The 72089-nt window shown below is 38.5% G+C and overlaps 2 protein-coding genes and 1 pseudogene across 3 annotated transcripts; 1 reads left to right on the top strand and 2 right to left on the bottom strand.

Moving 5' to 3' along the window:
- Positions 1-236: 236 nt before the first annotated feature.
- Positions 237-28617, bottom strand: KLHL15 (kelch like family member 15). Of its 2 annotated transcripts, XM_068532475.1 has the most exons (3): positions 28172-28617; positions 16071-16782; positions 237-1763 (listed from the first exon to the last, which is right to left on the bottom strand). In XM_068532475.1, exons 2-3 carry the CDS (start codon positions 16773-16775, stop codon positions 654-656), a joined length of 1815 nt encoding a protein of 604 aa, XP_068388576.1. In that variant the 5' UTR covers positions 16776-16782; positions 28172-28617; the 3' UTR covers positions 237-653. The 2 variants fall into 2 exon arrangements, 1 of the variants encoding a protein (XP_068388576.1); XR_011072203.1 differs by lacking the exons at positions 237-1763; positions 16071-16782 and adding an exon at positions 22607-22707.
- Positions 28618-28744: 127 nt separating this feature from the next.
- EIF2S3 (eukaryotic translation initiation factor 2 subunit gamma) lies at positions 28745-57759 on the top strand. Its single transcript, XM_068532474.1, has 13 exons — positions 28745-28827; positions 41780-42043; positions 42597-42660; positions 43633-43760; positions 43851-43972; positions 46087-46181; positions 47457-47615; positions 48569-48703; positions 50182-50276; positions 50696-50840; positions 52339-52508; positions 52881-53053; positions 57344-57759. The coding sequence occupies exons 2-13, from the start codon at positions 41975-41977 to the stop codon at positions 57405-57407; spliced, it is 1419 nt and encodes a 472-aa protein (XP_068388575.1). The 5' UTR covers positions 28745-28827; positions 41780-41974; the 3' UTR covers positions 57408-57759.
- LOC137757328 (guanine nucleotide-binding protein G(I)/G(S)/G(O) subunit gamma-5 pseudogene) lies at positions 37004-37271 on the bottom strand (annotated as a pseudogene).
- Positions 57760-72089: the final 14330 nt, after the last annotated feature.

Genomic DNA, 72089 nt, shown 5'->3' on the forward strand with positions numbered 1-72089 from the left:
GCTTAAAAATATAGAATCCTAACCACGCATAAAAGGGGATGTGCCTTATATATTCATAAGATGTAAGCAAGTATGGATATGCTTTCACTAACACAATGCAGATAAGAGAAGGCAGCTTAGAAATAGTGTTTTGAATATAAAAAAGTTAAATTTGTAGAAAATTTATATTTTTGCATTTTCAGCAAAAAGCCATGCAAAAAGGTCAAGAGTTTTAAACTTAAATAATAAAATCAAAAAGTCTAACAGACTGCAATACACCGAAATAAATGTTCAAAAAGATTTCAGATAGAGATAGGAACTGAAATTACATCCAGTGACACTTATCAGGTCTTCTCTTAGAAGATGCATGACTCCTACACTGACATTTGAAAGAAATGTTTAAAGCATAACATCAACTTCCCAGATAAGTGAATCGTTCTATTAAACTGCTTCTGGAAGTAGTTTCAAGAGCTAGCGCTTAGAATTGACTTATTGCATGAGTTTGAGGCCACTAAAAAGAAAAAAAAGGATGCGAGCACAGAATGAAAACATTTTTATATTAGACCAATGGCTTTGATAGTAAAACTGGTGAGGTTCTTCTTTATGTTTTTTTATTAACTACTTTGTCTCAAACAAATTTTTTGTTTGGCTTTTTTGAAGGGAGAAAGATGCCATTAGTTGCAACGTCTGACCTCGTCCAGTATATATTCTGGAAAATGCAGGTTGCATACTTGTAAACCATCCAGCTTGCAGGGCATCCGCGGGTACTCATCTTCCTTCCATTTGTTTTCATCCGGATCAAAAGTGAGAATAGAATCGCTGTAATGACCATTGTAGCAAAGGCCTCCAAGAACCATTATCTGTTTGTCCAGCACAGTCACACCATGGCCACTTCTACCAATTGGCATGGACGCCAAGATGGTCCACTGATCAGTCTCTGGGTTGTACACTTCTGTGGAAGGGCATCCCTGAGACTCAAAAGAGGCCCTCAAGATCACACAGACACCACCGAAGACATAAAGCTTGCCGTTGTAAGAAATCATCTTGTGAAAGCATCTAGCGTAATTCATTTTGCTCTTATTCTCCCAACAGTTGGTAACTACTTGAGTTCTCCTGGTCCGCTGTTCTATGGTCCCTTCTTTACTGGGGTCAAACACGCACACTTGTTTGGAGGTGGAAGATGAGGTGATTCCACCAGTGATAAACAACTTGTTATTGAGCACTGTCCCCTCATGTCCATATTTGTTAACTGGATAAGGATCCACAAATTCCCATTTATCATTGGTAATATCATATCTCTCTGTTGAATAGAAAGTCTCATCTCTGGTTCTGCCTGCTACAGCGTAAATAAACTTTCCAATAACACCAACTGCAAATTCTGAACGTGGTACAGACATGTCTGCCATCCGGAGCCAAGAGTTTTGTCTCGGGTCATACCTGAACACTTTGGAAGAAGCATGGAATTCGCCATCTGGGCCCAGTTCTTCCCCGCCCAACAAGAACACGAAGTTATTCACGATAGCAAGGCAGTCCGGACGCAGAGGTACTTGTGGGCCCTCCAGTTCCCACCAGACTCTTGGTTTCTTTAAGAGAAGTATTTTACTGTTAACCATGCTATGTCCAATCATGCCTCGGAATACTGTAGTTTGGGGTTTGGCAGAGCGGATGCGGCTTGATTTCATGTCCAACAGAGGCTGCTGGTGAATGTTCTGAAAGTAATTCAAGGCTTGATCAACTTCATAGCGCAGCTGTCGGGAGTATCTATAAAATTCTGATGTCTTAACCTAAGAATACAAGTAAAAGAATTTAACAACAAAAACAAAAAACAAAAACAAAAAACAAAACATCAATGGCAAACAAAATATCAAAGCCCACTAAGATGATTAGCTTATGATTTTAAGCTACTTTACTAAAACTGATTTCCTGTTAAGATCACATACTTTCTTTTTATTATTTTTTTTACAAAGCTTTTATCGTATTTGTTTTTGTAATTTGTATTTGTACTAATTTATGCACATTCCCAATCTTTTTAAAAGTAAACAAGTTATTTTCCAGGCACAAGCTAAATTCCCCTAACAAAATGTATTAATCACCTAATATATGTCGGGCCCTGGGCTACAAGTGGTGGCTATACGAGGACAAGTAGAGGTTTCACGGTAGAGGAAACGTTGGCCTTGGTTTTCTTAACCACAAGGAACACTGTAAGAACACCCATGACTGAATAATTTAGGGAATTAAGTTAGTGAGTTAGTAAAAATTTAAATACACACAAAATTCTCAGTTGGTTTTTGACATAAAAACTTGGTCTGATATCATTAACTCCTATAGTAATAATTCAGTTGACAAGAAAAGGTCAAACTTTTTCCTTTTTGTTTTTGGGGTTGGAACTACCTAATTATAATGACTGCTAACATCTTATGAAGCACTTTTAAGTATCATGCTAACTACTGTGGGGAGATTAAAAAAAAAAAGAGTATAAGATGTGGTCCATTTCCTCAAAGAACTTAGAGTATATTTCAGGAAATGAAAACAAATACACATCTACCAGTTTTAAGTAAATGAGGCAACTGACAGTTAGGTATGAAGCTGTATAGCACATCTGTGAGTGCTACGAACTTTAGATAAAGAACATATCAAACTGGTCCAAAACATTCAAGGGATATTTTGTGAAAGAGGTAGGAAGTTGGAAACCAAGCAGAAACAGCCTGTATCACAATGACAAGGGTGAGATAAGAGGGCTAGGATTTGGATGGTTACCATTTGGATCCTGTAGAGATAAAATCGACAGATTTTATACTTTTTCTCTTTATTGAAATTGTTCACTATTATTATTTGCTGTGATTTCTTTCACAGTTAGGAAGTCTAGGAAGTCACAGTCTAGGAAGAATTAGGTTGTATGTCCAATCATTGTGATCGTATGATTAATTCTTTGTATTAAGAACAATTATACTATCTTTTCTCTTAGAGGGGTCATTAGGCTAACAAATTAAATATTTAAGCGCCTACTGTGCACAGCCAGTAGTCGACTGCTACACAGGTTTTGAAGTAACAGAATCAGCATAGTAATTAAGCACCACATCAAGCAGCCCAGTATGGTGATTAAGAATTCGATTTAGGAAATATCTGACTTTGCCACTCACAAGCTGTCTGATTTTGGGCAAGTGACTCAGTATCTTTAAGCCAGTTTCCTCATCTGTATTACTGGGACAATAGCACTTACACCTCATAACCCTAAGGTAGGAGACAGGCAAGATTATCCTACGCGGAAAGGACTTAGTATAGTGTCTGTCATGTGGTAGTGCAGAAAAAATTACGGCTGTTATTAGCTATTATTACTGACCAGGGGACATCTGTGGAAGTGTCACTCAATTTACGTTAATGCATCTGATGATGTGCGTTTGTTTGTGTAAATATTCAGTCTTCCAGAAAGTAGAGGAGAAATGAGAAAAACTGTTACTTTGTACCTAATCCTCACCAGAAAAGCATGACTGATGACATGCAAGTAGGAGGAAGCTTTAGAGGAAGCAGCCGTGTTGTTTGGAGATCAAGAAAGAAAGGAAGGGGAATGGTGCCCATAATGGATAGGCAGATTTCAAGATTTTCAAAGGAAAATTAGGATCAATTCCAAGATCAGAAACTGTGTAAAGAAGCTCGAGAAGGCTTGGAGGCTCTCAAAAGCATAATGCTGACTGCATAATTGCAAAACATACTGATGAGGGGAAGAAAGGGGGAAAGTATCTAAAAAATCTGATGTGCTGCAGAGAGCTTTCTGGAATTCGGATGTTAAAAAACTACTTACGACAGATGGTAAAAAACAGGCACATAAAACAAGTATTATAAAGAGTGAAATGGAGCTGTAAGAATATTGTGAACAAAGCTAAAGCCTAAGGAGGAATTGTGACTTTACAAAGTGCCAGATAGTGAATAAATGGCATTTTAGAGGTTAAAGTAAAAAAAAAAAAAAAAAAAGTAGAGGAAAAAGTGAATTCCCCCCTGGATGAGGTGGTTAATGTAATACTAACAAAGATAAAGAGAAACAGCCTATCTTATTTCCATTCTCGGCTAAGAATATTATATTCTTCCCAATCTGAAGATCAAACACAGTAACTAAGAAAAAACTTAAATCCAAGATGGCTGACAAAAAAGAAAAACCAGCTAGATATTCTCACCGAGTTCAAGTCATCTGATCTCACAAATCATGTCCTGGGATCCTAGGACCCTTCACAGATAAGGCTGTTTAACTGCTTTCTGTAACCTGTGTGGAATCACGAAGGATGGCAGAGGACTAGAAACCAGACAGATTTCCGAACTAAGACTGGTTAGCTTGAGCCTGATCCTGCATTGTTAAAAACTAGTTAGCGCTTGCATATAAGAAAGCACTACAAACTAGGAGGCAACACAGACTCACCAAGTAATGCCAAGACTGACCATTTCTGGTTTAATTTTTGATGATGTAACAACACTGCTAGAGAATGAGAGAACCTATGACTTCAGCAAAATAATCAACAAAGCCTAGTCATAAAGAAAACAGAAACACTAGGGACCCATGAACCACCTGAAATTGCAACAGTAATTATGTTAATGCATTTGGGGGGGGAGGGGGGAAATCCACAGCTTTTATCAGATGTTCCAAGGATCCACAAACTCCAAATGTAAAGCTTTAACTGACTCTATCCTCACTACGAACCAACAATGTGATATGACAGTCTTAAGAACTAATAAAATCATCGACTGAATTAGACAGTCCCACCCTCTGTTCAGGTGAAACCACAACTAAGACAGTGTTCAATTCCACCAGTGTACTTTAGACAACAAAGTGGATCATGTCGAGAAGACAGCAAAGAGATCCAAATCACAGGAAGAGTGGTCAAACAGATGAAGAATGTTTCAATCCAAGAGAAGACTCAGGAGAGAAAGATGGCAACTGTTTTCAGGACCAATAAGTAGAAGTTAAGAGAAAGACTTTAGGCCAATATAAGGAAAAGCTTTGCAATTAGGACTGACAACATAATGGATGTTCACTGCATTATTATTTGTAAGAGCACAAAAACTGGGCACAACTCACATATTAATATGAAATTGGTTGACCAAACTCTGGTATATAACATGCAATCATTAAAAGGAATGAGATTAATCCACATGCAGTAACACAGACATTCAAAACGTCAAAATGACAAAACCTGCAGAACTGTATATATAATATTCTCAAAAAATAAAAATGGAGTTTTGCAGTCAGCAGTATATGCAGGGGAAAAATGTATATAATACATGTACAACATATAGTTACCAGTGAGCTCTTGAGGGGCTTGCCCTTTTTAGATTCGAAATAGGTCTGTATTGGGCTTTTCTACAGGGACTACAGTAAAAAGGGTACGGGTGCATGTTCCCAAAGTGAAGAACTGTCTACTTCTGGAGTCTAGCATCCTGCCACTGAAGGTAGTCCAGGTGTGGCCACCTATCAGGAGGGCTGGAGAGAAATTCCAGCATCACACAAGGACTAGGCAGAATGGCCTATAATGGCTTTCCACCTTCCAACCCCAGGTTCTTGCAGATCACGTCAAACTGGGCCAGCTTAATGGCTTCCTAGAGTCACTTCCTAGTCTTTTCTTTTTTTTATATACCCAATCTCCTGGTCCCTTTGTCCTCTCCCTATTCATTCTATTGTGCTCCTGTGATATTTGGGTTCCAATGAGTTTACAAGAATCACTTCAGCACTATGTTGCAGTCCCAGTCAAAGCTACATCTTTACCTGATCTGTTCTACCTCTAAGCCCACAATAATGGAAGTTGTGCCTTTTGAGATAGCTGTTATACCCTAAAAGATATTCTAACCAAAGAAATTTAGCTCCTACTTCTCTCTGCCAAGGCTAGAAGTTCTAGATCTACCTTGCCTTTTCCCAGGGCTACTTATTGCTGCAATTTTCCTCTAAAACCACACAATATCAATAAGCATAACTAGCTTCTCCTTTCATGATAGAAACAGGAAATTAATGCCTCTGTGATAATCCTGGACAAAGTAATTATAGATACACTCTGCTTTAAAACAAAAAGTGTAGGGCCAAAAGCTTCTTTGTGAATGGAATCACTTAAAATGCATTAATGAAGGGAGCTATCCAAAAAGAAACGTGTGGCTCATCTTTTCACAGAGAAAGCATTTCTCTCATCATTTGCTCCTCATATAACAGTTTAACTATCTGTGTATCAGGCTCTCTCAAAAGAAAGATATGGAAAGAATGACATTTCTTTCATGTTCTGAAATACTTTCCTTATCCTTTCTAGGACTTAAAAAGCTGTCTTATTTTAAAACTTGGAAAGATTATCACGTTTTTTGCTTTGATACTTTAAAAAACTGTATTATGAAAAGCATTTTGAAGTGAAAGTATTTATTACCTCTTAAAAACAGTGATCTGAAAATTTTAAATTGGCCATTTCCTCCTCTAATCTTTTGGTTTAATGAAATTGTGTGCATGCACATATGCATTTAGAGAAAATGTGAGAAATTAATAATTTTGAATGTGATTCCTCTAAATATATTTATTAAGTCAAAGAAATAATAGCTAGCCGTTAGCACTGGGTAAAAATTCCATGATTCTCTTCTGTCAAAATGTTATATAATCCACTTACTAAATTTTTAACTTTTAAAGGTAATTTGTTTATACTGCTCTTAATTTTGAAAGAATTAAAATGAAGCAGGCAATATAATTAAAACAGGCATTTCCATAGAGCTTACTACCTTTATTTGATTAAAAATCTACAATTTAAAAGTATCTACTAAAACAGGCTATAGTTTAAAAAATGATTTTAGGCTTTCAGCCAGCCAATTTAAGGTATTATCAGCTGTTTCACCTTTCAAAAGGATTTTAAATGCCCAATATACTAAACCAAAGAAACAAAAGGCCTTTTATTAGTTTATCCAGTTGTAGGGAGGTGGGAGGGGTGAGGACTGAGGGTTAGAATAATCTCTGAACTCAAGATCCCAGGTCTTAGACTTGACACTGTCCCCAAGTCACTGTGTGACCATGGAGCCTCCAGTTTAGGTATTTTCCCTTTATAAAAGGAGTAAGTTGCATGAACAGACACCTCTCTGGCCCTCCTACATCCAAAACTGCTAACCTAATTTTTGCAATGATGAGTATAAGGTGTCATGTGGAAGGAAGACTGAGCCCTGGCTGTCAGTTTTATCATCCTTCCTCCATGATTCAGTATTCTCAAAAGAAATACCCAAAAATAAAGCAGTTACTGTCATGGAGCTTTAGTGCGAAAACAAATTATGTCTTTGGGAACCACAGCGACATTTGATATTAATTTTGATAATTCAGTAAAATGTGGAAGCCTTTATATGTTGTACTGCAAAAACATCTACCCTGATATCAGAGGCTTACTTATAAAATCATGCTCAGAACTGAAGCTTGTATTGATTTATGTGAAACAAAATCATCACCAAAAAAGCTAGTTACAAAATGCCTTTAATCAATCCCTTTGTCCTGAAAAACTGAAAAATGACCAGGGATAAGGCTATTTAAAAAAATTAGTTCCTGTTAAGCACAAATCCTCTCAATAACACTATAATTGCAGTCAAATACCAAACAGTTAAAACAAATTTTAAAAAGGATTTACACATCCTGTCCTCTCCAAGTAGGCAAGAGTCTGAAGTATTGACAGCTTCAGAAGGCAAGTGACCAGGGCAAATGGGGGCAAGGGAAAGGACTCCCTCAGGACAATATTCTTATAAGAGTTTCAGCACAATTTGGTGAGTCCTCTATCCCTTCAACTTTTCTATAGATAGTGAAAAATATTTAACTCAAAAATAAATGTGCTTCATATGTAGAAAATAAACTTACGGTTACCAAGGGGGAAAGGGGGGCGGGTGAGAGGGATAAATTGGGAGATTGGGACTGACATATACACACACTACTATATATAAAATAGATAACGAGTAAGAACCTACTGTATAGCACAGGGAACTCTACTTAATACTCTGTAATGACCTATATGGGAATAGAATCTAAAAAAGAGTGGATATGTGTATGTGTAACTGATTCACTTTGCTGTACAGCAGAAACTAACACAACATTGTAAATCAACTATACTCCAATAAAAATTAATTATAAATAAATAAATAAATGTGCTTAGGGAATTCCCTGGGGGTCCAGTGGTGAGGACTTGGCGCTTTCACTGCCAAGGGCCCAGGTTCGATCCCTGGTCGGGGAACTAAGACCCCACAAGCTGCGCTGCAAGGCCAAAAATAAATAAATAGACAGATAAATAAATGGGTTTAGAAAGTCTAATTTCCTTCCAATTTTGGTACAACAGTAATAGAGCACCACTAGAAATTAAATGAGTGCACAAGCCTAAAAGGTAGAAAATAATGTAAAAGACTTAAGAATATCTTATCATCTGATTACACTAATATTTAGATAGTACAACTAAGTTCTAGAATTCACAACTTTTTTTACACAATTTTTTCCCTACTTATGGAAATACTCTCAACTATGTCAATATTTTATTTATAAATACGGAAGAGCAGAAGGAAAGTCAAATAAAAGGTTTAATCCTAGAACTAACTTCTGAATGAGCAAGGCTTACCTATGACACATGTAACATTTTCTGGGTAAATATTAAATTTGAGAATTAAAACTTTAAAGCCTAAAATCTTAATATACCCCCCTGGTTCCTTTCCTGCTCCTAACCTTTTCTCCAGTCATTTTCTGAATTCTCTGATCCTTTTCGATTTCTGCTTATCATTTGGTTTCTCTCCCTCTCTTTATTTCCCAATTCATTAAAAAGATTTTCTCCTTTTACAAGTAAATATGGCTGTCCCCATTCCATGTCTTCCTTTCCTGTTACTCCACAGTCAATTTCCAATTCTATGCTTTTGTTTTCATCTCCCTTTTATTTAAAAGGAAAATCAGCAAGTAAGGTTGAATTTTTTAACTCCCATTTTCAATAGGTTCCTACCAGCTTAATACAACCTTCTAATAGTCTCTTTCCCAGGGGATTTCACAGCAGTCAACACCTAGTCAACTCCAGGAACCTGGAGTGAATGCAAGTCAAAGGTGGAAAATAAGAGCACTCCATATCTATACACAAAGGGCAGAAGACTGGAGAGGAGAAAAACACCTTGGGTGATTTTTAAAGAAGTGCACATGTATTAATTACAATCATCCAAGTCCATGGGGCTGGGAGGGAGGGGTCGGTAAAAAAGAGACTGATGCAGAAAAAGACATTGACTGAGAAAGTACGCTTAACCCACTGACCTAGTTTCAAACAAAAACCTGCTTATCTCTGTGCTTTCACTCCAAGGGGCAAGTGAGCTGATTGTTAAGTAATTTCAAGTTTCTAGCTGTATAAGTGCTATTTAATATATGAAGGGGATTTTAAACTTTTTCAAAAACAACTCAAGCTTATTAGAAATTCTAATCAAATTTCACATTGGAAATCCAGGTTACTGTCTTCTAAAAAATATTTTTATTGTCAAATACAGCACTGCTTGTTTCTTCTAAAACTGAGGGTTAGAGGGAAATTTGTTTTTTCCTCTAGATTTGTCTGGCTGTAGTTTAAGTCATTAGAAATAATTACTTTTTTCGAGTTTTTGGGCTAAACTGTGGTAACACTAAAGTTAATGGTTTGGTTTCTGGACAGAAATTTTGGATTGGTCAAGTGCTAGATTAGTCAAAACATGTTGCAGTGCCTAAGTGAAGGAATTCTGAAGGGTACACAGCACCTACATTTTACATAGATGTGTCCTTGCCCAGGCAATTTCATTACCAAGTGGGTTGTGCCTCAACCAAAATATCACACCACCCAAGGACGACACATTAAGACTAAATTTCCTTATGTGTCATAGTCCATTGTTAATGCTATATAAACCAACTATGCTGATAGAGAAATATTTGGAAGATTATCAGTGCTTTGTGAAGACCAGTTCTGAGAGCTACCACGTTCTTAGGAAGGTACTAAGGGTCTTAGTAAGGTATACTTGGATACTTAATTTGTAATCCTTAAATTCTATCAGTTCCAAGGTGAGTCCAGGACACCTTACCCCATTTTAAACTGTAGCTTTTAAAGCCACAAATTCTGGTCCTTAAGTAAAAGACATTAAAAAAAAAAGTGTTAGCCTTTCTGAAGCATTTTCACTCTGATCCTAGGATTAATATTCACTAGTAATGAACTTATCTTTTTTCAATGGACTATCAAAATTATCTCAAGGCTGTAAATATCCTTATAACAACAAACTTTTATAAAATGCGGATATGATTTGCTAAATCCAAATATATTCTCAGTGAAGGAGAATTAACATCTTTTCTCATTAAAACATTAGCTTTGCTCTTCAAAAGTTAAATAAACCTAATTTGGGGGGATATGGTGAATTACATTTAACAGGTTAGGGGGGAAAAAAAAGCACATTAGGGTATCTGAATATCATGAGCTAGTTTATAAAACAAAATATTTGGAATAAAGCAGAATTCATCTATATAATCTGATTCCTTAAAAAATAATTTTCTTTCCTTTTGAAAAACTGTAAGATCTTATGATTATGATTAATATAATTTCTAAGGGGATCACTGGTATGCTAAATCTTACCTTACGCATATTTATGATACTGAAGATGCCCTGGGTTCAAAAATATTAAAATGTCACTTTACTAAAAAATCAACATATGGGTATTTTAATGAATAATTTAACAATTTTGCTAAAAAGGTCTTTTCTGTACAAAAAAGTAAAAGAGGCATTTTGCCAAATATACATTTACTTAATAAAATGTTTTCAATAAAGCAATAATTGTTTTTTAAAAACCAAAAGACCAAAGAGAGCAAAGTTTAAACTATTTAAATCTCCACATCACTGAAATTCAGAATGACAAATGTCAGGCCTTATCTCTGTTAACAGATGCAAAGACCATTAGAGTTAGTAAAAATACATGACACAGACATTTGCATTACGTAAAAACTGAGATTGAAGTCTAGTATTAAACCTGAGAATGGACTATAGTTAAAATGAATCATATTCCTAACCATGTCAAAAGGACAAGATCCTTACATTTATTTTCAGCTTTCCTCGATTATACAGTGAAAACTCCAGAATTCTGCTTTCACACCTTAAAGTGTTCCCACATCTTACACTTTTTTCAGTGCCATTAAAATTCTTAGGCTATGTTTCGTTCATGCAAACATGTTAGAATTTTCACAACTCTGTAACAACTTCTAAACCACCCAAGCAGGGCCACAGGGTTAACTACATGCTTCCTGCACATGAGGGTCCTCTCCCTACTCTAGTAGCTTGGACTGAGAAGCAAGCAGACCCGGGTTCCAGTCTGGACAGTGCCACTTACTCTGGGATAAGACTCCTAACTTTTCTGAGCCTGTTTTCTTACCTACAAAACAGAGATAACCTGTAGACTCTACCTATGTGTAGAGCACTCGGTGCAAGGCCTGGCATCTAAGTGTAAGGTGTTCAGATAAGTAGAATCACTGCCTCTAAGGAACTTGGTGAGGAAATCTGGAAGTCTTGGTCTCTTGGGTGATGATCCTGTCCCACAGAGTCAGTACAAAAGTTAAGACAGTCTGTTTTCAGCTGGGGAGAAAATCCAGTAGACGACTAGGGGAAAAGATACTGCAGAAGAATAAACCCAAAGATTTTGGCACAGCTAGAGGGCATGTTTCGGGTCCCTGGAATCAGTGGGGGCTATTCCTTAGGGAGAGGCAGAATGGCCCCTTACAAAGCCATTGCTCAGATCTGATCGTTACTACCAAAGGAAGAATTAAAATCTCTAAAGGTTTCTTCACGAAGCTTTGTTCAATCACTTTTTATTTTCCTGAGGCCAGGGAAAGGATTCTGACAAAGAGATGCTATACTTAAGTTATCTTCATCAGCCATTCCACAGAATAGTTAAGTAGGAAGGTTCACTTAACACTAAACTGTACAGAACATTTCTAAAGGCTAAGGATCCAGGAGAGGGTTAAATAAGTGAGAAAGGCTGTTTAATGTATGCATATTTAGAGTTTCTAGAGCACAACTTACTCCCTGAACTTGTAGAGCAGCGCTGTGCAACAGAAATATAATCTGAGCCACAAATGTGAGCCAAAGATGTAATTTTTACACTTTTTAGTGGCCATAGTTTAAAAAGCAAAAAGGTGAAATTGACTTTAATAATGTATTTTAGCCCAATATATCCAAAATATCATTTCAACATATAATCAATATAAAAGTTAGTAATGAGGTAATTTATATCCTTTTTGTCATCTTAACCTTTGAAATCTCAAATCAGACTTGTCACATTTCAAGTATTCAAATGCCACAAGCAGTGATTGTATTGAATAGCATGGTTCTAGAGATACACTACTTTTTTAATAAAAAGAATAATCTTTTAATTTTGACACTTTAGCTAGTTTTAATTCCAATAAATTGAATGGAAGGGCTCCAAATTTTTTTTAAAAGGGGGGGAAATTTTATGAATCTAAAAGGAACCTAATGCAGAGTACTGTGAATAAAGTCCTTGATGATTTTAGTCATGGGATTGGGCTACTTAGCCTCCTAATAAAAAAAGAATGGCAAATTCTAAGTTTGATCAGAGTTGCTAAGTGGTTTTCCAAGACTTTATCTGGCATTACAACAACATTTTCCTGTAATTGTTCCTGAAAATACACGATGCTAAAAAGTAGGTGTGTTAACAGGAAATATAAGGAAGAGAAGAACTAAGTTAACACCAACACAAGGAAATAATCTGATAAATCCAGAATGTGGGGACACACTAGGACAATCAGTAATCTGATCTTTCTAAAAAAAAGCAAAAGTGGGGGACTGTTTTAGATTCTTTAAGAAAGATTAAACAGACATGATAACCAAAAGCAATGTGTAAACCATGACTGGATTCTAGGGCATTTGGGGGACAACTCTGAATATGAACTAGCTGAATATGAACTAGCTGTTAGATGATATCAGGGTCTTATTGTTAATTTTCCTGGGTGGAATGGTATTGAACCTGGGTAGGAAAAAGTCCTTATTCTTAGGAGAGGCATGTTAATAAGTATTAAGGGACGAGATGTCATGATGTTTTCAACTTATTTTCAAACGTTCAGCAAAGGAAAAAAAAACTACATAAAGAAAATATGGTAAAATGTTAACAGTTCTTGAATCTAGGTGATAGCTATATAGGTATTCATTGTACTATTCTTTCAACTTTTTGTATGTTTGAGCATCCTCATCATAAATGAGAAAAAGGAGAGACAATTTCAGATTAAAAGAGAGACATAATAACCAATGTGCTGTATGAACCTTGATTAAATCTTTAAGAAACAGCTTAAAAAAGACATTTTTGGGACAACTGAGAAAATCAGAAAATGAAGTGGATATTACACGATATTAAGGAATGACTGTTAATTTCAATAACGGTATTATGGTTATGTAGAATTTCCTCACTCTTGGGAGATAAGATGCTTGCTGAAGTAGTTAAGGAGGAAACGTCACATCTACAACTTTCTTTAAAATGGTTTAGCAAAAAACAAAAATTTTACATAAAGGCACACACACTCTCCTCTCTATCTAAAACCAGGGTGGCAAAATGACAACAACTATTAACCTACAAGATATGTTTATGGGTGATCATTCTACTGTTCCTTCAGCTTTTTTGTATGTTTACAAAGTCTAATAGACAGTTTTTAAAAATTGAAAGCTAAAAATAAAAAGTGCATATTAACATTCCATTTTTCTAAATTTCAGCAAATAGGATAAAACCACAAATCAAAACTGCCTACACTTTTCCCCATGTAGATTCTCATACCAAAAAAGGACCAGCACAGATGTACTATGTCTTTATTTCTGTGCCCTTTCTGGTTCCATGCATATATAATGGTTTTAAAATGGCCTTGTTTGAGACCTGCAGAGTGCTGAGTACAGGAAAAATAGATGGGCCCTATTTTCAAGGAGCTCAAAACAGTATGGTGTAAAACAGTCCAAATTCTTATTTCCCAACCAAATTTTCCACTTCAGATTCTGAAGTTTAATTTCTAGAGGTAAGGTCTCAAATCTGCTTAACTTAGTGTTTTACAACACATTCCTTTGATAAACATTCTCTCTCACACACTGCTAAGACAAGAATCACCGACTACCTTCCCTTCCATTTACCTTACCAGTATCACAAATAAAACTGGAAGATTTATATTATAAAAAACAGAAAGATTTCTCTGTAGCCAGGGCCTTATTAAGTTTTCGTAAGAAATTAATTCAAGAAGGAAGCCTTAACAACATTTTTATTCTGATGAGATTCCCAATACCTGGCCAATAAGTAATAACCACATCCTACGCCATATATGCAAACAGAACCATCAGAAGGTACAAGTGATGTTTTATATCATTTACAAAATTGGGAGTTCCCTGGCGGTCCAGTGGTTAGGACTCCATGCTTCGACCCCTGGTCGGGGAATTAAGATCCCGCAAGCCACGCAGTGCGGCCAAAAAAAAAAAAAGAAAGAAAGAAAGAAGATGATGGAAAAAAAAAAAAACCCTACAAAATTACCTGATAGTATTAACTTCCAGCCACTGTCACTACTGACCACCCTGAACTGATAGTTGGAATATAAAAAGGCTCTGCAGCTCAGCACTTAATCATTTACTGCTATCAATTATCCATCATAATGTCCTACAAGAGGGAAAATTTTATTCTCTATTTCATGAGCACTTCCATCTAGACTGAAGTTGAGGGGGGTCTGTTTGCTTTAATAGTGGGAAAGCATTTCCATCTAACATGTAAAGACAAAACAGGATTCCCCAGGAAAAGAGAGCAATAAAAACAATAGTAAGGAAAAAAATCAAAACATCAGAGAAAAATTATTTACATTGTTGATGTGGGGCTGATTATCACTGAACAAAAAATAATTAAGAAATGTATTCTTCAGTTTCAATTATTTCTGTCGTATCAGTACATTCTGAGAATAAAGATAAAATCCCACAAAACTGAGTTATCTAGTAAAAGTTTTAAGTTAATGATATTTCACAGCATTTCAGAGAGGAAAAAAAAAGACATGCCAGGCTGCTGAGTGTTATTCGAAGGCGCAAATTTGTTTATTTTTCAAATGGTGTAAACAACCCTCCTTTGCAAATATTATATTTTTATCACCAGGTCTGGTAACTAAAGCTGAGGAACCACCTAACATGAAGGGTGTCGACCAAAGCTTTAAGTGAGCTTTCCAGAAAGAAGAAAAGATGCAAGAAGTAAACAGCGCGCCAGAGGTAACCATGTGATTAGAAACCAATTAAGTTAAGCAATTACTGAAACTGCTTTCTCTCCTTTGGGCAAGAGAGCATCACAACTGAGACTCTGATATAAAAAATGAAAAATGCTTACATGCAAAAAGGCCAAGGCTGTTTTGGAGAAAGACAATTTTAAGACAGCAGAACTATTACATGGTAAAATGTGCACAGGGATGTTTGATCAATGTAGATAGAGGATCTATAGTCTATTTGTTTAGAAATGCCAAAACAACGGTTTTAGACAAACATATGTTTTCATGATTAAATTCAGTTAGTATTCACAGTGAAGGGGGGTGGGGGAGAAGGACGGGGAGGCGCAGAACTAGGCAAGAGTAGGGAAGAAGATCACCACCAGGGCCTACTGGTTTTCAAGAGCTATTTTATGTTTCCTCACTACATTTTAGAGGAATACGAAATTGTGTTAATACTTATCATTCAGAACTACAAAACTCCTCTCAACTCTAATTTCAGCATGTATCACTTAAATTCATTTTTAAAAAGAGAGCTAGACGGACCCAGTTCAAATTTAATTACTCTGTGAAAAGAAAGAGAAGCTAAAGCAAACTTATAATATTTGGGGTTAAATAATTATGCTTCAACTTTAAAAGTACTTTCAAAATGAAACTATTCTACCACCTACCTGGTCCATCTTTCACCCACAAAATGTGCTTTAAAAAACCTAAATACACAAGCTACAACAAATTAGACTTCTTACACATAACTATTCTTAAAAACTATTCATTCTTTCTGGCTCCTGACCAAGCCTGAGAATCTTATCTATAAAGACATACTGCCTTATTAGCTAAACGATGAGTCCTGTCTATTGCTTTCAAATGCACCAACCTTCTCAAAAACACTGGATGGGGTCATCAAACAAAACCTGATGTTCTGAATGATGGTATCGGTATGTCTCCAGCGTCTTCTATCATGCCGCAGCCAAGACTGCACAGCCTCGTACAGCTCTATCTCTGGGAACCTGCTCAGATGATCATTATCCAAGTAAGACATGAGCTTCTCAAAGCTCAGATAAGACAGGAAGTCAGGCCTGGACATGAGTGGTACAAAGTTGTCTAGCAGAAAGGCGTCCAACTTCTCCCTGACTCCCTCGATGTTTACACCGAAATCATCTAAGAGTCTCATAATTTCTGCACAGTTTTCTAAGCAGATTTTTGCTAACAGAAAAGAGCAGCAGAACTTCACCACTTCTATAAGTTGAACATACATGGCAGCCTGAAGAATCTCATGAACAGTACTCATACTCAGTTCTATAGTTCCATAGTACATAAACTGAAGGACATGGCTGAAACCGGTAGCAGTTAGACCTTTTAAATGAATTTTGTCCTGATCTCGCTCCCTCATGTCTGCGGTAAACATAATTCTGAAGTAATCACTCTGGGTGGCCAAGAGTGCTTTATGGGCCTGGAACTGATGATCTTCAATAACCAGAGTGACATCAAGAAGCAATCCCTCCTCATACAGTGCTCTGAACCCAGCAGAGACACTGGTGTCATGGATGGAGGAACAGAATCCTTCCACGTCCCCTGCCATGAATCACCTGGAAAAAAAGTAATCAAAGAAAACTGTGTTAATCATTTCCATGCATTCTGAAGACATTATTCACTTAGAGCTTAAAAAGTTTTTATAATTATCTCAATTCCACTGCCTAAGTCCTACATGTACAAACCCTTTGGGAGAAAACAACTTAAAGGTTTGTGGGCTAATATTTTTGGCTTCCCTACCTGGGGGAAAAAAATCTATTAAATATCTATTCAACAATGGTAAATTGTTAACTTACAAATATATGCCTATCCCAGTGATTTTACACTGTTTACCAAATATATTTAAACACGTCCCCAAATTATCCAAAAAGGATTTCTCAGCCAAATACTAAATCAGGAGAAAAAGAGATAAGAAAGAAATTAAACCAAAAAGTACACTGTTGACCTTGAAAACTCCTAGAAACTTACCCAAAGGAAATAATCAGATACATATGCCAACTTGCACACACACAGGTTTTCTTTCTAACCTTATTTATAATAAAAAACTGGAAAGTATTCAAAAGGCCAATAGAAATAAATACGGTACAGTCCTACAATGGATTACTTTAACAACTAAAAATGATGGCAGCAATCTACCTATTCTAAGAAATAATATTTACTAGGTATTGTTGTTATGTGGGAAAAAAAGCAGGCAACTGCAGTATACTCAGTATATTTTCAAAAATTAAATATACATATATATATATATATATATATATATATATATATATATGTTTCGATGAGAAAAAGTTTGGAGGAATATATACCAAAATGATGTCCCTGGGGTAGTGGGACTTCAAGAAATTTTGAGGTTTATCTTTTCCTTCTTACTTACCTCATTAACCTTATTTTTAAAAACAATGACCATGTATTGTTTATACATTTAAAACATAAATACATAATTTTTAAAGGGAATTAAACCGCATTTCTGCATATCAGAGAAATGAAGCCAAATAGTGGGATTATAATTAGATCTCTTAAGCAGAATAAACTAATTCAGTCTACTAGACTGTTTATGAAGCAAAGTAATTTTCTTTCCACACAACCCCCCCAGGCCAACTATCTATCCTCTCCTCAACTCTCATCCTCACACAGCTCCAAGCTTCCTCCACAATGACACATCCTCCCATCCACGAATTCCCTCCCAACCCTCTCCACTGTGCCCTGTGGAACCTTGCTTCAGTGTAAACAAACTCCCTTACAGGCTCATGCCGGTCACAGAAAGTTTTCTCTGCTTTCTGATTTAAAAACAAAAAACAAAACAACCCTCTTCTATGTTCTTCTTAGAACAAAATGCTCTTCTATAGCTTACGACCTACCTTCTAATAAGCCTTCTCTTAGCTTTCTACTGTCCTTTTTCTAAAATATGGCAGAGGGGATTCCTGAAAGGCATATACCGCTATATCTAACGTAATGCCTCGCGCACAGAGGTGCTCTTCTTTTGGTTAACAAAGGGGAAGGCACTGGTAATAGAGTGGTGAGGCTGCCAGGATGGCCTCCCTGAAGAAGGAGATAGAGCAGGTGCCAGCAGTGACTGTGGTGCCAGCTGCTTTGCTGTAGGGCTCGTGGTCCACCCAAACACTCAATCAGGGAAAGGAAAGAAGGTCTAAGCTGGAGAAGGACAGAGGTAAAGTTTGGAGATGACAGACCAAATGAAAAGAGAGGAGATTAAGCCGGAGACTGGGAAGCCGACAGTTAAAGATTTCAGGTGTGGATCAGTTCCTGATTGTGGCAAGGCCCAGCAGGTTTGAGAATAAGGTTTTAAAATGGAGCAAGAGGGCACTTCCCTGGTGGCACAGTGGTTGAGAGTCTGCCTGCTAATGAAGGGGACACGGGTTCGAGCCCTGGTCTGGGAAGATCCCACATGCCGCGGAGCAACTGGGCCCGTGAGCCACAACTACTGAGCCTGCGCGTCTGGAGCCTGTGCTCCGCAACAGGAGAGGCCGTGATGGTGAGAGGCCCGCGCACCGTGATGAGGAGTAGCCCCCGCTTGCCACAACTAGAGAAAGCCCTCGCACAGAAACGAAGACCCAACACAGCCAAAAATAAATAATAAAATAAATTAATTTAAAAAAAAAAGACAGCCCTCTCCACGTGGCTTTCTTTAAAAAAAAAAATAAAAATGGAGCAAGGGGGGGAGGTTATAAGAGTTTAGGTGGTCAGGGAACTTTGCCTCTCAGTTTTTGGATAAGTGGTCTTATGTGAACATTGAAGAGGTGGAGAAAATGACTCTTAGCCAGGTACCACAGTCATCCGTGAATATGGAGGGGAGAGAGAGAGATCAGGATATGTGTATATGATAAGTAACAAGGAGCAATAGAAGGTGGATTTTTATCTAAGAGAGCTATCCCTTAAACACTGGTGTTCCCCAGGATTCTATTTTTGCACCTTTTCTCCTCTCATCTAAACACTGTATTTCCCTCAATGATCTCATCTAAACCCATGGTTTCTACTAATACCTACCTTTATCAGTGCCTTCACCATCACTGTCCCAATCTCTATCCTTACACTAGTACTATACATAGCAAATCTCCTGTTAGATACCTCTGGGTGCCCCACAGGGATTTCAAAATTGTGTCTAAACAGAATCATAATTCTACTCTCTCCCCAATCAGTTCTTTCTTTTGTATTCCCCGTCTTATCAAGAGGCATTCTAGGTGCCTCTTTCTCCCCCTTTGTCCTTAACTTACCTGTAAGTCTTACTGATTATCCCACATAATATGTTCACTTACCTAAGACAGCAAAGTATGCACAAGATGAAATTAATATCAAAATTTTTATTAGCACTCCATTAATCCAAAAGCTATATACTTCCATTTTGGAAAGGTAGAACACAAGAGGGCTGTCTATAATTTGGAAAATAGATATAAAATATTTTAGACACTGTAATCAATGCTTGGCAGAACTACTTTACTAACACATTCAAGACTAAAGTAAGCTATCAGATCTTATTTCCTGAATTATTTTTAAAGGTAAAATGAATGAACTTAGAATTTTCCAAGTGATATAAGGCACATGTACACAAATGCATACTGTGAACAAAAGGAACATTATCTGAATAATCAAATATTCTGGTTAGTAGAAGGCTATCAACATCACACTAACTATCAATTTTCAAAATAATTAGAATAAAAAACAAATTAAACTGGATGAAATTTTTGATATTTCATTATCTTTCTCAGGATCATTAAGGACACCAACTATCACTCTGACTCATCGAGATTTACTGGTCACAGTTAATGTGGATTTAATAGTAGAAGGTTGGACATCAGCATTCATATACTTGAGAGGAAACTGCTTTGTTTCATTAATCTGTTATTTTGACAGTGCCTAAAATACCATACATTTCACTTCTTGTCAAAGTAACCCTCTCTATTCAACAGTTATCACTATGTGACATGGTCTCAAACAGCTAATATTCACCTTTCGAACAAAGATTCCATCTAAATGAAAGTTTTTAAAGGAGATACTATGCTTTTTCAAAAAGAGTAACCTAGGTTCCAGATACTTAATATGGTGGTAACATCATAGGGCAAAGAAGCCGGGGGTGGGGGCGGGGAATGAGGAGGATTGATAAGCTGTGAGGCAAAAGACCCTAAAGATGTAAAGAGAGCACCCACTCTCCTCTGGGCACCCAGCCCACCAAGTGGGATTCCTAGCAGACAGGCATCCACCCTGTGATCCTGTCCTGTTACATATGGTCAGATTGGGGTGGGAAATATGAATCAAGATGAACGCTCTTGTGTCAAGAATTTAGAAAGAAGAGGAGAGAAAGAGAAAAAGACACGTGCACTGACTATGTATGACTGGAACTAGAACATGTCAAAGAGCAGCTGTGGGCACCAACTTCTGCCTGCCATGTGGGCTGAGTATCAGAGAAAGCCAGTCAACTGAGAAAGAAGAGGAAAGCCAAGACGAGAGGACAGGGAGTGCTCCCTAACTCCTTCATTTTTCCACTTCCTAGGCCCAGCTCTATTCCTACCCATGGGTGCTGAGAGAAATCCTTACATGCTCAGAATAGATCCCCCCCTTACTACCTCAGGTGGGTTTTTCCTACGTATAACCAAGGTCCCTAACTAATACAGTTTTAGAGCAGAAATAGCTATACTTTGAGTAAGTTACTCAAACTTTCTTGGCCTTATCTCTGCACCTATAAAATAAAAGCATTCAACACGATGATCTCTAAAAATTTTTAGTCATAAAACTCTTATTTATTCTACTTTTTATATGATTTTACAGATGTGTAAAGCACTTATAAAGATATGCAAAGTAAATAAACTATAGCTATTTTTAAAGTCTTAGTAATGCATTTCTGAAGTTTATCTGATCTAAAGTTCTTCTAAAACTAATTTGTAATAGCTGGGAAATTTGCAGTAATTTTTTTTGTACATGAAAAAGCTTGGTGCATCTATCAATAAGACAGCTTTAGAGAAGCAGCAGTATCTTACACTTTTATAGGAAGCATGTATGTAAGTAGAAGATGATACTCAGTGATTAACTGACCAACATGATATAGTCTGTAAATGGTAGTGAGTTACGAGTACAGGTATGGAGTCAGATGCCTGTGTTTGAATCCTGGTTCTACCGCTTCTTAGCTCTGTGACCTCGGGGCAAGCTACTTAGCCTCTCTGCGTTCTCATGTCCTTATGTGTAAAAAGGGGATTCTAATATTAGTAGAATCTACCTCACAGTTGGCTGTGAGGACTAAACGAGTTAATACACATAACGACTTCAAACAGTATATGGCCCTTAAGTACACCATAACGTTAGGGCTTATTATTATTATGCCCCTTCACTTGGTGCTACTGGAACCAATAAAATAAACCTGACCCTTTAATAGTCTAGTTAATTCTGGAGAAACCCTTCTCCTTAGCAACAGCACTTCAAACCCCAGCTCATTTTCTCCGTAAAGTCTCTTAGGACCCAGGCCAACTCTAACTTGAGAGATGAAGATACTAATGTCCACAGGTGAAATTTTTCTTCCAAGTCATACAACTAGTTAGAAATAGAGTTAAGACTAGATTTGCAAGAAGTACAAAATAGTGTGGTTAGGAAGAGCAAAATCTTTGAAATCAGAGCGCTTTTAGTACTTACCATCGGTGTGACCTGGAAAAATTTAACTTCCTGACCTCAGTTTCCATCCATATATTAGGACTCATCATCATCTATTATTACTGAGTTGGGGTGATGATCAAATAAACTGACGTAAGTTAAATGTCTAGCCCAGAGGGAGGCACCCCACCAGAGGTCAATCAATGCTGCCTTCCCTGTCCAACTCTTACCTAATGCTCCTTATCACCCACAGAACCACAGGAACTTAACACCCTTCAAACTTCCCTCTACAGACGCCATACCTCCCTAAGGTTTATCACAATGCAAGTTTATAAGAGATCAGGAGATGTACTGGTAGTCAAAACACTGGACCTCATTTGCAATGGCATTGTTTTCCATTTTTTCTCTTCACACAAGTATAATTTTCTAGCTTTTCTGGGCTCCTTAGGCTTTTCTGCCCTAACAAGAGTAACTACTCTTTGTATCTGTGCTGTTCAATATGAAAGCCACTACCCATGGGGCTTTTGAACACTTGAAATATGGTTAGACCAAATTGAGATGTGCTTTAAGTGTAAAATGAACACCAGATTTTGAAGACTTAAAAAAAAAAAAAGTAAAATATCTCATTATACAAATTTTTAATACTGATTACATGCTGAAGTAGTATTTTGGATATACTGAGTTAAATAAAACATTAAAATTAATCTCAGCTGTTTTTTACTTTTTAAAGCTGCTGCTATGAGAAAAATTTAAATTATATATTGTGGCTTGCATTATAGTCTATCGGACAGCACAGATCTATAACATAAATGTTTAAGGTGTCAAAAAACCAAACTTACAAATGAACATGTGAAACAAAGCCAACTTGTTCACAATCCATACCCTGGAAGCTATAACGAAAAGAAAAAAAAGTGAGGCTTAGATTAAAATAAAACAAAAATAACACAAAAACACACATGTAAGCAAATAAAATAAATAACAAGAAAAAGGTACGTGTAAGAAGAATACAAAAAGAAAAATATACAAAATCTTAAGTGTAAGATAGAGAATTATAGGAACTTAAGGAATAAATTAATAATTATAAGAACTAATCACTGTAAAAGTAGACAAAAATAACTATAAATCGATGAGGGCTGGAGAAAAATAATCTGCTAAGGGGCTTTGAGAAAAGATACTTACTGACATACAAAATGCTCAATGTACAAAAATTATTATCCTAACTTTTCAAAACACATCATCAGGTTAAGAGAAATCATGGTTTATAAACCTGTATACCCTTGGCCTTCTACACTTCTGTATTCTACACTTGGCCTTCAGAATTTCAAACGGTAAGGTTTTTCAAAAGAGGAACCAACTTAAACTAAATGATAAGGCATACTGATACTACGAGGAAAGAAAATACTGGAGTTTGTCCTGTTCCATAAACTTGGCACTGACTAAAGAAAAAAGAAAGCCTCACATTTTCTGCGCATGAGAATGACTGGTATAGCATTTCTCAAAGTGTGGTCCAGGTATAACTGGGGCCTTAGTCCCCTAAGAGAACTTCGCGAGATCAAAACAATTTTCATAATAATAATTTTAAAAGCGATTTTTCTTTTTTACTTTCTTTCTCTCAGTGTTTTCCGGATACTACATGTGATATGAATGCAGAAGCCAATAAGAAGCCTATTGTCTTTTATTAAGCCAGACATTAAAGAGATTTGCGAAAATGTAAAACGATGCCATTCTTCTCACCAAGTTTTTTGTTGTTTTGGAAAATAGTTATTTTTTATTAAAAAATGTTATTTAGATTAACAGGTAATGGGGTTTTTTCAGAATGAATTACAAGTATTTTTTTAAACTTCCCAATTTTAATTATTAACATGTAATGGGTTTTTAGAATGAATTACAAGTATTTTTTTTGAACTTTCCAATTTTAATTTCTAATATGGTCAATATAAATAGACACAACCCACATAAACAAAAGCTCTTTGAGATCCCAGTAATTTTTAAGAGTATAATGATGTTCTGAGACCAAAAAGTTTAAGTACCACTGACTGTACAAGAGATAAATAACAACACACACATACACAAAGCAACCTCTTCCTACCTCTGCCCTGGAAGACCATGACTGCTATTTGTATCACAGAAATTTCTAACAGTTCAAACTCTCTAGTGACCAGTAAAGAAAGAAGTCTGGTGGGGGTAAAATTGGACAGGAAATTAAAGGCAAAGAAATTAAATGCTTCCTTTTCAGTTAGAAGGCTGTCATTCTGATTAGAGGGCAAAATTCTGGGCAATTAAGTAGAAGATATTTCAAAATTAACTAACCTCCATGTTTATGCCATAAGCAATAACTTAATGCTTTCACATTCCTCCTACAGTTGCTTGAAAATTCATACTAAACCCTAATTTATTCAGTACAAAGCTAGATTCTCAGAGGTTGATATACGTATCTCCAATGAAAACTTTGAATTATTTCATACTACCTTCATCCTCAAACTGTTAGCCTACCAACGTTGATGCCTATGCAGAAAATGCCATACTTGCACACTAAAAAGAAAATGCAAAGCTTACTACGGATAAAAATAGAATTAATTCCTGAATCGTAAAATTTCTCACAATTTCTGTAACCTGTAAAGTAAAAATCTTTTATTCAACAATCTCAAAGCAACCAACTTCTCAATCTAAAAGGAAAGAAATTCCAAAAACAGACTAACTTTATTAGCTCTATTAGCAGTCATTTTACCCTGAGATATACTACTCAAATTGAGAAACAACTAAGTCTAATACTAGAGGAAAGGCTGCGTAAGTTAACTAATTTGTTTAGTACTGGAAATTCTTTCTTGTCCGTCAAAATGTTTTTATAACTCAGTACCAAACTGCAAATGACCATTAACTAAGCTTTTAGAAAGGCTCTGGGTCCTCCAGCCTCCCGGTTGGCACCTAATATCTAAATTACTTCACTTTTCAGGTATGTTTAGCATTTAGTCATCCTATAATAAAAGAAACCTTATAAGAAAAAGCCACTCCTGTTTCAATGCTATTTTTTCATCAGAAGATTTTAATTTAATGCTCCTCTGCTTATTCCTCACTACAAGTAAAAGTAGTCCAAGAGTGATGTCATGGAAAACAGCTTCCCTAGCCTTTAGAGATTGGATCCAGTGAGAATTCTAGGAAAAGCCTCTATTGGGGAATAAAACCCCAAATCTTCTACTAAGTTACTTCCTAACATGAAATCATCAATACTATAATGTTAACACCTTAGTTTTACATAAGAAATAAACAACTAAACTGAACCTTTTGGAAGGTCCTGATGTTATGATACAGATTTCCTGAAAATCTTAAAATGATGCAGAATCATTAACTAAATTCAATGATCTTATCAGAGACAAAGAATAAATCTTCTATCTGTTTTTATCTGCTTCAATGATTCAGCCAGATGAGTTTTAAAGGTCTTATATTAAAAACAAAAAGTCTGAGGAAATATCTTGCCTTTTCTAGTTTCTTTATTCCAAAGTTAAAATTTCTAATACTGAAAAGGCCTTCCGCTTTCAGACCAGCAGCAGCACAACATATACCCATGGCAAAAATGAACTGTGAGAGTTCCTCTCCTAATTCCTCCCCCTTGTTCACCCTGTCCCAGATACACTGGCCTCTTTGCTGTTTCTTGAAAAACAGCCACACACCCGCCTTAAGACCTCTGAACTTGCCATTCCCTCTGCCTGGATCACTAATCCCAATATACATGGCTCCCTTCAGGTCTGTACTCCCGTGTCTTATCTCAGTGAGGCCTTCCCCAAACCCCCTCTTTAAAATCGAAAACCACCCACCCACCCCACCCAACAGAAAATCCTCCTGTTCCTTTTCTGCTTTATTTTTCTCCATAATAATATTAAATGGAGATACAGGCTATTTTCCTTATTTAGTTTACTTTTTTGTTGTTTTCTTTTTTTTTGTTCTGTTTTGTTTCATTGACTGTTGTATCCCCAGAACCTTTCTAGGAACGGTGCTTGGCACATAATAAGTGCTTAATAAATATTTGTGGGATGAATAAATAAATTTAATCCTCGCAACCCTCCATGTTCTGTAACCATCCCTGATTTAGAGATGAAAAAAAATCAAAGCTCACAGACGTTAAGTAACTTGCCCAAGGCTATGATTCTTCATAAGCTGGGGTCAGCCTGACTTCAGAGCCTTCGAGTTTAACCACTATCCTGCAATGCTTCACCAATAACTGCCTTTCATTTCTCTTCAATAAAAAAGCCCACCAGCTACCAATTCAGAGGAAATATATGCTAATAAACTAATCCGACCCTTCATAAGCTACAGATTCATTCTCTTCACAGTTAATGTTATTCACTCTGAAAACGTTTAAAATAGGAAAGGGCAAGTTTCAGAACAGGCCAGCTACATCATTTTTGGGGCCCAGGGCAAAATGAAAATGTGGGGGCCCTCGCTCAAAAGCAGGAAAAAAGTGTCGTTAAAGGTAGTAAAGTACAAAGCTTTCTCCTTTCTTCTGAGGTCTCTCTCGACATGTCATGGTGTTTTTTTATTTGCTGTTTAATGCATTCTAAGTAAAGAAAAATAAAAAATTTACATTATTACCACGAATTTTACTATTCACCTTTATATTGTACAATGCCAGTTTTACACGCAGATTATTAAACCAAGTTTGGGGTCCTTCTGGACACCCATGAAGCCATGCCAGCCCTGGTTCCAAGGTTTTAGCCCCAGGTAACCCAAATCAAGGCAGAGAGAAGGCCAAACCTTGAAATTCCCAATGAAGCACTGATTTGCCAAAATTTTATCTTCAGGACAAGCGATAAGTCCAATGTATAAAAGCTAGCACATTAAAATAGGCTCTTCTTTGCTCATTTAATCCTGCCCGCCTTATATTATTCTGCTTTAAAAAAAAAACCATATTCGGAAAGACAACTGGTATTGGATTATAAATTTAATAAAACATTTCAGAAAAAAACTCAGAAAACCATTTGTTAGCTAAAAATAACAATATACTAAAAAAAAAAAAAAAAGCTTCTCTTTCACTTTTTGTGGACCATTTTAAAAAGCCATACATTTTTGATGTGCCAAATAAAAATGATTTCATACTGATCTGTTACACATATGTATCATAAATTCTGACAAATAAGTCCGATTTTCAAACCACAAATATTTATGGCTTATATATCCTAGTATCCCCCCCAAGTTAATCGGCAATAAAAAGTGCAAATTAACATCCTTTACCACTGAAAAACCGGTTCTAAGCACCTACTAAGTGTTGTGATGATTAAAAAAGAGAATTAAATTACATAAATAGTACATTAAGTGTCCCGAAGTTGAAATTTTCTATACATTTCTAGATCTGTTAAGTACAGAAATCTGACTGCATTTACAAGCTCTCCAAAAACAATTTTCATATTAGTAGAGATATTCAGGCATCTTGTTTCCTAGATATGAAAAACAAGCATTAAAATTAGGGTATATACCTTAAAAGCATTTTCTAAATTACAATTTAATCAGATTACCAAAAGAAAATGTAAATTCAAAAAATAGAAAAGACTAAACAAATGCAAGGTGCTTAATATTCCGAGTAAGAAAAAGGGCATAAGCGGCCTAGAAAAATGAAAAGCAAAGCACTACAGTAACGTTAAATTTGAATTAAAGAATACCGTTATTTAAATAAGCAGTTAGCATTTCGTAGGAAGAAGGCCAAGCAACGTGACTATTATATATCTAGTCGATTCACAGCACTGCTTCGCTATCCCGCACTTATTCCTTATACTTATAATATAGAAATAAAGAGGCAGCAACAGTTAGCCACTGCAACATTCACCACTCTGGCAAAGGTTACTTTAAAAATTGCCTTGCATTTTTACAACACTTTACAGCTACAGATTATTTTCACATATATGACCTCATACAGTCCTCACTACCCTGTGATGTGGCTATAACTGACTAGATTTCATAGATAAGAAACCGAGGTTCGGTAAGCGATTTTCTCGGAGTCACCCAGTCGAACCCAGACCTTCTGATTCCGCGTTTTATGCCTCGCATTTCGCATAGTTCTATTTCAGGCGCACACAGAATTTTTAAAGGGAAGAAACGGGTTAGGGAGAAAATAATCATGGTACCTGCAGCTGTGTGCTGCAAAAAATGGCTGAATTATGCTTCTTCCTTTTTTTTTTTTTTTTCTCCTTGAAAAAAATTAAATTTCAAACAATTTAAGTAAACTCAAAGACAAATTAGATCCCGGCGTCAACCAAATGTGTGACTCGGGTCGGTGCAGAAAGGGCTACCGAATCCGTGCCTAGCGCGGGGCCGCGGACGAAGCCCGGGCTCCCGCAGGCCGGAGGGCCAGGGGCGGCTACGCACCTCGGGGGTCCGTCCAGCCTCTAGTGGACGGCAGTCTGCATCAGGAAGAAGCGGGCCAGCGGGCCGGACGGTGGGCGGTCGGGCGCCGGGACGGCACTCAGCAGGCTCCTCGAACGTCTACAAGGGGCCGCTCCGGGGCCGGGCCAGGGCGCTCCGGCGGGGGGCGACTCTGCGCGCCTGCGGCCCCCACGACACCAGTCCTGGGAAAGAAGACAGCGCTGAGACGCGATTCGAGATAGTCGGGATCTGCGCGAGGCGGAGCGGCGTCGGGGCCGGGCCCGGCCTTGCCAACGCCAGGGGCCTCGCAGCGCCCGGCGGGGGTCGGCGGTAGGGCCGACTCGGGGCCTCGGGCGGAGAGAGGGGCTGGGGGGTCGCGGGCAGCAGCAGAGGCGCCGGCAACGGCGACGTCGACGACGGCGTCTCTGAGCTTCTGCCCCGAAGCGCGCCGAGCCTCAGGATCACCCACGCCGGGGGTGGAGGAAGGCGGGAAAGGGGCGGGCAAGGGGCGGAGCGTGCGGGGCCACGAGCCAGGGGCCGCTCCGGGCCGCGCGCCCCCTGCGGGCCACGGGAGCCGCCCGGGGCCCGCCCAGGGAGGCGGGGCCCGCCGGCATGGGGCTCCGTCCGCCGTCGTCGCAAAGCGGAAGCCTGCCACGCGGGTAGGGAGGTCGTGGGGTGGGAAGCCGAGAGTTGGAACGGAGGCCTGGGAGGCGCCCTCGGCCCCCACCGGCGCCTCGAGGGGGCCCGTGCGCGGGGAGCGGCCCGGAGGGTGTTTACCTTCCCCCTGGTCGAGCGCCAATGCCGCCATCTTTCAGCCAGCGCGCGTCACTTCCGGCGCCGCGGGAGCGGGAGCGGGTGTGGGAGCGGGGTGGGGGCAGGGCTGTCCCACGCCCGCGGGGCCCCACGTTCTGCAGGCCACGCCAGCGGGCCTCACCGAGGGAAGAAGGCGGCCCGACGCTGCCGCCGCGGGCCCGGCCCGACGCCGCTTCCCCCGCGGCTTCGCCGTCGGGGCTGGGAACTCTCGGCAATGCTGGTCCCTTCGCCGCGGTCCCACTTCGTTTGCACGAGCGGTGGGCTCGAGCCAGTGGGGTGCGCCCACCCTCGACAAGTTGAGGGTTAGGAAACCCGAGAAATGTCTTTTTGCATCTTGCACACGGTGGGGGTGGGGGAATCAGGGACGACGTGGAGGGAGCTTTGCGGTATGTACCTGTGTTATAAACGTGACTACATCTGCGCCAAATGACATCATTGTTTTAAAGGCAACTTGCAGGGGATCGTTGCGTCATAGTTCCACTTGGCTAGTTGCACAACAGTTAACACGTTTCAGAAATACATTTCCCAGAGGTGAGAAAATTCATAGAAAACGGCATGTCTGCACCGCACAGAAATGCCGGATCTAAAAACGCTGTTCTGTTTCTATTTGCGTCAAAATAACATGGCAAGAACGAACATTCAGAGGGCAGTGATTTTGGGGGTTGTTGTTCGCTTTTGACAAATCGTTTCTAGAGTTGTAGCTAATGCTTTTTGCATACCACCTTTTCTTGATTTAAGAATTTAAAACTACATTACAGGACTGTTTTGTAAATTTATTGTTGTGAAATCTCTTTGTGGGAAAAGTGTAGATGACAGAAAAACACAGTTGGAGGCCACTGGTTCTACAACTAACCTTAAATTAAGTCATCCATTGCCCATTTCTGATCCTAAACTGAGAGATTTCTCCTACCCCCACCCCCTGCCACCATTTTCTCTCTAGACCAGTATCCCGAAGATATTGGGAGATGTATGGCTAAAAACGATCATTAATCTCTTTCTAGCAAACTTGAATATGTCATGTTTCCCAAGAGGCCAAAATAGCACACTGTGTACCGTTTTGCTGAAGTAGACTAGTCCGTGGGAAAAAATAGTGAATCACTTTAATCTTTTGAAAATAGGGAAATACGTGTCCCTTTTCTGATTTAAACTATAAAACAACCTTTAAAAAACTGTAAGCCATAAATAACTTTTTAAAAAATAAATTTATTTTTGGCTGCGTTGGGTCTTCATTGCTGTGCGCGGGCTTTCTCTAGTTGCGGCGAGTGGGGGCTACTCTTTGTTGCAGTGCGCGGGCTTCTCATTGCTGTGGCTTCTCTTGTTGTGGAGCACAGGCTCCAGTAGTTGTGGCTCGCGGGCTCTAGAGCGCAGGCTCAGTAGTTGTGGCGCACGGGCTTAGTTGCTCCGCGGCATGTGGGATCTTCCCAGACCAGGGCTCGAACCCGTGTCCCCTGCATTGGCAGGCGGATTCTCAACCACTGCGCCACCAGGGAAGCCCCTAATGAGCGTTTTTAACAAAAATTTTTTAAAAAGAAACATAAAAAATAAATTTTAAAAAATGAGTGTTTTATAGAAGGGTCTAGTATAATAAGAAGCATTCTGCTTCTCCAAGACCAAGCAAAATAAAACCACATCATTTAAATAAACTAACTCCTCCAGGTAATTCCTGTCTTCAATTACTTTTCCCACCAATTACTGGAGAGTAATGGGAGCTCCTAAATGCCTTGAGGGCATCCTTTCACACTGAAAAAGCCCCATGGTGCAACTGGAAGCTGTCTTTTCCCAGCCGTCTAGCTTAAGTATTTGAGAGTACAGTCCTCAAACCCGGTATCTGGCAGTCCAGAGATGTCCGGAGGCATGCTAGAGGCTTGGGGCTGGGAGTGGTAGTGGAGTTAGAAGGAAGTTCATAGCCAGGGGTTCTGAGGATTTAGGATACTGTATACCCTCTCCCCTCTTTTTTTAAAAAAGAAGTTGAGGCTCTTCAGAAATCCAGAGTCTATGGTAATTATCTTGGTAATCACTTTTCACGTAACTAGCCTCCACCCCAGTCTCAGGGAATCAAAGAGTTACACCCTCAGCAAACTCTAATAAAGCTGCATATGCATTTTCTTTCCTCTTGAAAACTTTTGCCAAGCACTCTGTAGCTCTTCAGCGGGTTTTTCTAAGCCCCTCAGGGTACACCGGTATCCCCCAAATCAGTACAAACTTCTGCGGGTCCACACCAAGACTTGTACACTGACACATTCCACCAGGATGGCGGCTGTTGTCCTAGGCCTTATTTCCGGGTCCCTATCCCAGATGGAACCTTCAAAATGCAATCAGGATCCCCTGTTTGATCCCAAACTTTTCCAGCCTTGAAAGTTTGTTGTTTTAACAGCCAAACAGAATATTATGTTGCATGACTAATAGGAAATCGGTGTCTTCATGAATGTTGGAGGAATCCTGGTTAATGTTTACACATCTTGGGCATCATTGGTCACCTGTCACTTGGAATGGCTCTTCTTAGCTTCTCTCCTATTATTACCTCTGGCCTTCTGGTCTTTCACCACCTCTCCATATTTCTCCAACTCTCTCTTTGCACTTCGTGACTCAAACTTAATTCTCCCTCAACTTCCCTAGCAAAGCAAAAACCTAAAGCCATCACAAGGAAACTGCAATCTCTTTAAACAGGTCATGGCTTCTAGAGATCCTTACACAGGGATGTTCTTTCTGGTCATCTCTAAGATCTGTACTATTTGGTAGGAACCCATTCTTAAAAATACCAATTTTTAAAAAAAAATTATTAGCATCTTTAATTATTATTTATTTGGCTGTGTTGGGTCTTCGTTTCTGTGCGAGGGCTTCCTCTAGTTGCGGCAAGTGGGGGCCACTCTTCATTGCGGTGCGTGGGCCTCTCACTATCGTGGCCTCTCTTGTTGCAGAGCACAGGCTCCAGACGCGCAGGCTCAGTAGTTGTGGCCCACGGGCCTAGTTGCTCCGCGGCATGTGGGATCTTCCCAGACCAGGGCTCGAACCCGTGTCCCCTGCATTAGCAGGCAGAGTCTCAACCACTGCGCCACCAGGGAAGCCCAAAAATATCAATTGTTTCTCCCATCTTCTCTCTTCCCCAATCTCATGAGCCCCCAGACCCATCCCCTGGGCCCAGCTAGGAGAATACGAAATTCCTAAACATCCAAAAGGGATGTGGACACAAAAACAAACAAGCAAAGGCCCTTCGCAGGGCACTCCCCCCATGAAACAGGTGTGTCTGAAATATTTTCATTTGTGTTATTTCACCAATGTGGGGAGCTACCTCAAGGAAAATGAAGTGATAACATATCTTTATGGTCAAGGGGACTCAACACTGTAATTCTTCCAGGAACCAAATGCTTCTTCATATTTCACTTCCATCCTTAAAGCCCTAGCAAACAATTCTCTGCCTGCAGTTGTTAGAGTAACTGCTTTGCACCTGTGGCCAGCCAACAAGGATTCAAAAACACTCAGCTTTGGTTTCAGAGTCCCTAACACATTGTGAAAGATTTAGACAACATGGGGTGCTGTGTGAGCTAGCACAAACGGGGGGATGTAATCTGGGCATCGGCGTGTCAAGCAAGGTTACTTGGAGGCAGTGATTGCTAAGTTCAGTCCAAAGGGAAGGAGGAAAGGGAAAAAGAAAGAGTAAAGGATACTCACAGGGCAGTGCCTTCCAATCCTGGAAGAGGCAGCGAGGCACCTTTATTTAGAGAACCGCTGAAAATTTAGTAGGGTTACAGTAGGACCCGAAGGACAGAGGGAAAAGAAGCAAAAATCAGGAAGACTGGTTGTATAGACCTTGGCAGACAGGGTTTCTCCCCTCCTGTGTTGCCTCTCACCCCATGCTCTTTCCACTGTATTTTGTTATTATACTGATTAACATATTCAGTGATCTTCACACTTGCATTTTTTTTACTCCTACTTAATAAATTGTTCACTTATAATCTACTATGCTAATTTATTTATTCATGCCATAAATATTTATGAGTACCTACTATGTGCCAAGTCCTCTTCTAAGCACTGCGGATCTATCAGTGACCAAAACATATAAAAATCCTTGCCTTCTTATAGACTGCGTAAGTCAGGCAATAAACAAAATAAATAAGCAAATTATATGGTCTCTCTTAGAATGTGACCATATGGGAAATAATAGAGCAGGATAAAGAGATTATGAGTGTCAAGGGGGAGAGGTGCTCCAATTTTAACTGGGATGATAGGGTAGTCATTTTAGCCATTTTTTTTTTTTAGCCACACTGCGCGGCATGCAGGATCTTAGTTCCCTTACCAGGGATTGAATCCATGCCCCTGCAGTGGAAGGGCGGCGTCTTAACCACTGGACCACCAGGGAAGTCCCTTTTTTTTTTTCTTCTGTTATTTTAGCCTTGACTTGAAGGAGATGAGGGACCAGACTGTGTAAAGCCTTGTTGGCCATTATAAGGTCTTTGGCCTTTGAGAAATTAGGAACCTTTGGAAGGTTTTGAGAAGAGGAGTAATATGATTAACACTCAGGCTGCTGTGTAGAACATAGAATTTAGGCGTAATGTAATATACAACATGATGACTATAGTTAACACTGGTGTACGGTATATTTGAAAGTTACTTAAAGAGTGGATCTTAAAAGTTCTCACCACAAGGGAAAAAGCATTTTTTCTTTTTTTTTTTCCCCTTGTATCTGTATGAGATGGTGGATGTTGACTAGACTTATTGTGGTGATCGTTTCACAATATATGTAAGTCAGGTCATTATGCTGTACACCTTAAACTTACACAGTGCTGTATGTCAGTTACATCTCAATAGAACTGAAAGGGGAAAAAAACACTGGAAGATAATACACACAAAAAAATAAAATGAGCAGTTAAAAAAAGAATTAGGCAGACAAGTGTGGAAGCAGGGAGATGGGTAAGGAGACGGACTTTTCCAACGATGGAGTGGAATGGGGGCCACAGTGGAGACGGTGAGAACTGGCCAGAGTCTGCAAATATTCTTGAAGGTAGAACCAACAGAATTTCCTGGTTGTAGGGATAAAGGAAAGAAAGGTAGCAAAGAAAGATGGAATTTTCATTTCCTGAGATCTGGAAGACTTCAAGAAGGAGCAGGTTTGAAGGGAATGGGGGAAAAAGGAGAAGGTGCAAGGAGTAGAACCTGGGGCGTGCCAAGGGTAGGGAGCCATCCCAGAGAACATCAGGAACTGGTCTAGGAGACTAGAGTGTGGTACGCTACAAGCTGGGGAGACACATACTGTAAGTTGCTGAACATCCACCGTCAATAAAAGATACAGTGAATGTCGCCATTTTTTAAAATTAATTTTTATTGGAGTGTAGTCGATTTACAATGTTGTGTTAGGGAATTCCCTGGCGGTCCGGTGGTTAGCACTCTGTGCTTTCACTGCCAAGGGCCGGAGTTTGATCCCTGGTCGGGGAACTAAGACCCCGCAAGCCGCGAGGCACGGCCAAAAAACAAACAAACAAAAAATACAACGTTGTGTTAGTTTCTGCTGTGCAGCAAAGTGAATCAATTATACATATATCTACTCTTTTTTAGATTCTTTTCCCATATAGGTCATTACAGAGTATTGAGTAGAGTTCCCTGTGCTATACAGTAGGTTTTTGTTGGTTATCTATTTTATATATAGCAGTGTGTATGTGTCAATCCCAGTCTCCCAAGTTATCCCTCCCCCCCCTTTCCCCTTGGTAACCATAAGTTTGTCTTCTACATCTGTGACTCTATTTCTGTTTTGTAAATAAGTTCATTTGTACCATTTTTTTAGATTCCACAATATAAGCGATATCATGTGATATTTGTCTTTCTCTGTCTGACTTACTTCACTCAGTATGACAATCTCTAGGTCCATTTTAACTGAAAATATTTACCTTGAAATGCGGTCTAGACAATGCCCCCTTGAAAATGAAAACATTAAAAAATAAAATTTTAAAAGAAATTCACCACTTTTGTGCTCCTTACAAGCTAATGAAAAATAACACTGTGTTTCAGAAGCCTCAACATGCAAGCCACATATTCATGAGGTGTTTGGGAGATTACCAAGGGGCTGAGGGTAAGTAGAGCAAGGGCTGGGCTCTGGGGCACTCCAACGTTAGGGAGTCATCTGGGAGAAGATAGCTGTCAAGGAGACAGAGAAGGAGTAGCCAGTGACAGAGTAAAACAGAGTGTGGTATGCTAAGCTGGCTAGAAAAGTACTGTAAGTTGTTAAAACACCCACTATCAGTCAAAGATAAAATTAATGCCATCATTTTAATGAAATGTATTTACTTTGAAACACAATGTAGACAATACCCCCTTGTAAATGAAAATGTTAAAAAGAACAAATCCTCCCCTAAAGTTAATCATTTTTATGTTCTTTATGAACCAATGAAAAGCAACACTATACTTTAGAAGCCTCAAGACACAAGCCGCATATTCATCAATACTGCACTTCAGTAGATGTGCATGCAAACACACACATCCTAAGTGTGAACGCCAGAGTTGAGGTGAGTGGGAGCAATGAAGAGCTGCTATATGGTGTTTGCTTGATGAAAGAAGTGAAGAAAAGCCTCCAGTAACTACTGTTGCTAGAGCACAGCTTCAGGGTTTGGGGACTGTGGTTAAGGATAGAGACGGGATTGAATCTAGGCTCTGAGGTTATTTATTGGTTCTAAAACTAAGTTCTTAAAAAAAACAGCTATGCATAGCTGTCTTGGGACAAAATGTCTTTGTCAATACAGGGCACGGAGGGACTTCAGGTAAGTCAGTTCTGGCCTCTTCAGCTTGGGGCGGGGGTAGCTGAAGTGGAAGCAGGGGAGGTACATGTGAACAACCGGGGCCCAGGCCTGGCTGAAAGGACGGCTGAACTTTCCGCTGTCCTGGGAACATGACTTGGGAGGGACACTGGAATGCTAAACGTAAGTGGGGCAGGATGGCCCTCTGGGAATGGAAGTCTCAAGGTTGTGAAGATGGTGATTTTCCTCAAATTTATCTACAGATTTAAAACAATCCCTATCAGAAGTGTTCTCCTTATACAAGCAAACACCATGTGCCTGTGGCACTTTGGTCAGCTTCACCAGAGAGCAGTGCAGGAGACTGTGCAGCACGGCGCTTCAACATGTGGGTTCTGGGTCTGACTGCGTGGGTTCAAATCCTTGATCCTCCATTTTTTTGCTTTATGCCTTGGGGCAATTTATTTTTAAAAATTTTTTATTTTATATTGGAGTATAGTTGATAAACAATGTTGTGTTAGTTTCAGGTGTACAGTAAAGTGATTCAGTTATACATAGACGTGTATCTATTTCAAATTCTTTCCCCATTTAAGTTATTACAGAATACTGAGCAGAGTTCCATGTGCTATATAGTAGGTCCTTGTTGGTTATCTATTTTAAATATAGCAGTGTGTACATGTCAATTAATTTCACCTTTCCAAGGATATGGACAATCTCCAAGGGTAATTGTTTTTCTTTCTTTTTTTTTATACGAAGTATTTTACTGTATGCTGCCACCAGTGTATATAAAATAATTACCCTTGTGAAACAGAAATTCATGAATATTCAGAGAGGTAGACTGACAAAAGTAGAAGTTTGTATAGTATGGCACGTGTTATAGAGACAGCTTTTTGTACAGGCTTCAAATTTAGCTTTCCTTTGAATATTCACCGGTTTATGAAAAGTGGTTTAAAAGCCTTGCAAAGAGGGCTTCCCTGGTGGCGCAGTGGTTGAGAGTCTGCCTGCCAATGCAGGGGACACGGGTTCGAGCCCTGGTCTGGGAAAATCCCACATGCCGCGGAGCAACCGGGCCCGTGAGCCACAATTACTGAGCCTGCGCGTCTGGAGCCTGTGCTCCGCAACAAGAGAGGCCCGCGCACCGCGATGAAGAGTGGCCCCCGCTTGCCGCAACTAGAGAAAGCCCTCGCACAGAAATGAAGACCCAGCACAGCCAAAAACTTAAAAAAACAACAACAAAAAAATCCCATTAAAACATGCTTGTTTTTAAAAAAAAAAAAAAAAAAAAAAAAAAGGGCCTTGCAAAGATTCATTTTACTACAAAAAGGAACAGACTTTCTGAGGTCTGAAGGGATTTGTACTTGAAGATACTCCAGTGAGCAGGGGGTCATGTTGAGCCTTCTGCAGACAGAATTGTTTCAAATCTGCAGCTGCCTGGGAAACCTTCACGCGGTTGAGCCCGGCCTCCAGCCGGAGCTGTTGAACCACTTTATTCACAGCGGCGACGCTGGAGGAACCAGACATGGCGAACGCGAGAGCTGGGCAGATCGGCAATCCGTCGGTGGATCGGTGGTGGGTCCTCCAAGGGTAATTGTAAGGAACAAATGCAATAAGGACTGTAAACCACTCAGCACCATGCCTGGTAAACAGTAAATATTTATTTATATTATTATTACTAAGAAATATATGCTAAGAATTTGGGGGTATTTAGGAAGAGGAGAGCATCCAAAGGAATAAAAAGATATAATCCCCCCAAAAATAAAATCCCTATCAAAACCCTAGCAGGCTTTATTGCAGAAATTGACAAGCTGATCCTGAAATTTATATGGAAATACAAAGGCTCTAGAAGAGCCAAACCAGTTTTGAAAAAGAACATAGTTAAAGGACTTACACATTCCAAATTCAAAATGTACTATAAAACTACAGAAATCAAGACATTGTGGTACTGGCATAAGGATAGACATGTAGATCAATGGAACAGAATAGAGTCCAGAAATAAACATTTTTATGGTCAATTTCTTTTTAAAAAATATTTATTTATTTGGCTGCACCGGGTCTTAGTTGCGGCATGCAGGATCTTCGTTATGGCATGTGGGATCTTTTTTTTTTTTTTTTCCAGTTGCGGCGTGCGAATTCTTAGTTGCGGCATGTGGGATCTAGTTCCCCAACCAGGGATCAAACCCGGGCCCCCTACACTGGGAGCACGGAGGCTTAGCCACTGGAGCACCTGGGAAGTCCTTGGTCAATTTATTTTTGACAAAGGTGCCAAGGCAATTCCATAGGAAAAGGATTGTCTTCAATATATAGTGCTGGTACAATTGGATAACAGGCAAAAATACGGAGTTAAACCCTTAGCTCACACTATACACAAAATAGATCACAGACCCAAAAGGTAAGAGCTGAAACCATAAACCTTTAAGAATAAAACATGCGAGTAGGGGACTTCCCTGGTGGCACAATGGTTAAGAATCTACCGCCAATGCAGGGGACACGGGTTCGAGCCCTGGTCCAGGAAGATCACACATGCTGTGGAGCAACTAAGACTGTGTGTGCCACAACTACTGAGCCTGCGTTCTAGAGCCCATGAGCCACAACTACTGAAGCCCGCGCGCCTAGAGCCCGTGCTCTGCAACAAGAGAAGCCACCGCAATGAGAAGCCACACACCGCAGAGAAGAGTAGCCCCCGCTCGCCACAGCTAGAGAAAGCCCGCATGCAGAAACGAAGACCCAATGCAGCCACAGATAAAAATAAATTAATTAATTAAAAAAAAAAGAAAACATAGGAGTAAATCTTTGTGTCCTTGGGTTAGGCAAAGTGTTCTTAAATTTGACACCGAAAGCAAGATTCATAAAAGAAGAAATAAATTGGACTTCATCAAAGGTAGAAACTTTTGTTCTTCACAGACACCATTAAGAAAATGAAAAGACAAGCTACAGACTGGGAGAAAACATTTGCAAATCATGCATCTGATGAAGACTTGTATCCAGAATATATAAAGAACTCTTGCAATTCAATAATAAGATAACCCAATTTTAAAATGGGTTTAAATATTTTACCAAAGAAGAGATATGAATGGCTATTAAGTACATGAAAAGATGTTCAACATAGTCATTAGAGAAATGCAAATTAAAACCGCATCTACTAGAATGTCTACAATAAAAGGAGAGACAATATCGAGCATTGGCAAGGGTGTGGAGAAACTGGAGCTCTCATATGTTGCTGCTGGGAATGTAAAACGGTGCAGCCACTTTGGAAAAATTTGGCTGTTCCTCAAGATGTTAAACATACATTTACCATAGGACTCAGCAAATGCACAACTAGATATTTACCAACATAAAGGAAAATATGTTCTCATAAAAACTTGTACACAAATGCTCATAGCAATATTATTCACAACACCCAAAAAGTGGAAACAATCCCAATATCCATCAACTGGCGAATGGATCAACAAAAGCGGTATGTCCATAAAATGGAATTATATTCAGCAATAGAAAGGCATGAACTACTACTGATAGATGCTACAACATGGATGAACCTCAAAATCATTATGCTAAGTGAGAGAAGCCAGAAGCAAAAGACCACATATTGTATGATTCCATTTATATAAAATGTATATTCCATTTATATAAAATTCCATTTATATAAAATCTATATATAGAGAGACCACTAGTGGTTGCCTGGGGCCAGAGATGGATACGGGGATTGACTGCAAATGGGATTGACATGAGGGATCTCTTTGTGGTGATGGAAATGTTTAAAATCTGGATTGTGGTGATGGTTGCACAACTCTGTAAATTTACTTAAAAGCATTGAATTGTATACTTTTTTTTTTTTCTTCTCGCGCCTTGCAGCTTGTGGGATCTTAGTTCCCCCACCAGGGATTGAACCCAGGCCCCGGCCGTGAAAGCGCCGAATCCTAACCACTGGACCGCCAGGGAATTCCCCAAGTTGGAACCAATGTTAATACTATTATTAATAGCATTATTTTCAGTCACATTTCTATTTCCAATAAAAGTTTCTGACAGTGAAGCATATTATATACTGCTACCAACAAATTATATATTTTTTATTGAGATATAATTCACATACCATAAGATTCACCCTTTTAAACAGTACAATTCACTGTTTTTTAGTATATTTGCAGTTGTGTAACCATCACCACTAATTCCACATCTTTATTACCTCAGTGGGTTTTCTGAATTGGCTGGTACGGTATAACTATTTAGAATGTAAGATAAATTCGAAATTTAGGAACTTATAAATTTAGAAGTTAAATTTGTTCAAATTTAGGAACTAAATGCCTCCGCCCAAATACAATATATTGTACAGTTTCTACCATCACTTAACCAATGAATGCATTTATTGAAATGTAACTTCCTATTTTAGGTTAACTGTTGTACCCAAAACTTGTGTGATAGAAAACATATATATATATAAATATATATGTTTTATATATGTAAACATATATATGTTTACAAAATACGTTTATTTTATTGAAGTATAGTTGATTCACAATGTGTTAATTTCTGCTGTACAGCAAAGTGATTCAGTTTTATATACATTCTTTTTCATATTCCTTTCCATTATGGTTTACCACAGAATGTTGAATATAGTTCCCTGCGCTATACAGTAGGACCTTGTTGTTTATCCATTCTATATGTAATTGTTTGCATCTGCTAATCCCAAACTCCCAATCCATCCCTCCCCGACTCTCCCTCCCCCTTGGCAACCAGAAGTCTGTTCTCTGTCTGTGATTCTGTTTCGTAGATAAGTTCATTTGTCATATTTTAGATTCTGCATATGTGATATCATATGGTATTTGTCTTTCTCTGATAGAAAACATATATTAATTTTAATCTTGCTTAAGTATTCAATGACCACAGGTAACTGAAATACTTACTCATTTCTCCTTACATTTTTTTCTGGCTAGAAATGAAGACCTGTACATGGTAGAAAATTTGTAAAGTGTAGAAATGCATGACGAGAAATGAAACTTACTGTAATTCTTTTTAACACGACGAAAAAGGGGTTAAGAAAGTCTCAAAAATCTTTAAATTTTAAAATACCGATTTATTGGTAATCGTTCCAGTGAAGAAGTGGGTTTTCTCGGATTTGTTTTTTTCATACAGAATAGTTTCTTGTTATTATATGCACATTTTACTGAAAATCAGGAAGTCAAACAAGAAAGCAATAGCTCTTACTAGAAACAAAATTCCAAGTATATTAAAATAAGTCAGAGATTATAAATATCTTTAGTATATTCACTACTCTTTGCTTTTTTCACTGTTTTAAAAAATAAATCCCCAAAGAATAATTTTACATTTGATTTTAGAGCAGGTGATTTTTAACTATACTTTCTTACATTTAAGATTTACAAAAAATATGTATGTACAGATTGTTTTACGTTCTTGGGATTAAAAAAAAAAACATATTTGATGACTCCCAATTTCCACTGAATACTATCTGTACTCTCAAACATGACATTTGAAGACCTTCACTTTTCATTAGCTGCAGAAAAAGTACATTGAATATTTAGAAACAAGAAAGAGTAAAGAAAATAGAGATGGAAATTCGGATCGACTTAAAAAAAAAAAATTGGGGCGCTCTCACGACACCTAACTTCTATCCAATGCTAGCTCCATTAGCGCCACCATGGACCACCTCCCTGGCTCTAGAAACCTCCCTCCGAGAACAAGTTAGACTTTGCTTTTGCCCTCCCTGGGCCGCGAAACCTCCGCGTGAGGGCGCCCTCCCCACCGCCCGCTCGGTGCGCGGCCACTTTCCGGCCAAGGGCCCCGGCCAGACCCGGAGCTGATTTCGCCTTATTAAATTATAGAAATCGGTAAAGAAGGACATCCCCAGTGCCTAGCCTCACACCCCAGATAAGAATCCCAGATTTCGGGAAATTCTTTCGGCCCTCCCCACGGGAAACGGAAATGGCTACACCCTCCCCAGCGCGCGCGTCGGTTGCATCACCCGCCTAGCAAGGGGCCTTTTTTAGGGCTGCCCTCACCGTTGCCTGCACAAATATGCAACAGGTCTGCTGCGAATAGATCCTGAAACTGGCCTTGTGTTTTTTAGTCAGCCTGCCGGCAGGCACTGTACAAATCCATGGGGAGAAAAGTCCAAGCAGTGAGGCCTCCGCTGCCCCGGCCATCCTCCTCTCCCAGGCCTGGGCCCTAGTCGGCCCTCCCGCCTCCGCTGCCCCGCCCTGCACAAGGGGGCTTGCGAACGGTCAGGCAGCCACCCGGACGACTTCCTTCCTCTCCGGGCAAGATGGCGGGGGGTGAGGCTGGTGTGACTCTAGGGCAGCCGCACCTTTCTCGGCAAGATCTCAACACTTTGGTAAGTCATCGCTCTGACAGGATGCTGAAGGAGGTCAGGAGTGGGGATGACCGGGCCTTCCGGGAGGCTTTGAGACGAGGCAGTGCCGAGCTGTCGGGAGCATGGGTTAGGAGGGAGACCCGGAGCCCGGCGCCGTAAGTCGTGCTCGCGCCGCTCCATGCGCCTCTGCTAGTATGCGAGCTGGGAATGAGGCTATGCGGTCGTGGGACCCCGAGCCTCCCGAATGATTCGGCTGGAAAAGTCACAGTGTTAAGCGTCATTAAGGCTTTTCAGTTCGGAAGGCCTGGGAAGGGAGTATCTACACTGTGCTTAGTGCTAATGCTCTCAAGGGTGGGGGACCTCAAGCTTCCACATCTCCCATAGTCATTGTGTAACGATGAAGGACTTTTAGGGCTTCCCAGTCATCAGAGTCCAAGGTTGCTTGTACAGAAAAAGCGCTTTAGAAGTAGAAGAGGGCTATTCAAATGGTGGAGAGCTGTAGGTAGCAAATGTAAAGTCAAAGTTGTGATTTGTCTTATGTACAGCGATTTAAAATAAAAATGTTCGATTGCAGGATGTTACCAAGTTGACGCCACTTTCACATGAAGTTATCAGCAGACAGGCCACAATTAATATAGGTAAGATAAGAATAACTTGGAGACCTGACTTAATTGATCTCTGGCCACTAATTTTAACCTCTCACTTTGTGTGATTACCTGAATTACATGAAGATGCAGATATTCAATAAATAGATGTTCAGCTCTTGCGAGCCAAGCACCTGCTAGATATTTTTGGGAAGCCCATGTTGCCCGTGCCTAGCTTACAGACTAGGTGAGAAGAAGCGATAAATACATAAGAAAAGTTTAATAGCATAAGGTGATTGTAGTCATGTAGCATTTTAAAGAAGAGGGGGAAACGCGACTGTACTTGCCACACAGGGTTATTGCAAGGGCAGAGTTTGCGGAAGTTTTGTTTGATATATAAGCTATTATTAACTAGATAATTTTTTTTTCTTAATTGGCACATAGAAGTTCAGAGAAGAAGTTACGTTGACTGATTGTAAATTTGGGGTATTTGAGAGTCTGCACAAACAACACAGTAAAACCTAGTTAAAAGTAAGACTCTACCATGAGGCTGTTAAAAACTTATAAGATATGTGCTACCCTTGACAGCATTACCGTAATGATACCTGAGTTGTTTTCTTGTTTTCATGGATTCCTTTTTGTTGTGTGAGGGCTCCTCATATCTATTTACTTCACTCTGAAAATGCTGGAAAGTTTCTTGATATGCAAGATTTCATGTACTTTTTACCAAGTGTTTATTTTAAATGAAGGCATTCTTTTCTGTGAGTAAAAACATAAGATGGGTAGCTTTTATTATGCTGAGTATGGTTTAAAACAAGGTTGTCGGTTACGTGGAAAGTTCTCCTCAGTCCTGTATCAGAGTAAGTTTTTTGTAATCAAGGATGTGTAGGAGGAGAAATTGAAGTCACTATTGGTTTTACATTGATGTTTACAGTGAGTTATGGCTTTGGGTTTTCTACTCTAAAACTGAAAAAATACGTTGTGTAACTGAATGCACATGAGTTAATTTTTGTACTTTGTCTATAGGTACAATTGGTCATGTAGCTCATGGGAAGTCTACGGTTGTAAAAGCTATTTCTGGAGTTCACACTGTCAGGTTCAAAAATGAACTAGAAAGAAATATTACAATCAAACTTGGCTATGCTAATGCTAAGGTGAGCTGTGTATAGTGAAATTAGAAACTAACTTTAATTGTTGAATGTGCAGATAACAAATCCAAGTCTTTTTTTCATTGGAACTTTTAGATTTATAAACTTGACGACCCAAGTTGTCCTCGGCCAGAATGTTATAGATCCTGTGGAAGTAGTACACCCGATGAGTTTCCTACAGATATTCCAGGGACCAAAGGGAACTTCAAATTAGTCAGGTGACCTCTTTTCTGCTAAAAACACTTTACACTTCATATTTTGTTGTTGTGTGATTTGTGCTTTTTGAAATATTTAACTGAGATTTTAAACAGTGAGCCTAATTGTTGAATGGCTTTATTTTTGCATTATTTTGTTTTTCTTGTCCATAATGACAATAATTGGAAAAGTCAAGTATTGAAACCTACATTAAGAGATGTACATGTAAGTTCTCCAAAGGAAAAGTATCACATAAGCAGAATGAAATGGAGGGAAACACAGCTCATTGGATTTAAGGGATTCTTTTTGCCAGGCCTCCTAAATTTCTCTTAAACAGTGTGGTTTCTGTTTCTTAGAGGAGAACAAAGCCATTCTTAATCACGTTTTTTAAATACACGGGCTTGTTACCCATCTGTTTTCTGAATATGATTGCATATACTTATTCTTTATTAGAGGATACTGTCATCCACCCAGCGATGTTTATGGGGGTTGGGGATATTCCACAAAGAAATTGTAGATTGCGGCAGAGCTGGGACTAGGGAGAGGCGAATGAAGCCCAAAGTTTAAGAGGAGGGAGAAGCTTTAAAAAGAAAAGGAAAAAAAAGGGCCTTGGTAATCAAGATAAATAGTATTATTTATTTATTTTTAAATTAAAAAAAAATTTTTTTTGGCCCCACTGTGCAGCTTGTGGGATCTTAGTTCCCCGACAGCTCAAACTACTAGTGTTTTGCTTTTCATTATCACTTGGGGTTTTTTGTTTGATTTGCTTTTGTCATGGCATTGTTGCTGATCCTGTTTTCATTTAAATTTTTGATATTTTGTTCATCATGGATTTTTTGCATGAATTTTGATTTTTTTAAATATTAAATTTAAATATTGTTTTGATTACTGGATTTTTTGGGGCACCCCCTTAAATTTTGCACCTAGGGCGAGTGGCTCACTTGCCTCACCCTAGTTGTGGCCCTTATCAGATATCAGCAGACTTTTCCTGCAAAAGGCCCAATAGTAAATATTTTCAGCTTTGCAGGCCATAGATTCTCTTTGCACCTACTCATTTCTGCTCTTGTGTTGTGAAAGCAGACATGATGTGCAGGAGTGGTTATGGCAGTGGGCCAGTCTGCTGCCCCTATTTTAGATCGTGAGTGTGAGCATACAATTATTAAAAATAATGATTCCGAATGAGTAGCATAATTTTGTTTAAATGGTGCTGCCATCTGCACTTCAGATGGGCAATTCCAGCTTTTCAAGATGCTAGAGAAGTTTTTGGCAAATTTTTTCAGATGGCACTGCCCATTCTGTTAACACTGGTTTAGCTTTCAAATCAATGACATTCCCAGTATATACTTTATACCATATTCACTTTGATTGGATTTGGGAGTTTTTGTATCCAGTTATTTCTACACATAGCTAATTTCATTTGCTTTGTAATCATCTGCAGTGATTTTACTCTCAGCCAGTAGGTAATTTTTGTTGTTGTTCTTTTCATATTTTATTTTTTCCCTCCAGTTTTATTGAGATATAATTGACATACAGCACTGTATAAGCTTAAGGTATACAGCATAATGGCTTGACCTACATACGTCGTGAAAGGATGATCACAATAAGTTTAGTGAACATCCATCATCTCATATAAACTTAAATGAGTAGAAAAAAAATTTTTCCCTTATGATGAGAACTCTTATGATTTATTCTGTTAACAACTTTCGTATATAACAAACAGTGGTGTTAACTATATTTATCATATTGTACATCATATTTCTAGTACTTATTTATCTTATAACTGAAAGTGTGTACCTTTTGACTGCTTTCATTCGATTCCCCCTCCCTCCATCTCCCACCTCTGGTAACCACAGATCGGGTAACCACAAATCTGATCTCTTTTTCTATGAGTTTTTTTGTTTGTTTGTTTTTGAAGTATATTTGAGCCAGTAGGTAATCTTATTTCTAAGGTCTAGAAACACCAAGTCCTGTAACCACTTGACTTTACAGAAATAAGAATTATTTCCATATTCTTATTCCATATCTATATGTAATATTCATATTCTATATTCAAAGGGATTTAATTTTAGGAAATCTGTAACTCAAATGTTGAAGTATTGATTGGTCTTAGGACTGATTGCTGTTTTTTAATTGTTAGACATGTTTCCTTTGTTGACTGTCCTGGCCACGATATTTTGATGGCTACTATGCTGAATGGTGCCGCAGTGATGGATGCAGCTCTTCTGTTGATAGGTAAATACGTCAGAACTGGTTTGGACAAATCATTGTGGAGCAAATCCAAAATGGACTATTTAAAGGGAAACTAAGGCCTTTAAGGGCCACATCCAGTACCTAAAGGTGACGGAAATGGGAACTAACATGTCAACCAGGATGATATCCTTGTCTACCAGCTATCACAAAATACTAAAGATAGACCTAGGGCAGATGTCTTGTGAGAATTCTTTTGGTAGTATATATTTGAAAAAATAGCATTTTCTCCCCTTAGATCACATGAAATGATTTATTAGTTTTATATTTACATGTAAAAGCGCATGTATTATTTTTGTGTGTGCATCTTTGAGTTGTCTACTGCAACACTGGTGTATAATGGTTTTATTTAGATGCAAATCTCATAATAAGTGCTGAAGTCTAGATGAATTGGGGTTTTCAAGGCTGGTGTTGTGCCACCTTCCTTATGTGAGCTGTCAAGAGATTTTGTTGCTATGGGATATAATTTTTAAAAGTATGCCGAGCGTATATAGTACAGGACACCTGAACATCATCACTTAGGATGGTCATTAAGGTGCCCAAAAAACATACCTATTTCTTTATAATACCAATGGTTGTTTTTAGTGTTCTTCCCTCGGTTTGTTAGGGAGTAGCCTCTGATAGTAGCTGAAATTCATGGACTGTGTTAAGTGTCTTCCCTTAATTACTCTCTGCCTCTCAGGAGCTTGACTGGGCCAGAACGTCTCTAAGACTAGACAGAGCCAGAGGGCTCTTCCTTATGCCTGAGCAAAAGCTAAGGGCAGACCCTGAGATGCTAAACTTGTGGATTCCAAGCTTTTGGCTTAGGACCAGGGAAGAGAGCCAAATGATCAGGAGGCTCCAGTGAATCCAGACACAGTGGCTGAAGCAGGGGCAAAGGTGGATGCTCGGCAACGATCCAGGACTTTTGCCTTGAGTAGGGCTAGGGCAGTCAAGCGTTTCCTTTTTTAGATGTCAGCTAGTGTTTTTTTGGTAGTACAATACACATAACACAAAATTTAGCATTTTAGCCATTTAAAGTATACAATTCAGTGATATTAAGTACATTCACAGTGTTCTACAAGTGTCAGCACTGTCTAGTTTTGTAACATTTTCATCACCCCAGGAGGAAACCCTGTGCCCATTAAGCAATCCTTCTGATCCCCCTTTCCCTCAGTCCCTGGCAACCACTAACCTGCCTTCTGTCTCTTATGGATTTGCCTATTCTGGCAAATATTTCTAGCTAATTCTCATGCATTTTTTTTATTCTTTATCATTTAGCTGGTAATGAGTCTTGTCCTCAGCCCCAGACTTCTGAACACCTGGCTGCTATAGAAATCATGAAACTGAAGCATATTTTGATTCTACAAAATAAAATTGATTTGGTAAAAGAAAGCCAGGCTAAAGAACAGTATGAACAGATCCTTGCATTTGTACAAGGTAAGAAGCCATAATATCTAATAAAAATCCTCCTCAGTGATCGTAAAATAAACGAAAGCATTTAAAAAAAAAACAAACCTTAAGTCTTCGGAATTCCCTGGCGGTCCAGTGGTTAGGATTCTGCACTTTCACTGCTGAGGGAGTGGGTTCAATCCCTGGTCGGGGAACTAAGATCCCGCAAGCCACGTGGCATGGCCAAAAAATTTAATTAATTAATTTTAAAAAAATCCATAAAAAAAAACTTCAGTCTTACACTGTTCTTACTGAGTAGCTACTTTTAGAATTGAAACTGACAATGATTTATTTTATCTTTTAGTGTTCCTTTCCTCTAACAGCATAGTGTTTTTCATTTCAGGGAAGACATCTTATTATTGACATTTGATCCTCTCTTAGCCTTGTTTTTCTTGTTAGAAAGGTTGATTTCCTATGCACCCAGTTCTCTCATAACAAAAAAGAATAAATCATTTTGATTAAAATATCATTGTGTTTGGTCCGTTTCTTTCACCAGCCTGTTTGACATTTAATTAATAAGGAGCAAATACTATATATGCCATCAGTCTTTGATTAGCAGAGTCTATAATTTTATCTTGACATTTATTGGGAAGTTAATTACATGTTATTAGAAATCTTTCAACTAGTAAAGTGCTCTTTCCCAGGAGTGTTAGTATTTTGTTCTTTTGAGCAGTTTTATCATTTTGGTGTATTAAATATATCTATTAATATATTTTGACTTTTTTTTCCCTTAAATGCAATAGTATTCATTTTCAGGAGCAAAAACAAACATAGAATGCTGGCACTTTTCTAAAAAGAATTATCATTTTCTACCTGTTGCTGGCATTTGTGTGGGGATGTTTAGGCATCTATTTTAGTAATCTTAACTGTTTCCTATAATATGTAAAGAACAAGTTCTGTAAAACTGAAGAATTTTGATCTTTCTGAATTTTGTCTTATAGGTACAGTAGCAGAAGGAGCTCCTATTATTCCAATTTCTGCTCAGCTAAAATACAATATTGAAGTTGTCTGTGAGTACATAGTAAAGAAAATTCCAGTACCCCCAAGAGACTTTACTTCAGAACCCCGACTTATTGGTAAGTGATAGGATTTTGTCTGATCTTTTCCACATTGGTGATTCCTCTTTAAGGGAATCAGCAATGATTTCTGCAGAGGTGATAATAAATTACAATCTCCATAAAATTTTTTTTGAACTCAATTAATTCTGAGATTGTATTAGCAGTGCTAGATTGCATTACTGGTGAGAGAAAGTTTTGAATACAGAAGGAACTTTTAGTCTTTTTGTGCTTGGTATGTGATATGTTACGTGATTGAGATGGAGTAATGCATTATTCTGTATGGAATTATGTTTTAGTCAGGAACAGGATATTAGAATTTCCATATAAATTATTTCATTGTACCATTAATGAAGATTTTCATCTCTTTCAACTTATTTAAGTTCATATACCAATATTGGTATAATTTGATCATCTAAACTCGTGATTTCTACATAGATATAGGAGCCTTTTCAAAATGGACATTTGAACCCCTCCCTTCATCCAGGCCCCCCCTCTGTGTGTTGTGGGAAGGGTTCTTTTGGGTGATTGTGATGTGTACCCCTTGTTAATGATCACTGCTCTCAGGACTGAAGTCCAGGTCACATAGTTCTAGGGTTGTGGGGTTTTTTGGTTTTTTTAAATTAATTAATTAATTAATTTATCTTTTGGCTGTGTTGGGTCTTTGTTGCTGTGCGTGGGCTTTCTCCAGTTGCGGCGAGCCGGGGCTACTCTTCGTTGCGGTGCACGGGCTCTAGGCGTGCCAGCTCAGTAGTTGTGGCTCGCGGGCTCAGTAGTTGTGGCTCGTGGGCTCTAGAGCGCAGGCTCAGTAGTTGTGGAGCATGGGCTTAGTTGTTCCGCGGCATGTGGGATCTTCCCAGACCAGGGATCGAACCCTTGTCCCCTGCATTGGCAGGTGGATTCTTAACCACTGCGCCACCAGGGAAGTCCAATCCTAGGGTTGTTTTGAAGTTTTAAAACTACATTTTTAATGCAGAAATCATATAATATAGAGGTATAAGAAGATAAAGGTCTACAATCTCCCTGCCTCGCCCCTTAGCCCTGAAGTAACCAAAGTAAACAGTTGGTGTGTACTATTCCCGCACCTTTCTCTTTGTTCATATCATCATGTATAAACATATACACATTTCTTGTTTTAGTTTTTGTTTGTGGAAGTGGGATCATACTATGCATAACTAGTTTTTTTTTTTTCCTTAACAGTATATGGAGGTTATCCTTCCACATCATTACATGTGCTCTAACATTCTTTTTTAATAGCTGCATGATACTCCATACTCTGGGTGTACCATAATATGCCTCCTATCAATGAACTTTTAAGTTATTTCCACTTTTTCCATCGTAATTAAGGTTGCAGTATACTTAGTTGGAATAATATTAGATTTTGTCACGAAGTCCCCCTTGTATAAGTCTTATGTGTCTACTATTTTAGAGAAGTTAATCAAATTTTTCTGAAGTTAAAGTGAATAGAATTGGCTTTAATTTGTTTTGTTTTGTTTTAGTTATTAGATCCTTTGATGTCAACAAACCTGGCTGTGAAGTTGATGACCTTAAGGGGGGTGTAGCTGGTGGTAGTATTCTAAAAGGAGTATTAAAGGTAAACTAGGTTTTGGTTGTTGTGTTTTTATTTTGTTTGTTTTTCTCTTGTCTTAATTAGGAAAATAGTATGAACACTCCAAATTGAAAAATAATTTTTTTCTTCATGGTGTCTAGTACTTGATATAGATTTCTTTGTTTACTATTATATCTTTTGAGTGTGTTTGACTTCTAACTTGATAGGCTTCTATGAATATGGAGCACATTTTATATGGTGATAGGCCTGTGTGGTAGGTAGTTTGAAACATTTGGATGGTTCTGGTTTTGAAGATCTCTCCCACATCTTTTTTTTTAAATAGTGATCTTTGAAATAGAGAAAGGATTGCTTTTCAGTTTTGTTTTCTTCCTGTTAAGACTTTTTGTATGTAATGGAAATCGTGTTGTCCCACAAATTCTAATCACTAATTTATATTTTTACAGGTGGGCCAGGAGATAGAAGTCAGACCTGGTATTGTTTCCAAAGATAGTGAAGGAAAGCTCATGTGTAAACCCATCTTTTCCAAAATTGTATCACTTTTCGCAGAGCATAATGATCTTCAGTATGCTGCTCCAGGAGGTCTTATTGGTAAAGATTTTTCTCTCATCCCTACGTTTTTAATTTGTGGATATTCATGGTACTTTTCATGAGAAACATATTACTCATAAAGATATATTATGGATTTTTATTATTATATATTATAGATTTTTAATTTGATGTTTAATAATTGAATGGGGTAGAGGAACATATGTGGTTAAGCTGTTGATTTTAGGTCATAAGATGGTTTCACGTGTTTGTAAAAATTATTTTTAAACATAAAGTAGAATTTTGGTTTAGTTTTTAAAGCAGCTCCTTTTTAGCAGTAACAAAGTTAAGTTTTATGTCCTATCATTTAAAATACCTAACTATACTTTTTTTTTTAGCCTACATGGTTTTGGGGGTAGAGTGGTGGTGGTTTTTTGTTTTTGTTTTTGTTTTTTTTAATGTATGTTTTGCAAATGGAGAGTTACCCACAAATGTCAGCTGAATCATGTCAGATCATAGTTACACTGAGGTGGGAATTAAAGAAGATAACTTCCGTTATGTTGGAATTACTGAGATAATTTATGGATCTTCTGATCTCATACAATAGTGTATTACCAGATACCCAGAAAAAGGCAAGGTACAGTGAGAATTAGAGGTATTATAACTTTTGGATTAAAGAAGGAAACATTTGGTGAAGGAGTTTGTCTTTTTGTTCTCTGGTGTTTGGCTATATAATTCATTTTTCTATTGTTATCTTGTAATTAGGAGTTTACCGTGTATAATTTTATCCTTTTTGTTTGTTTTGTAAACAAGGAAACTCTGGAGACTTCTAAACTTTAACTTATGGAACTTTTCAAACATAAAAGTAGATCAGTGTAATGTAGTGTAATGTGTGGTCATGTAGCCACCACCCAGTTTCAACAGTTAATACTTTACCACTCTTTTTCTTTTACTTTGGCCACGCTACACGGTTTGCGGGATATTAGTTCCCCGGAACCTGGGCTCACGGCAGTGAGAGCACCAACTCCTAACCACTGGACTGCCAGGAATTCCCAATACTTTACTATTCTTGCCTCATCTTTGTATCTTCTTCCCTCTTCTCCTTGAAAGACCATACAGCTAAAATATTTTGAAGGGGATCCCAGGAATCATACAGAGTCTTTAAGCTATCTTTTTGATCAGCCTTCCAGGGGAGAAATGGCAGGCAAATATCCTGAAAACTACTCATTATGAATTTCGTATCTTTTCAACCTTCATTAAGGATATTCAGGCTCATTTTTGAGTTAGGCTCTTAGCTCTGTTTGTCCTTTGCTTAGAATTTAAATCAAGAGAATCTTTCTGTTCTCAAATGCTCAACTAACCCATGAGTTTACAGTTCTGTTTCTTCAGATAAAACAGGTATTTTGTCACATCTGTGTAGCTAATACATGAGTATGAAAGTATAAGTGTGTATTAAAATGTATAAGTATATGCTGTACTTGTTTGACTAAGTTTTTTGGGTAAACAGCTTTATAGGAAATAAAATGTTGAACAATTAAATGTATATCTTATTTTGTATTAGGAGTTGGAACAAAAATTGACCCCACTTTGTGCCGGGCTGATAGAATGGTGGGGCAGGTACTTGGTGCAGTTGGAGCTTTACCTGAGATCTTCACAGAACTGGAAATTTCCTATTTCCTGCTTAGACGGCTTCTAGGTGTACGCACTGAAGGAGACAAGAAAGCAGCAAAAGTAAGTGCTTTCTGTAATTCCTGTTCCAAAAAAAGTAACAGTGAAATTAAGACCAGTTTTGAGGTTCATTTGTTTTCAGCTAACATGGGATTAAGAAAAAAGAAGAGGTAGATAAATTTGACTTCCTGAAAATTGAGAACTTCTGTATGGCAGTCAGTTCAAAGTAAAACAAAACAGGAAACAGTACGTCATGTATGACATGATAATTCCTATTATCCATGTGACTTTTTTAAAAAGTCTTACTGAGATCAGGTTGGCAGAGATGGAAAATTGCTGACATCTTTTGTTGGCAAGGTTGTAGGAAAATAAGCAGTTATTTGGAAAGCATTTTCTTGATTTTGGGGTTTATTTTTCCCCCCTTGATTTCCCTAGGTGCAAAAGCTGTCTAAGAATGAAGTGCTTATGGTGAACATAGGATCCCTGTCGACAGGAGGAAGAGTTAGTGCAGTCAAGGCTGATTTGGGCAAAATCGTTTTGACTAATCCTGTGTGCACAGAAGTAGGAGAAAAAATTGCACTTAGCCGAAGAGTTGAGAAACACTGGCGGTAAGTTTATTAAATAAGCCTTTGTCAGTGTCTAATAAAAAAGACAGAATCAGTTTTCTTAACACACGCACAAACACACTTTACCTGGAACGCAACAGTTACTGTACTGTGGTTTCAACTCTCAACTGTTTATTCAATGACTTCGAAATCTGTGTTTCTAGGCCTGATTTGTGATAGACACAGCCTATGCGAAAACCAGTGAACTTAGGTTTAATATCTCCCTTATCTTTTTCTGAACCGTTTGAGGAATAGGTTGCCCCTTGATGTCTTCATAGTTTGGTGTATATTTCCTAAAAACAAGGATATTCTCTTATATAACCACTTAACAAGTTTAACATTGTTAAAATACTGAAATCTACAGTCTTTTCCAGTGCTATCACTTCTTCCAGTAATGTCCTCTGTGTCCTCCATCTAGGATCATGCATTGCATTTAGTTTTCATGTCTCTTGATCTCTAATCTGGAACTTCCTCAGCCTTTCTTTCTTTTTTAATTAATTAATTTATTTATTTATTTATTTATTTATTTTTGGCTGTGTTGGGTCTTCGTTTCTGTGTGAGGGCTTTCTCTAGTTGCGGCAAGTGGGGGCCACTCTTCATCGCGGCGCACGGGCCTCTCACTATCACGGCCTCTCTTGTTGCGGAGCACAGGCTCCAGACGCGCAGGCTCAGTAGCTGTGGCTCACCGGCCTAGCTGCTCCGTGGCATGTGGGATCTTCCCAGACCAGGGCTCGAACCCGTGTCCCCTGCATTGGCAAGCAGATTCTCAACCACTGTGCCACCAGGGAATCCCTCCTCAGCCTTTCTTTGTCTTGTCATTGGCAATTTTGAAGAGTACAAGCTAGTTCCTTTCTAGACTGCTCCTCAGTTTGGGTTTACTTGGTGTTTCCTAAGATTAGGTTCAGGTTATGTATTCTTGGTTGGAATACTTCCGTGTAGGTGGTGATGTCTCTCCTTAGGGAGTCACAGCCAGAGACACATGATATCTGATTCCTCCTTGTTGAGGTTAATTTTGATCACGCAGTCAAGGTGTTAGCCAGTTTCTCCACTATATGGTTACTCTTTGTACCCTTGCAAATAAGCGTTCTGTGGGGAGACTCTATGCAAATAGCCTGCTCCTCATCAAATCCCACCCCGCTGGATTTAGCATCCACTGATGATTTTTGTCTGAATTGAGCTTGATTATGGTGTTTACAAAATGGTGATCCCCATCCCCCAACTCCACCACTCCTCATTTATCATTTGTCATTCCTTCTGCCCCGTTATTTACTTATCTAGTTATAATACGCACTCATGGCATCCTATTTTATTCAGTAGGTTATGATTCATTACTGTTCTTATTTATTTATTTTGAATTTTTGAATTTTATTTTTTATACAGCAGATTCTTATTAGTTATTCATTTTATACATATTAGTGTATATTTGTCAATCCCAATCTCCCAATTCATCCCACCACCACCTCCCCCCCCTGCCAAGTTTGTTCTCTCCATCTGTGTCTCTACTTCTGCCCTGCAAACCGGTTCATCTGTACCATTTTTCTAGGTTCCACATATATGCGTTAATATACGTATTTGTTTTTCTGACTTACTTCACTCTGTATGACAGTCTCTAGATCCATCCGTGTCTCTACAAATGACCCAATTTCGTTCCTGTTTATGGCTGAGTAATATTCCATTGTATATATATACCACATCTTTATCCATTCGTCTGTCAGTGGGCACTTAGGTTGCTTCCATGTCCTGGCTATTGTAAATAGTGCTGCAATGAACATTGTGGTACATGACTCTTTAAATTATGGTTTTCTCAGGTATATGCCCAGTAGTGGGATTGCTGGGTCGTATGTTCTATTTTTAGTTTTTTAAGGAACCTCCATACTGTTCTCCGTAGTGGCTGTATCAATTTACATTCCCACCAACAGTGCAAGAGGGTTCCCTTTTCTCCACACCCTCTCCAGCATTTGTTGTTTGTAGATTTTCTGATGATGCCCATTCTGACTGGTGTGAGGTGATAACCTGTTCTTATTTATTTTGATACCCAAATTGTCGAGGATTTGTCCAGTAGAGACCCTTTAAGTGACTCCTATGTCCTTTTGACATTTCCCCTTTTTTTTTTACCCTATTATTTTATTAAGGAATCCATTTCTATGACTGTCATGAAACCCAGGCTAGGTTAGCAGTGATGCATTCTGGAGGTAACTACATCCCACTCTGGACTTTCTGGTAATAGCCACTGTCTTCTCTACCTCAACTGAAAACCCAGAATCAGTCCCTGCCCTCCTACCTTGGGAAGATGCCAAAGCCAACTACATAAGAGGCTTTTTCAGAGAAGATGACTTTTCTTAGAAGACAAACCCTCTGCTTTGTTTTACGAAGCAGATAGCAACCCCATGGACAGGTTGGGACTTGCGCAAGCCTCAATATTTCCCCATTGGGTTTGTTTTTGTTTTTGGTTTTTTTGACAGTCCCTTACTTTGTGGCACAAGATGTTCTGGAATCATCTTGTACCTCTCCCCTGCTCCAGTTTAGAATTGGTCATTTCTCCTGAGGGGGCCCTGGTTCCTCTTAGTGGGAAATGGTATTAGAAATGCAGATACGGGTGCTAGGTGTGCTTGTTGCTCCTAAGGTGCTGTTGCTTCAGGGCGCTTCGAGTGGATAGAGCTAGGAAACATGCACATATTGTTGACTCCTATCTCTTTTCTCTTTTCCTGGTTAGTTACTGAATCTACTCTTTCCTTTCTATTCTGTGTGACCTCATTATAGCCCATACCACCATCATTTCACACATAAAAGTTATTGCAAAAGATTCCTAATTTGCCTCTTCCACTGTTACTTAAGCACTCAGTCAAAATTAATCTTCGTAAAACATTTTTTCATGCTGTACTCAGTAATTTTTAGTAGCTTCCCCTACTTTCTGATATTCAGGACCTTTCTGGAAGCCTGCTTGAATGAATTTTAAGTTTCTCCTGCTTTGTCTCATATGAACCCTCTAAATTAGACTGTTCTGTGTCCTGATTGTCGCCATAATTACTCACATCACCCTTGGCTTTGTTTTTTTCTCATTACCTACCTCCCTTATTAAGGCTTCCCTGGTACAGTGCCTCAGGATGGTCTTTCACCATTTACTGTTCAGAAGATATGAATTATTACTCTCTAATTTAGAGTTAAACTTTTTGTTCTCTTTTAAGTAAATCATTTCTGCTTTGTGGTGATTTATGCCTGCTTGATTTTACTCTCTTGTGTGATTATACTATTTGCTGTTATAGACATACTGATTTACAGTGTATTTTAAAAGAAAGGAATGATCTTTTTGTGTCTGTGTACTATTTTTTTTAATATTTATTTATTTATTTGGCTGCGCTGGGTCTTAGTTGTGGCACACAGGATCTTCGTTGCTGCGTGCAGGAGCTTTAGTTGTGGCACGCGAACTCTTAGTTGCAGCATGTGGGATCTAGTTCCCTGACCAGGGATTGAACCCGGTCCCCCTGCATTGGGAGTGCAGAGTCTTAGCCACTGGACCACCAGTGAGGTCCCTGTCTACTAATATTGTAAGAGGATTCTATCCAAATGAAATTTTATACGTTGCTTAAAAATTAGCAAGTATGTTAAAAGAAATGAAAGCATCTGAATGATCCTTATATTCTTTAGATTTGTTGTTTTTAACCCATGCTTAGGTAAGTTCTGTTGTAGAAGCTACAGTTGAGGTAGCAGTCTGGCCTGACCAGTGACTAGAGCAGACATTGAAAGAGAGAAGGAGCAGAAATCCCTCTGCTCTTGAGAGTAATCTGTTTATAGATTATCTAGTCCTCTAGGTCTTCTCTTAATTTCTGTTACCAGCTAAAGTCATGATAAAGCAAGCCATGGTGATCTGTTGAAGTGCTGTGAATGGTTAAAAAACAAAACAGAACAAAACATAAAAACGTTTTTCAAAGAGGAAAAGAGAATGAAATTAAAAAAAAAAAATCAGACTGAGGTGGTTTGTGTATCAGCGTGGCTCCTTGGGCGGACTGGAATGTTCTTCATTAGTGGTTCTGAGGGGCAGGTATATTTTGATAAGAGTGAAGATGAGCATATTTGTACTAGCACCTTTTTGTTTGCTTTTCCTATCATTCCTTCTGGCTAGAGCCCATCTCTCTGGGTCTAAGAAGATAGTGTGAGCTTTCTGAAGGAGCAGGTTTTGGAAACAAATTTAGATTTAGCAGATAGGCAAGTAAAACTAGTTATGTCATGTGATTATGTAGTAATGATAATGAAATGGATATAAAATTCATGATTTCTTTTATTTTCATTTTGCAGTTTAATTGGTTGGGGTCAAATAAGAAGAGGAGTGACAATCAAGCCAACAGTAGATGATGACTGAAGAATTAAATAACAGATTTGGATGAAGTCGGAATTTCTCTTAATAACCTAGGGGTATATTTTCAAAGCAATAGTGAGGAATTAATTTCACAGCTCATTACCTTAGGAGTAGCTGTAAGGTTACTCTCATTTTTTGGTGATGAAAATTTAACCTCTAGTACTAAAATAGGGTCTACAATAAATGTAAAAATTGGCATAATGTTGGATTGAATCTACATTTTACCAGAAATTAATCATTCCCAAATAATGTCTAATTTATACATCAGTGCAGGTTTGAAAGGAAACTGCTACAACCAGCCTTTGCTGTAGCACACATACCACTGAATCTGTTTGAAATAAAATTTTTCTTCTTATTTTTCATGATTCGTCTTTGAGTAGCTCCAGGCTTGAAGGATTATTGTTATCAGTAAAAACTTGAAGACAAATTCTTGAAGACCAACTTCCCTTTACCCCATATTTTATGTTGCTTTTATCTTTTTAACTTTGAGTGACAAATTAATAGGTTCAAATAAAATTGTCCTTTCAGGCATGAGGGCTTGTTCCCATGGACACACCTTTCTCTCCCCTTTTTTTCTGGACTAGAACACAGGAAGCTAGAGCCCGAAGTTCTCATCCTCTCCCTGTGATGCCCTGCGATTGTTTCTGCATTGCTTTACGCCCAAAACCCTACAGCCTTCCCCCATTGGAAAGTACTGTTAACACCAGATGATTTTAGTTAAGTAACAAAGATCTTTCCAGGCCTTATTTTATGTTTTTTCTTAACTGCTTAATTGATAAGGTTATGATGTAGATTCTAATATTAGTAATCTGTGGAACTTTCAGGAGGCAAAAAATGTTATACAGCAAAGGGTGAGCCCTTTCGCTTTTAACTTATTCTCCGTGTTCCTGCACTTTTCCTGTGTTGTGCATTTTAATTTTTGTTTATTTTTGTTTCATGAAATTCTGTTAAAGCAGTGGTTCTTAACTCTGGCTGACATTAGAATTGTTGGGGAAGCTTAAAAAAAGATAGATGCTCCACAGAGATTCTGATTTTAATTGGCTTTGGGTGGAGCCCAGGCATTAATTTTCAAAGCTGCCCTGTGTTGAGTAACAAACTTAGAGAGTTGAGAAGTAGGAGTATCAAATAACAGAATCTTACTAAGGTTTGGTAGTCTGATAATACTCTTGTTTGCTTTTCTTAAATTTTCATTTAATGTGGGACTTGATGCCACAGTTGTAACCTTGTGCTCTTTTGGGCATTGGACATGCTGCCTTGTAGAAGTTTAAAAGCTGTGGTTCTGGTTGTTAACGTAAGTTTATAAGTTTTGGGGAAACATATTAATGTTACGTACTTGCTTGACTTTGAAGGGTTGTGTTACAGCATGGAGAACACACTTAAATGAAACAAGGTTTTAATCCAATCATTAATTTTATGTCTAACATGTCCCCATGTGTTTTGTAAGCACCTTCTACCAGAAATTCTGGAGTAACATAAGACCCAAGTTCACTAATTTATTGTAATTAATCTCATGTCAGAACTGAAACCAGAAGTCTTTTCTATTTCAAACATCCACATGAATTTCAACAAATTTGCAAAGCACTGTGCTTAGTGTAAACGGGAATACGCAAATACGAAAACAGTGGGCCTTGTTTTCATAGAACAGTGATTCTCAGCAAAAGTTGTACCTGGTTGAGAATCTGCCTGTAATGCGAGGTTATTGATGAAAGTACACTGTATATGTAAATCCTGTTGGCTCTCCTGTTAAGGTGTTTTCAGAATCTGACCAGTTCTCACCATCTGCACTGCTACTGTCCTAGTCCAAGCCACCAGTGGCTCTCACCTAGAATAGCCCTGTAACAACTCCTCACTTCCACACTTGCCCCACTGCAGTCTGTTCTCAACACAGCCAGAGTTACCCTTTTTGTAAGAGAGAATGCTGTGTACCACTCTGATAAATTATAAAGTTCATCTCACAGGAATGGGGGGCATCAGGACAGTAGCTTTGACATCTTCCAAATGATTTCCAGGTTGACCTAGAAAGCTTGCTCTACTATTTCACTCTTTGTATGTAACCTCCAAAGATGATGATGATGATGATGATGTGTGTGTGTGTGTTTTTGGTTTTTGCAGAGCAAAAAAAGAATTTTTCTTTTAATAAGAGTGTGCAAATAGCTGCACTCCCATAAAACTTCTGAAATTCTATTTCTAGAAAAATTTAATATGGTGAAAGGAAATGGATGCTTCTCTGGAAATACATAAAAATTTTTTAAATTACCAGAGATGAAGGAGATACCCTTAAAATATTGATAATCAAGAAACTGAGGTTACTAAAAAATTTCCTCTGCAGAAGTTTCCACGAACTCACAATACAAGGAATGGGTAATTCCTGTTGTTTAATTTGTACCAGAATGTAGGACACAAAAAGGAGGCAAAACAGGAGACATTCTAATTCATTGTTCAAAATTATTATATCCTTGCTGCCCAAACGTGGAGAGAACACTACCAAAAACAAAGCAAAAGCAAACCACTAGAGACCATTCTCACAAAGTTATAAAATCCATACTAAAATATTAGTAAATTAAGTCCAGCATGCTATTGAAAGAGTAATGCATTCTTGTATGTACCTGGAGCTTTTAGAGGTGGAAAGGAAAAAGCATACCTTGAAGATGTATTTGATACAATTCAAAATTTTTTAAATGTAGGTAATGTAGAGAAGGACACTATTAACTTGATATAAGGTACTTAGAGAACTATCAGAATCATTGTTTTTAATGATGAAACATTGGAGCGCAGTAACATCCTTTCCATAATGCTGTAGGTGGGATAAAGTTTCAATTGGGTAAAATGTGGGGTTGTGAGGTTAATGAAATAACAAGGGTAAATTCAGAGGGTTGGGAAGTAGTCATCAGTTGCATTGCACTGGAATTCATATTATTGTTTGGTTTCTCTACATTCTCATTAGGGTCTGGAACAAGTCAAGAATAGCAGCTACCACTTGAATTCTACAATATTGTTCTCTGGGGCTTAGCAAATGAGACAGAAATATTGAGAATGGAAGTGACAGAATGTTACTTACAAGGTATAATAAGATTGCCTAGAAAATACAACCCAGAAACTGAAAAACTTGAACTGCTATGAGAGTCCAGTGAGGTGACAGTTCAAAATAAACATGGAAAAATTATTAGTTTACTAAATAATTTACTAATTAGTTTACACCACACACATGTACACACAGACACACACACAAATCAGAAAATGCCATGGGTATAAACTTACCAGGTATAAATTTAACAAGATTAAGCAAGATATATATGAATAAAACTAATTTGTTGAAAGACAAAAGAGGAGCATATGAGTAATGAGAAAATAGGCAGTACTCTTAGATGAGAATACTCAATATTATACAGATGACTCCTTTTTCTCCACCTATAAATTCAGTGTATTTTTTTTATAGTTTATTATTTTTTTAATTAATTTTTTATTTTTGGCTGTGTTGGGTCTTCGTTGCTGTGCACGGGCTTTCTCTAGTTGTGGCGAGCGGGGGCTACTCTTGTGGTGCGCGGGCTTCTAATTGTGATAGTTTCTCTTGTTGTGGAGCACGGGCTCTAGGCGCGCGGGCTCAGTAGTTGTGGCATGCAGGCTCTAGAGCACAGGCTCAGTAGTTGTGGTGCACGGGCTTAGTTGCTGTGTGGCATGTGGGATCTTCCCAGACCAGGGCTCGAACCCGTGTCCCCTGCAGTGGCGGACGGATTCTTAACCACTGCATCACCAGGGAAGCCCAATTCAGTGCATTCCGAATAAAAATTTCAATAAGGTTTTTTAGAGAACTTGTCCAGTTGATATTAAAGATTTGGAAAAGTAAGATTCACAAGAATCGTAAATAAACCAGAATTCCCTGGTGGTCCATTAGTTAGGACTCTGCGCTCTCACTGCCGAGGCCCCAGGTTCAATCCCTTGTTGAGGAACTAAGATCCCACAAGCCACGCAGCACAGCTAAATAAATAAATAAGTGAATGAATAAAAATGTAAGTGTTCTTGATGGGGTTGGGGGGAATAGTAAATAAACTTGTTTAAAAGAATTATGATGGGAGAGTTGACATGTTTTAGAACATATGATAAAGCCACAATATAAGAAGTGTGGTATTGATGCAGAAGTAGATCAATCATTGGAACAAACTTTACAACCAGATATAAAATTTTAATAACACATGCTATAGGCAGCATTTTATGTCTGAGAAAATAGACTTTTTTAGTCAAAATCGTGAGCCATTTGGGGATAAAAGATCTTTTATTTAAAACCTTATTTAAGATATTTTATTTTTTTATTTTTTATTTTATTTATTTATTTTTTAATTTTTATTATTTATTTATTGGTTGGGTTGGGTCTCTGTTGCTGCGCGCGGGCTTTCTCTAGTTGCTGTGAGCGGGGGCTACTCTTCATTGTGGTGCGCGGGCTTCTCATTGCGGTGGCTTCTCTTGCTGTGGAGCACGGGCTCTAGGTGCGCGGGCTTAAGTAGTTGTGGCACGTGGGCTTCAGTAGTTGTGGCACGCGGGCTTTAGAGCGCAGGCTCAGTAGTTGTGGCTCACGGGCTTAGTTGCTCCGCGGCATGTGGGATCTTCCCGGACCAGGGCTCGAACCCGTGTCCCCTGCATTGGCAGGCGGATTCTTAACCACTGTGCCACTAGGGAAGCCCTAAGATATTTTATTGAGACAAAATTATGAACAAAGAAATCTTAGGAGATTATTTTAATAGTTTGGATGAGGAAGGCAAAACAAACCCAAAAGCCTAAAGGAAAAGTTGGTAGATCTGATAAATAAGAAGTTCAAAACTTACAGCCAAGGAGATTACAGATTTAAAAGATGATAGGTTGAGAGAAAATAATTAAAACTTACATGAAATGTGAAAGATTAATATTCCTAGTACAAATCAGTAAGATAGAATAGAAATGGGACAAAATACATATTGCATCACTTTAGATGGGCTAAAGACTAGCAGGAAGAGGACTCATGTAGACTCATGAGCACACTGAGTGCTGCTGATTTGATTTGGGCAAAGATGGAAGTTAGTGGCAGTGAAGTCCCACAGGCAGGAGCAGACACGGCATCTCATCTCCATAGAGTTTTCTTTGTGCCTCAGGCTCCACAACAGGGAAGGGCTGTGCTGCTGCCAGTGACTCTTAAACGGTAGGGTCTTGCCAGAGCAGAGAAAATTAGTTCTGTGCTGAGCCATTGACTTTCATACTCAGGGATTATATCACTGTTCAGGAAGAACTTAGACAAATACTCCTCTTAATGCTTGCATTTAAGGGAGTGTTTACAAACATTGGGCAGCAGGGTAATCACACTATTCTGGAGGATAAAGCACCATTATTGAACAATATGTCTGACTTCAGCTCTTTGGCAACAGGGAAAATCCAGCTTGCAAATATGTATAGACTGTATATAAAAGAAATGCAAGTACCCAATACACATTTGTGAAGTGTTCAGCCTGTCTAGTAATAAGAAACGTGAACAATGTGATTCACTTTCACTCATTAAAATTGGCGAGAATTAAAAGGATTTATAGCAGCCAGTGTTGGTGAGGATATATTGTTGGTGAGAAGTATAAACTGGTACATTCTCTAAAGAGGACAGTTTGATTACATCTATCGAGATTTAAAATATCTCACCCTTCGACCCAGAATTCTGTATCTGGGAATGTATCATAACGAAATATTTGGTCATGTTCACAAAGACCCATGTAGAAGGATGTTTATTCCAGCATTGTTTAGTATGGCAACGATTGTAGGGCACCGAAATGTTAGTCAAAAGGGGATCATTAAGTAGCTTTTGTGGTACATTTATTCTGTTATGAAATAAAACTATAAGCCACCTTTGATTCAGCCCTGGTTAAAATGAAAGGTGAAAATATTGGTCCCAAAGGTATTTTATGAAAATCCCGAGAGGGAATAATCTCTGACTTAAAGTGCTTTGAGAATTCGTAATACAGCATAGGTTGTTGCTCACCTTAGCAAAAAGAATCGAGAGGAGTGTCAAAGGAACATGCTCCTTGTCGGTGTTAGCACTGAATCTGTTAGAATGACAAGTTTATTTTCTCAAACAAGGTTTTTGGGGGAAAGCCAAGACCAGCAAGTGAATTCATGCCACTTACATAATAGTGAAATTATACATTAAAGTTTATCACCATCAGGCTGGTATATCCGTTGCAATCTATATTCCTACAATAAATACATTCTATAAAATATAATTTCCTGTTACAAGCACACAGTGACTAATATATTTCCTACAACAAACATATAAAAAAACTAAGCAGAAATCATAATTTTAAGTAGTATACTCCAAGAGTTAAAAATCAACCCTTTGTAAATGATATGTATGTCAAGAATATCGCAGTAGGAGCTTCAGTTAACCGGGAATGCATTTAATGATGCATTTAATGATGGCAGGATGCAGATTATAGCTCAGACTTAAAGAAAATCTTTCCCTTTCAAATTCTCTTCCCTTTCAAATTCTCTTAAGTCTTATGGGACTTTATGGTTTGTAAATCATCTTCAAACTTCTCCAAAGGGTTGTAAAAAATACAACAAAACCCGTTAGTCCAGTGGTTTTTATTCTCGAAAGCACTATTCCAACGATCTTTTGTCTCAAAAGTTTCTCATCAACTACTATTATGCCTCATGGACTATTTTTTCAAAAATTGTATTGGCCTTTTCAAAGGACCAGTTTTTGGCTTTGTTGAGTCTCTGTTGTGCTTTTTATTTCATTGATTTCTTACCTTTATTATTTCCTTTCTTCTACTTTCTTTGGATTTATTGCGCTATCTAATTTTCTTTTAGCTTTTCTTCTTTCTAATATAAACACTGAAGGCCAAGCATTTTCCACTTGGGACTTTCATAGCAGAATCAAACAAATCTTATTATTTATTTAGGTATAATCTACATTTAATAAAATGCACAAATCTCAAGTGCTCAGTTTGATGAGTTTTGATTATTTTATACACCCATGTATCCATCAGCCCAAACAAAATATAAAACATTTCCATCACCTCAGAAAATTCTCTCATGCTCCTACAATACATAGTCTTTTGGCATCTGAATTCTAATTAGGATGTTTTTCAGATTCAGTAGTTTGTTTCTTTTTATTGCTGGATAGTATTACACTGTAAAGATAAAACCATGTTTTGTTTATCCATTCACCAGTTGGTGTACATTTGGATTATTTCCACTTTTTGGCTGTTAAGAATAAACCTGCTATGAACATTAGCATTCAAGTCTGTGTAGATATATGTTTTCATTTCTCTTTTTTTTTAATTTATTTGTTTGTTTTTAATTTTGACTGTGTTGGGTCTTCATTGCTGTGCGCGGGTTTTCTCTAGTTGCGGTGAGCGGGGGCTACTCTTTGTTGCAGTGCACGGACTTCTCATTGTTGCGGCTTGTTGCAGAGCACGGGCTCTAGGCGCACGGGCTTCAGTAGTTGTGGCACGTGAGCTCAGTAGTTGTGGCTCATGGGCTCTAGAGCACAGACTCAGTAGTTGTGGTGCATGGGCTTAGTTGCTCTGCAGCATGTGGGATCTTCCCAGGCCAGGGCTCGAACCCGTGTCCCCTGCATTGGCAGGTGGATTCTTAACCACTGTGCCACCAGGGAAGTCCGAGGTCTGTTTAATGTTGATTCTTAGAAATTTGTTGAGACTTCAGTTGTCACTTATATCTGGTCATTTTTTATAAATGCTCTATATGTAATAGAGAAGAATGAACAAAACTTTTTTATTGGTGAGTTTATCTTGTGGGTTTGCTGATCTTTATATATTTATGTCTTCAAATTTGGGGAATTTTCAGCCATTATTTCTTCAAATATTTTTCCTGTGCTAATCTCTTTCTGCTCTCCTGGGACTCCAGTGGTACAAATGGTAGACCTTTTGATATTTTTTTCACAGACCTGAAGTTCTGCTAAATTTCTTCAATTTTCTTTCTTTCCCTTTTTTGGATTGGATAATTTCTATTGATCTGTCTTCAAGCTCACTAACTCCTCTGTCATCTGTAATGGTTAATTTTGTGTGTCAACTTGGCTAGGTTATGGTACCCAGTGTTTGGTCAAAAACTGGTTTAGATATTCCTGTGAAGATATTTTAAAATATGTGATTAACATTTAATAAGCAGACTTTGAATAAAGCAGATTATCTCTATAATTGTGGGTGGGTCTTATCTAATCAGTTGAAGGCCTCAAGAGAAAAGACTGACCTTCCTTGAGGAAGAAAGAATTCTGCTTCCAGACTGCTTTTGGACTCAAGACTGCAACATCAATTTTTCCCTGGGTCTCCAGCCTGCTCTCCTGCCCTGAAGATTTTGGATTTGGCAGCCCCCACTATTGCCTTAAGCCAATTCCTTAAAATCAGTCAATCAAACCCTCTCTCTGTCTCTGTCTCTCTCTCTCTGTCTCACTCTCCATATATATATTCTCTTTATCACTGATGTTTTGCAGTTTGACTCCAATGTATCAAAAAAATGTACCCACAAGCTTCCAAAATGATCCCTAGAGGGCAGTGTTGTCCCCGTTGAGCCCATAGCACTTTTGAGACAATTGTTGTCTCTTTTGACTGAGGTTGCTTTTTGACCAGAGACTGGCTGGGTTGTAAGATCTGGGCTGTAGATCTCCAGTTTCTCATGGTCTCAAAGGCTAGACTAATCCCCTTTCTATAGACAAAATGACATGGATTCCAAAATTTTAAAGTAGGGGATGTACCTGCAATCCACATAATCCTCATTTTATATAAACATAATTCACTAGATGAGCTCAGTAGAAGTAGATATGTGATATATATATATATACACATATATACAATGAGGATTTTATACATATATATTTTATATATATGTATTACACATTTACTTCTATTGAGCTCATCCAGTGAATTTTTAATTTTGTATATTGTATTTTTATCATCTAAAACTTCCATTTGGTTAGTTTTTATAGTTTCTTTTTACTCTGCTGAGAACTATCTTTTCATTTATTTGAACGGTGTGTTTACCTCACAGAGCATAATTATAACAGCTTTAAAATCTTTGTTAATTTCAACATCTGCATCATTTTGGATTTGACATCTGTTGAACGTGTTTTCCTTTGGGAATTAGTCACATTTTTCTTAATTCTTTGTATGTCAAGTAATTTTGGATTGTATACTGGATATTTTGAACCTAAAATAAGAATCTGGGTCCTGTTAAAGTCCTCTGATGGATGAGATTTTTTTTTAAAGCAGGCAATCAACCTAGTTAGCTTCAGTCTACAAGTTCTTGCTCACCTTCTGTGCATAGTAGTCCCAGCGTCAGTTCAGTTTTCAAAGCCATTGCGCTGATACTTTGGGCTTATCCTACATATGCGCTCCTCAAAGGTTAGTTTGAGTGGTGTTTCATATAGTAGTTCAGTTCTCAAAGTCTTTGCTATGTTGCTTTGGGTCTGCCCCATGCATGCTCAGCTCAGAGGTGAGCCTGGAATTTCTGCTGGTTCATACACAGAATTAATGGATCCCCTTCTCCAGCTCACTCTTTTTTTTTTTTTTTTTTTTTTTAATTAATTAATTAATTTATTTAGTTTTGGCTGTGTTGGGCCTTCGTTTCTGTGCGAGGGCTTTCTATAGTTGCGGCAAGCGGGGGCCACTCTTCATCGCTGTGCGCAGGCCTCTCACTATCACGGCCTCTCTTGTTGCAGAGCACAGGCTCCAGACGCGCAGGCTCAGTAGTTGTGGCTCACGGGCCTAGTTGCTCTGCGGCATGTGGGATCTTCCCAGACCAGGGCCCGAACCCGTGTCCCCTGCATTGGCAGGCGGATTCTCAACCACTGCACCACCAGGGAAGCCCTCCAGCTCACTCTTTGTGATTCTTTCTACACTTTCCAGCTTTCGGGGGCACGTTTTCTCAGACCTCTGGCCAGAAGTATGGGGTTCCTTGGAGTTTTTCTCCTTGTACTGCCTACAGCAGCTCTGCTAGAGACTTCTCCTCTGACCAGTGTTGGGATAGAATGTAGATAAAAATTCGGTAAATCACCCCTGTATGAGTCACTTCAGGTTTTGACTTCCCTTCTCAATTCACCTTTGCTTACTTTTCAGGATTCTCAAGTAGTTACTTTTTGTGTTCTGTTTTTTCCCCAGAGATTTTAGTTGTTTGAAGTGGGAGAGATAGACTGTAGTGGGCTTAACTCTATCTTGACTGGCACCAGAAATCGGTACATCCACAATATTTCTTTTAGTGAGAGTCTGTGAGTGGTAAATTACTTCTTCGTATGTCTGTAAATATCTCTATTTTGCCTTTACAATGGTAATTTACCTAGGTATACAATCCTATGTCGCTAATAATTTCCCTTTTCACTTTGAAAATATCATTCCACTGTCTTCTGGTATCAGTTGATGGTTGATGCAAAGTCTGCTGATATTCTGATTTTCATTTCTTAGTGGTAATGCCTTTTTTCTCTTGTGGCTTTCAAGATTCCCTTTATCAAAGAAAAAGTACCCACAAACTTCTAAAATTCTCCCTAGAGGGCAGTATTGTCCCTGTTGAGCCCATAGCACTTTTGAGAAAACTGTCTCTTGACTGAGGTTGTTTGACCATAGACTGGCTGGGTTGTAAGATCTGGGCTGTAGATATCCAGTTTCTCATGGTCTCAAAGGCTAGACTAATTCCCTTTTTATAGACAAAATAACATGGATTCCAAAATTTCAAAGTAGGGGTTGTATCTGCAGACCACATAATCCTCATTTCTGGGTTTATAGCCTATTAATCCCTATTTCTTTCACTGATTCATGGAAATCTGCAGCTTTCACTTAAGGTTTTGGCTAGCTTCCTTCAGTCCTTAATTGCTTTGTATTTCTTTATTCCATTTAAGGTATTTAAATATATTTCAGACTAACTTAAAGCCACTTAAGGCCATCTCATTGGATCATTTGCCTCCCTTCCCCCAATTATCCATTCATTTATTTAACATTAATTGAGTTAATATGCCAGTTTCTATAGTAGACCAGGGGACAGAGGTAAATAAAACCCAGACCCTTTTCTCAGTGTTCCCTCAGGCTCCTCAATGCATTATTAATCCAGAGAGAAATTTCATGACGTAGAACAGTGTTTTAAGGAACATGTGAAGCTGTGCCAGAAAAGTCTTTGATTTAAATAACTTAGGGACTTCCCTGGTGGTGCCATGGTTAAGAATCCTCCTGCCAATGCAGGGGACATGGGTTCAAGCCCTGGTCCGGGAAGATCCCACATGCCGCGGAGCAACTGAGCCCGTGCGCCACAACTACTGAGCTGGCACTCTAGAGCTCGTGAGCCACAACTGCTGAGCCCACATGCCACAGTTGCTTAAGCCCACGCGCCTAGAGCCCGTGCTCCCCAACAAGAGAAGCCACTGCAGTGAGAAGCCTGCGCACTGCAACGAAGAGTAGCCACTGCTCGCCACAACTAGAGAAAGCCCGCGTGCAGCAATGAAGACCCAACACAACCGTAAATAAATAAATTAATTAATTTTTTAAAAACGTGTATTAAATAACTTAATCTGTTTCTTAGTGGGTGTGATAATTTTTATCAGGAGAAACTTGTTCCTCAAGCTTCTATAAAGCCAGTCCTGCTACTTTCTATAAAATACATTACAGTAGGACTTCCCTGGTGGCACAGTGGTTGAGAGTCTGCCTGCCAATGCAGGGGACACGGATTCGAGCCCTGGTCTGGGAAGATCCCACATGCCATGGAGCAACTAGGCCCGTGAGCCACAACTACTGAGCCTGCGCGTCTGGAGCTTGTGCTCCACAACAAGAGAGGCCCGCGCACCGCGATGAAGAGTGGCCCCCGCTTGCCGCAACTGGAGAAAGCCCGTGCACAGAAACGAAGACCCAACACAGCCAAAAATAAATAAATAAATAAATAAATAAATAAATAAATAAATAAAAATACATTACAGTAATATTTATTGATCCATGTGCAGGGTGGTTGTGAGATATTTTACAATATTTACTGTCAAGTCTCATTCAGCAGAGAAATTGTTACTGGAAATAGTACTTTTGGGAAATGTTTTGTCAGGCTGAATTATTTGTTCTATAACATCTTGTGTTGAACCTGAAAGTATTAATAGACAAGTATTCAAAATGAATCTGAGTTTCTTCTTTCATCAATATTAATAATACCATTTCAAGTGGACGTTTGACAACATTTAATTTTTGAGTAGAAATAATAGAAATATAAATGTACTTGTATAATTTTGAAAATTAAATATTTGTTACCAAATATTCAAAAAAAAGGTTGTGAGGACTTCTCTGGCCGTGCAGTGGTTAAGACTCTGTGCTTCCACTGCAGGGGACATGGGTTCAATCCCTGGTTGGGGAACTAAGATCCCTGCATGCACGTGGTGCAGCCAAAAAAAAAAAAAAAATCAAAAAACAAAACAAAACAAAACCAAAGAAGTTGATGGTTTAGGTTAGGGACATCTTTATTCATCATAAGTGGTTGTTCAGAGCTTGGACTTTGAATTTCTGTTTAATATGCTAATTAAAAATATGAAGAATCAAAGTGTATTTAACTGTTAAAAAAATTTTTGAAGCATAGATGTGCCTTGTTTGGGGAAATAGCTATTGTTAGTGAGAAGCAAATAATTTGTATGATAATTTTGCCTAAATCAAATTTCTGTTAATTGAATGCTATTCCAAAAATTTATTAGAGAAACTTATACATGAACAAATTTGTTTTAAACCATGAAGTACTATATTAACAGGAAATATTACAGTTTGTAATAACAATTTAAAGGAATCCTAGGGCTAAAAGTATTATGAAGTGATTTCATAGACTTAGTTTACTTAAATGAGCAAGGCCATAAGAGAAAAAAATATGAATGAATAAATGTTCCCATTCAAAGAGAGGAAGAATGGAAAAATAGAAAGGAGAGGAGATCCCTCATTTTCAGTTTTTCATTCACAATTTGGTGTGCAGTCCTCCAGGGGATAGGACCAGTAGTTCCATTATTGGTAAAAATATTAGGATAAAATCCAAGAAATTGAAGAAAACATTGTAATATTAAAATGGAATTGAAAATATTCATGTAAATCCATCATTAAATAGTGTACTAGTTATCTATTGCTACATAGCAATATTTCCACACACTTAGAGGCTTAACACAAGACATTTATTATATCACACTTTCTGTGGGTCAGATGTCTGGGCATAGCTTAACTAGACGCTCTGCTTCAGGGACTAACAAAGCTTCAGTCGAGGTATCAGCCGAGGCTGTGGTCACATCTGCTTCCAAGCTCACATGGTTGTTGGCAGGTTTATTCATTCCTTGCAGGCTGCTGAATTGAAGGCCTCAGTTTCTTGCTGGCTGTCAGCCAGAGGCTGCTCTTAGTTCCTTGCCAAATGGCCTTCTCCATAGGCAGCTTACAACATGGCAGTTGTCTTCTTTAAAGCCAGCAAGGGAGATAGTCTCCTTGTAAGGCTGGCATTAATCATACATACTATAATCATATATATTTGTGTGTGTGTGTATGTGTGTAATCATGTGCATCCTGTCACCTTTGGCATATACTACTGACTAGAAGAAAGTCATAGTTCTTCCCACTTTCAGGAGGAGGGGAGCACACAAAAGTATGAACACCAGAAGACAGGGCTCATGGGGGCCACCCTAAAGTCTGTCTGCCACAATATGTGTATTTTTTTTTTAGCTCTGTCCATTGAAATGACCTAAAAGCAACGTCACCTCAGTAATAACGAACACCCCCTCGTGCTCAGGTTGTGGCTTCCGAAAAGCCATTCTGCCTTAAAGGGAAGCTGAGTGCTTTTGGAGAAATAGTTTATTCCAGGGCTGGGACACGGAAAGTACAAGGAGAGCTAGGGACATTTTGTTGTGCTAGAAATCCATAAAGTTCTTGAAGATCAATGGGGTTATGTTCCACTGGCCACAGCCATGACATTTAGAACATTGTAAAGACTAATGGTGGCAATTAATTGAAACAAACGGATTCTATGAAAACCCGTGATTTGATAATGATGTTCAAAATAGAGAAAGTCTGAAAAATTTTATTTGTCACCATTTGAGGCAGCTATTAAATCAACTGCTTACTATGAAAATTGGTAGTTAATAGTAAAGAAGTAAGCCTCTTATCCTGCCTTTTCAGTAGAATCTGTGTTTCAGGTAACCATATATCTCCAGTTGATGAGGGAAGCTCTACTTCACAGATGAATGCCAATTAGTAAATGTAGACGAGATGATAGATTTTGAAAAACATCACAAACTTTAATGAAATTATCAGGATCACTATCATCATCATAATGGTTATCAACTGGTGTTAAAATGAATGGATGGCATTGGATGTTTTTAAAATGCAAAAGTGAAATGGTCACCTCCTAGTTTCAGGGCAAAAATATAATTGTAAAATGGAGGGATTACGCAGTCATCACTTTAATCGAGTAATCAATCTTAAGATTATTAATGGATTAACCATATATTATGTGTTTCCTCTGATGCAATTCAATATGAATACCCATCACCTATAAAATATTCTAACCAAAAATGTTTAATAAGACTGTTACAGAAAATAACAAATAGAAGAACAAACTAAATAGCACCAAGAGGTAGCAACTAAACAAACCCAGAAGGTGGTATATCCTCAGAACAACTGTAGGACCATCTCTCCAATAGTCAACACTATAACGAAAGGTACCTAATAATTATATGCT

Source organism: Eschrichtius robustus, chromosome X, assembly GCF_028021215.1.
Source record: "Eschrichtius robustus isolate mEscRob2 chromosome X, mEscRob2.pri, whole genome shotgun sequence".
Lineage (NCBI taxonomy): Eukaryota > Metazoa > Chordata > Mammalia > Artiodactyla > Eschrichtiidae > Eschrichtius > Eschrichtius robustus.

Bases quoted from the DNA above. Each gene is read 5' to 3' on its own strand.
- KLHL15 (XM_068532475.1), bottom strand. From the start codon at position 16,775: ATGGCAGGGGACGTGGAAGGATTCTGTTCCTCCATCCATGACACCAGT. The intron at 1,764-16,070 runs GTTGGTGCATTT...TTGTATTCTTAG, and splicing joins CATCCAGTGTTTTTGAGAAG to GTTAAGACATCAGAATTTTA.
- EIF2S3 (XM_068532474.1), top strand. From the start codon at position 41,975: ATGGCGGGGGGTGAGGCTGGTGTGACTCTAGGGCAGCCGCACCTTTCT. The intron at 42,661-43,632 runs GTAAGATAAGAA...CTTTGTCTATAG, and splicing joins ACAGGCCACAATTAATATAG to GTACAATTGGTCATGTAGCT. The intron at 53,054-57,343 runs GTAAGTTTATTA...TTCATTTTGCAG, and splicing joins AGAGTTGAGAAACACTGGCG to TTTAATTGGTTGGGGTCAAA.